A 70,619-nucleotide genomic window follows, 5' to 3' on the forward strand; every position below is an offset into this window, starting at 1 on the left:
AACACCACACCAGGTAGGCGTCCAGGAGGCATCCTAATCAGATGCTCAAGCCACCTCATCTGACTCCTCTCGATGCGGAGGAGCAGCGGTTCTACTCTGAGCCCCTCCCGGATGACCGAGCTTCTCACCCTATCTCTAAGGGAGAGCCCAGACACCCTGCGGAGGAAACTCATTTCGGCCGCTTGTATTCGCGATCTCGTTCTTTCGGTCACTACCCACAGCTCGTGACCACAGGTGAGGTGATGGATGGAACATAGATTGACCGGTAAATCGAGAGCTTCGCCTTCTGGCTCAGCTCCTTCTTCACCACGACGGGCCGGTGCAGAGCCCGCATCACTGCAGACGCCGCACCGATCCGCCTGTCAATCTCCTGCTCCATTCGTCCCTCACTTGTGAACAAGACCCCGAGATACTTGAACTCCTCCACTTGGGGAATGCTCTCTCCCGACCCGGAGAGAGCATTCCACCCTTTTCCGGCCGAGGACCATGGTCTCAGATTTGGAGGTGCTGATTCTCATCCCAGCCGCTTCACACTCGGCTGCGAACTGCTCCAGTGAGAGCTGAAGGTCACGGCCCGACGACTACAACAGAACCACATCATCCGCAAAGAGCAGAGACCCGATTCTGAGGTCGCCAAAACGGACCCCCTCAACGCCCTGGCTGCGCCTAGAAATTCTGTCCATAAAAATTATGAACAGGACCGATGACAAAGGGCAGCCCTGACGGAGTCCAACCCTCACAGGAAACATGTCCGACTTACTGCCGGCAATGCGGACCAAACTCTGTCACCGGTCATACAGAGACCGAACAGCACCTATGAAGGGGTCCATACTCACGGAGCACCCCCCACAGGACTCCCAGAGTGACACGGTCGAACGCCTTCTCCAGGTCCACAAAACACATGTAGACCGGTTGGGCGAACTCCCATGCACCCTCCAGGATCCTGCTGAGCGTGTAGAGCTGGTCCACTGTTCCACGGCTAGGACGAAAACGAAACTGCACCTCCTGAATCCGAGATTTGATTATCCAGCGGATCCTCCTCCCCAGTACCCCCAAATAGACCTTACCAGGGAGGCTGAGGAGTGTGATCCCCCTATAGTTGGAACACACCCTCCGTTCTCCTTTTTTAAAGAGGGGCACCACCACCCCGATCCGCCAGTGCAGAGGCACTGCCCCCGATGTCCACGCAATGTTGTAGAGACGTGTCATTCAAGACAGCCCGACAGCATCCAGAGCCTTGAGGAACTCCGGACGGACCTCATCCACCCCCGGGGCCTTTCCCCTGAAAAGTTTTTTGACCACCTTGATGACCTCAGCCCAAGAAATGGGAGGCCCCACATCCGAGCTCCCTGACTCTGCTTCCTCATCGGAAAGGCATGTTGGTAGGATTGAGGAGGTCCTCGAAGTATTCCCCCCACGACAACATCCCTGCTTGAGGTCAGCAGAGCCCCACCCTCACCATACATGGTTTTGAAGGGTCCTCACCGTGTTTAACTGTTGGAAGATGTCGACTGGAAGAAGGATTCTTGGCAAATGTGTTGACAGAAATGTGAGTATTTCCCTTGGCAAAGCAAATGTGTTTGGAACAGTATTCAGATCACCATCATTTACACAACATGCCGTAAAAACCTTGAAGATGTAAATATATTTTTAATTGTGAAACAAACAAGAAACAATACCCAAAAAGAAAACGTGTATACAGAGCTATGCACCCCTTCCCCTTCTCAAATTCAGGACTTTTAAAGCCGCCTTTTATTATTACGGGTAAATTATATCTGTATTATTATCCATAACAGATATCTGTGCCATTTTACAGACGCCTTGTCCTCCCACATCAGGCAGGTATCACATGTAATAAATGAAATTCTGCTTACTCCAAAGATAACACAATAATAAAGGCGACCTATGAACGCTGACAGTGTTTAGTTTATCTGACTGTGGGATTTAGCCCCACCCATTCCTGGACGTCTCCATGATGGGCTCAGTTTTATGAAGCCACTCTGAGCTGCTCAGATAGATTAATTATTGACACCTCAGGCTATCAAGGCTATCAGGTGGCTGCTGTGTGATGCTTTCTTTGCTCGTTACGGCCTGTAAAGTAAATCTGCCTGCAGAGGCAAGCAGCTGTGCTTCTGGATGTTTGTCTTGTTTGTTATATCCATCCAAAATACAAGTGAAACAGTTCAGTAGCTTTTATTGGATAAAGGCCATCACTTGTTTCTGTGTTATTATGAGTCTCCTCTGGGAGGGGAGGCGGATGTCCTGATGGACTCCTGCCCACCTGAGCATTTACTGTCTGAGCTTCTGCCCTCAGAGGGCCCAGATTTTCATTATTTCTGCTCTATATCCACCGTCTGAACCACCGAACAGAAAATTACAATAAAGTTTTGTTTCCTTTTGCTGTGGAAAACAGCTTTTGTGAATAATTTCTAAACACCTTCCCCACATGACTGATCACATGATCAATGAGCTGTTTGAGAAAATGAACATGAGCAACACTGATAGAAAATTAGAATCCGAGCAGTTTAAAACGATTCTTGCAGTTTGCCTTAGACTTAAAAACACATCTTTTTTTTATTTTACTGAGATCAAAACTGGTCATCAGCATGAAAATCAGACCAAAATATAGACTGAGATTAAAGGCTGACACAAAGCCAACACTGGATCCAGTTTAGCCCATCCTCTCCTCCCTGACTGCCAGGATGATTGGTCTGTTCTCACAGAGTTCTTTTCACTGTTGATCCTGAGCTGATGAGCATCAGAGCACACCTGAACACACCTGTTCTGATTCAAAGGCAGCCATGTTCATGCGGGGAATTTACACTGAATCTCAGAGAGAACTGCAGTACAAAGTTCAGAGTTTGTTGTTCAGTAACTTGGAGGTGTGTTTAACATGAACTCCTCTGGTCAGACAGGTTCTATCTGTCCCGCCTCCATCACAGGTGGACTCGGCTCTGACTGGTTCCAGGAAGCAGCTCACCTGTGTCTCAGTCTGTCGAGTGGAGAGTCTTCTTCTTGTTCAGCTCTGAACAATCTGTAAGTTCAAACTTTCCTGTTTGTTTCTGCTCTGTGATGTTGGAGAACATGTTCACTTCTTATTTCAGAACAAAGTTTGATCAGTTTGTGGTTGAAGATAAATCTACATGATGATGAGATTATTGATTAACTGGAATCAATCAACATGATGATCAGGTGATATTTTTATGTTTCATGTTTTTATTTTATTGAAGTTCAAATATATTTATCACATTCATGACCAGAAAAATAGCCGTAAAATCTGAAAAACCCCTGAGGTGGATCGAACCATTTTCTAACACGTTTGGTGATTATTATCTGAAAGGAGAGACAGATGTGTCATGTACAGACGTGTAAGGCTGCCATGTTATAGTCATATTGAAATGGGAGCAGACATAACAAAGTGGCGGGAATAAACCTGTTATAACAGGTCAGCCATCTTGGCTGTGCCCTTATAAGGAGGATCAGCTGTGTCATTAGTTGCTATGGCGACAGCTGTAATAGTAGCGGAGTACACACACTATATGGCTCCAACTGACAGGGAGACCTTGGTGCTCAATACTGATATGTTTGCCCCGAACAAACAGTCGCCGTTCGAAAACTATAAGTTATATCTGAAATATACTTCGACTGTGAGCGCCAGAAGGGACGACAGAAGCCACTGGTGTATTTCTTATGCTGCTACTATGTACGGTATTTTTTTAATGGCAGTTTTAAAAACAGCCTTCACATTGATTTGACATGGAGATGAGGTGACCTGGTTATAATGGCCGTCAATGGCAGCCCGAGTGGTCGCTCTCTGCGCTCAGAGGGGATTTGAGAGAAAACCGTGAGGCCAAGCACAATGAGGGTGACTTTGGGTGAAAGAGGACAAAAATACCTACATTTTGAAGTATAATTTGTCTGGGTGCAGCAAACATTTTGAATGTGAGGGAAGTTTGTTTGAGTGATTTTGGTATTAATATCGAGTTGGTAAAAATAGAGTGTGAGACCCCAGGACAGCAGAGTGAGAGGAGTCCTGATTTTTCCTAAAAGTTAAACTGCTGTTGTGTCAAAGCTTTACAATATATCAGCAAACCCTTTAGTTCAGTTACAGTTGAGTCTTTCCTGCCCTGTTTAAACTTTGAATGATGTGTCTATGATGAAGTATGGCTGAGTTATGAGGCCTCCAAATTGGGCTATTTTGTCCCATTATACATGAATTTGAATGCATTTCCAAAGGGCCAAAATTCCCAAGTTTTGATTTTGATTTAATTTCAGCTCCTTTTTCTCAGTATTTAGACTTTTGATCAGCTTTATTAAAAGCCTCACACAGCTCAGATCTAACATCTGTCCCTGTTTGTATTTGCTGTTAAAAAGTCCTCTGAAAACCAGTGTTGTGCCAGTTCACAGCTTTACTGAACTAGTTCAAGTTCAGTTCATACATGCTCAAAGTGAACAGTTCACGTTCAAAGTTCACAATTTTAATTCTGAACTAGTTCAAAGTTCAGTTCATTTTACTTTTTTCGTGAGATATTCAAATAAATACTTTTTTTCATACTACGAGCGATAAATCACTATATTTTCTTTGAAACTGCTCATTGTAGACATTTGCTCATGACACTGCAATTGTGGGTTTCTTACCAGGTGATGAAACTTGCAGCAGTACAGACAAGGTAGTGTAATTTGCGTTTGGGGTTGGCAGGGGGTCTTTTTTCCCTTTCCTCCCTTATGACCCTCGAGGGCGTGCATATATGCATTCACACTGGATGGATGTTTTAACTCAATGTGCCGTTTCAAATTCGAGAAGGACGTTGTTGATGTCCTAACTTGTTTTTGCTGCGCAGGTGGACACAGAAAAGTACACACAAAAGTAAGATTTTTGCCGTCGGGGTCTTGGTTTGCAAGAGTGTAAAATTGTTTTAAATGTTCATAAGGAGAATCGGTGTCTTTCTCCGTGCCATCACTTCCACTAGCCTTTTTTATTTAATTGCAGCGCTCTCTCTCTCTCTCTCTCTCGCTCCTCCAGCCCTCCGCGCGCAATTCATCACGGGTAACGTCGTTCGGAAGCCAGTATGTTATTCAACTATTCTCAGCCGGACACTACGTTGCCCGCAATGCATTGCGCACCCAATGTCAAAACCATTTCTGTCTGGTGATACATGATTTAAGCGGCACCAGCGAGAATACAGGAGGGTTTCAAAAGAGAAAACAGATGTCACTCAGTTTTCAATGGAAAACAAATTCCAACGTTCATTTACAGTGATGACTGCCGTTCATGACACATAATGTGAACGAATTCACGTTCAAGTTCTTTATTAAAAAACGTGTTGCGTTCAGTTCAACGTTCGCGAAAAAATGAGCGTGTTCAATGAACGCGTTCACGCACAACACTGCTGAAAACTAAACAGACAGAATCCTTCATCATCGTCATCGGGATCATGAGGTGTCTGCTGGGCTGTAGCTCCATGCCTCCCTCTAGTGGACAGGTGGTGGAAGTACAGCAGCTGATGGCAGCTTCCTCTGCCTCAGCACTCCTGTCTGACTGCATTCAGCTGACACTGATATGAAACAGAGAATCAGAGCCAATCAGAGGAGGAGCAGCTGATCTTTTTACAGCACAGATGATGGAAAAGAGGATGTGAGTTGATGTGCAGATGAATGATGTGTGTTTCCTCTGCAGAAGAAGGTAGAAAGTGTGTGTGAGCTGATGTGAGTTCAGCAGCATGGATCAGTGTGAGGACACTAAAACCTCTCTGTGTGGGGAACATGAGAGCCGGAGCAAAGCTCAGAGGTGAGGTGACCATCTCTAACTGTCCATGACTCTTCTCCATGTCAGAGCTCAGCACTCACATCACCAAACCACCTTTATTCACAGGAACCAACCTGGATCTGCACCTGGATCTGCACCTGAACCTGAACCTGAACCTGAATCTGAACCTGAACCTGAACCTGAACCTGAACCCAGCTGTGTGTCCATGCAGAGCGACAGGTCAAAGGGTCGTCTTATGAACTTTAAAGCAGACCAACGTTCACGGCCTCAGAGGTGAGCTGTGTGTAAATGGTGTAACACTGTAAAATGTACCAGAGTCAGTTTGAACAGTTCTTTTTCCAACTTGTGTTTAATGTGAGCTCTGATTCACATCCATTTCATGTTCACATGTGAAACTGTCAAAGTGGAAAGAATGGATGTTAAATTAGGTCTCTTTTAGGGAGTAAAATTAACATTTAGATGCTGAAAGACCAAAGTTCTTTAGAATATTTCCTGAACTTATTGATGAGTCTCTGATGGAGTTTGGCCCAAAGCGGTGAGCCACGACCCATCCTTGTTGGAGAGACTGAACCTTTGGTGGATGCTGCTGTTATACCCAACCCTGACACCCTCACCTGTCAGCAGATAACCTGCTGGTTGGAGAAGCTTCCAGAACGCTGTTCCTGTAGATTCTGTAAACTTTCTGTCTTTCTGTGACTCCAGAACAACTTTTACTGAGTGTTGCTGCATCAGGTTCTACATTTGGTTCTGTTTTCTAAATACAAAGAAGTTGGTCAGTGAAGACTCTGAAATCATTTCTTTGAACTCGTTTCTGTTCAATAAATTTTGAAACCAATGAACTAATTCCAGACTGAAGTTTTTGTTGTATTTTAGAAACTACAGCTACGATCCAACCAACACGTCAGCTGGACTCCTCACAAAGAAACAAATCTTTTGTCTGTTCACACAGTTCTGTATCCCTTCCTCCTCACAGTGCTTCATCTGACATCAACTTCCTCCCACTGTTAGAAACACACTGAGCTCTTATCTTCTGGAACACAGATGCTGATGATGTGCAGCTTCAGAGTTAATCAGCTGCTTTATGGCTGCGTTCACTGCTCACATCCACACATCCCTTCATGGACCTTCACCTTGTGTTGCTCTCTGTGTGGACAGACACAATGTGAGCTCATTCTTCATGATTCCTCCACAGAGTGGACCAGCAGAGCTCAGAGGGTCCCAGTGGTCCGTCTGCCCAGCAGCATCAAACACAGCTGGACTCCATATTTATGGTCTGTACATGTACAACAACTATTTTTCCATCTGTTCTGCTCACAGCCATCTCCATGCTGCACTCTGTAGACCAGCGGGTTGTCAGTGTGTCCAACATGGATCTGATGTTTGGCTCCATGGTTTCAGTCTGATGGGCTCATTCATATAGTTTTCTGTTCCAGCTGCTGGAGGACAACATGCTCACTTTTGTGAAGGAGGAGCTGAAGAAGATGCAGAAGGCTCTGAGTCCAGATTACCCAGAATGCTTAGAGAGTCAGAGGGAGGGTGAGGATGAAGAGCAGAGGAGCAGCAGAGAGGCATTAGTGAAGATCACAGTTCACTTCCTGAGGAGAATGAAGCAGGAGGAGCTGGCTGACCGTCTGCAGAGCAGTAAGAGGATTTCTCTAAAGGTTTAACCTGCTGGATAAATGACACATTTACTGATGTCTCAGCACACAGAACAGCAGATGTTCAGATACTCATTCTGTACAGGGTTGAAATGTCTGTTTACTGATGTTATTTCTTGTCTTCATTCAGAATTGCATCAACTTAAACATAAATCTGCTCTGAAGAAGAAGTTCCGGTGTGTGTTTGAGGGGATTCCTAAAGCAGGAAAGCCAACCCTTCTGAATCAGATCTACACAGAGCTCTACATCACAGAGGGAGGGAGCGGAGAGGTCAATGATGAACATGAGGTCAGACAGATTGAAGCAGCATCCAGGAAAGCAGGCAGAGCAGAAACATCCATCAGACAGGAAGACATCTTTAAAGGCCCACCTGGAAGAGATGAACCAATCAGAACAGTGCTGACAAAGGGAGTGGCTGGCATTGGGAAAACAGTCTTAACTCAGAAGTTCACTCTGGACTGGGCTGAAGGCAAAGCCAACCAGGACATCCACTTCATGTTTCCATTCACTTTCAGAGAGCTGAATGTGCTGAGAGAGAGAAAGTTCAGCTTGGTGGAGCTTGTTCATCACTTCTTTACTGAGACCAAAGCAGCAGGAATCTGCAGCTTTGAACAGTTCCAGGTTGTGTTCATCTTTGACGGTCTGGATGAGTGTCGACTTCCTCTGGACTTCCACAGCAAGGAGCCCCTGGCTGATGCTACAGAGCCCACCTCAGTGGATGTGCTGCTGACAAACCTCATCAGGGGGGAGCTGCTTCCCTCTGCTCGCCTCTGGATAACCACACGACCCGCAGCAGCCAATCAGATCCCTGCTGGCTGTGTCGGCATGGTGACAGAGGTCAGAGGGTTCACTGACCCACAGAAGGAGGAGTACTTCAGGAAGAGATTCAGAGATGAGGAGCAGGCCAGCAGGATCATCTCCCACATCCAGACATCCCGAAGCCTCCGCATCATGTGCCACATCCCGGTCTTCTGCTGGATCACTGCTACAGTTCTGGAGGATGTGTTGGACACCAGAGAGGGAGCAGAGCTGCCCAGCACCCTGACTGACATGTACATCCACTTCCTGGTGGTTCAGGCCAAAGTGAAGAAGCTCAAGTATGATGGAGGAGCTGAGACAGATCCACACTGGAGTCCAGAGAGCAGGAAGATGATTGAGTCTCTGGGAAAACTGGCTTTTGAGCAGCTGCAGAAAGGAAAGCTGATCTTCTATGAATCAGACCTGACAGAGTGTGGCATCGATATCTCAGCAGCCTCAGTGTACTCAGGAGTGTTCACACAGATCTTTAGAGAGGAGAGAGGGCTGTACCAGGAGAAGGTGTTCTGCTTCATCCATCTGAGTGTTCAGGAGTTTCTGGCTGCTCTGCATGTGCATCTGACCTTCATCAACTCTGGACTCAACCTGATGGAGGAACAACAAACAACCTCTGTGTGGTCAAAAATGTTTTACAAACCTAATCTAAAATATCTCCATCAGAGTGCTGTGAACAAGGCCTTAGAGAGTCCAAATGGACACCTGGACCTGTTCCTCCGCTTCCTCCTGGGTCTTTCCCTGCAGACCAATCAGAGGCTCCTACGAGGCCTGCTGACACAGACAGGAAGTAGCTCACAGACCAATCAGGAAACAGTCGATTACATCAAGAAGAAGATCAGTGAGAATCTGTCTGCAGAGAGAAGCATCAATCTGTTCCACTGTCTGAATGAGCTGAATGATCGTTCTCTGGTGGAGGAGATCCAACAGGCCCTGAGTTCAGGAAGTCTCTCCTCAGATAAACTGTCTCCTGCTCAGTGGTCAGCTCTGGTCTTCATCTTACTGACATCAGGAAAACATCTGGATGAGTTTGACCTGAAGAAATACTCTGCTTCAGAGGAGGCTCTTCTGAGGCTGCTGCCAGTGGTCAAAGCCTCCAACAAAGCTGTGTGAGTCCAGAGATAAATATGTTTAAATGCTCTGTTTACTTGTTAAAAGGAGAGAAAATAACTGAGTTATTTCTCAGATCATTTCAGTTTGTAGATAACACAGATTCACAGCAAACAGTTCCATCAGATCAGTTTACATCAAGAGGAAAGAAACACGCTGCAAGAACTTTATAATATTTATAAAGTTCTTACATAACTTAATTCTCTTCCTGTTATTCCCTCCTCAGACTGAGCGACTGTAACCTCTCAGAGAGAAGCTGTGCAGCTCTGTCCTCAGCTCTCAGCTCCCAGTCCTCCAGCCTGACAGAACTGGACCTGAGTAACAACAACCTGCGGGATTCAGGGCTGAAGCAGCTGTCTGTTGGACTGCAGAGTCCAAACTGTAACCTGGAAGCTCTCAGGTCAGGATTCATTCAACTGTTCAGCTGCTGATCATTTTAATTCTGCTTTACAGTCATGGATGAACAGCTGACCTGTTCAGGATGGTGTCTGCTGTTGGAGTCTTTTCTCTCAGTTTCTGCCATTTGTGTTGTTTCCTGCAGCCTGTCAGGCTGTCTGATCACAGAGGAAGGCTGTGCTTCTCTGGTCTCAGCTCTGACCTCCAACCCCTCCCATCTGAGAGAGCTGGACCTGAGCTACAACCATCCAGGAGACTCAGCAGTGAAGCAGCTCTCAGCTGGACTGCAGGATCCACAGTGGAGGCTGGACACTCTCAGGTATGGAGAGCTCTGCTGCTTTAATCATTTCCCTTCTAACCGGCTCATGAGCTGGTTAGAAGTGATGCCGAGCAGCGAGGGAGGAGCAAACCTCTGTGAGGAGGAGGAGGAAATGTCTGCCAGCATTAGCCGGTGTCCCCTTAAAACAGCGTGGATCTGTCAGAATGATGGAGGTTTATCGTGTCATTCCTCAGATAAATGGGCCCCAAAGAAAACATACATACCAGCAACCATCTGCTGGTTAATGCACAGCCTGTAAGGAAACATATTCAGCAGATTCAGAGACTTTATTCATCCAGTTAAAGGGACATTTCTGTGTTTCTGAAGTGGGGCTGTGTGAGTCCTCTTGAGCAGTCAGCATCTCTCTCAGTGTAGAACAAAGTGTGTGTGAGAGCCATGTAATGTCCATGTTTGATGCTGAAAGAGACGGTGCTGCTCTGACCCCCCTCCTCCTTTCAGGGTGGAGCCTGCTGGAGAACGATGGCTGACACCAGGTCTGAGGAAGTGTGAGTGTGTTCTTCATCTGATTCATGACATCCAGCCATCTTCACACTGTCACATCACTCATTGATCAAAGTGAACAGATGATAGATCAATAACTGCAGCTGGATTGTGTTTGTTCTCTCCATCAGATTCCTGCCGACTCACAATCAACACAAACACAGTGAGCAGGAGACTGAAACTGTCTGACAGCAACAGGAAGGTGACATATGTGAAGGAGGTTCAGTCATATCCTGATCATCCAGACAGATTTGATGAATGTTCTCAGCTGCTGTGTAGAAATGTTCTGACTGGTCGCTGTTACTGGGAGGTCGAGTGGAGAGGAAGGGTTGATATATCAGTGAGTTACAGAGGAATCAGCAGGAGAGGAGGCAGTGAATGTGTGTTTGGATGGAATGATCAGTCCTGGTCTCTGAGCTGCTCTGATGGAGGTTACTCTGTCTGGCACAATGCCAGAGAAACATCCTCCTCCTCCTCCTCCTCCTCCTCCTCCTCCTCCTCCTCCTCCTCCTCCTCCTCCTCCTCCTCTGTCTGTAACAGAGCAGCAGTGTATGTGGACCGTCCTGCTGGCACTCTGTCCTTCTACAGAGTCTCCTCTGACACACTGATCCACCTCCACACCTTCAGCACCACATTCACTGAAGAACCTCTGCATCCTGGATTTGGGTTCTGGTTCTGGTCATCTGGTTCCTCAGTGTCTCTGTGCTGAGTATACAGAGTGTCCTCCTGTCAGAGAATCCCTGCTGAACAGATAGTTAATTCTGTCTCTTTCACTCAGAAACACTTTTTCAGATTTGTGGTTTCAAGCGTTCTTATTCCAAAGGAGAAAGAGTCCTCGGACTTGAGTCAGCTCCGGATGATCTCCCTCCTAAATGTAGAGGGGAAGATTTTCTTTAGTTTAGTTGCACAGAGTTTAGCTAGTTATTTAGAAAATAATAGCTTAATAGATACTACTGTGCAGAAGGCAGGAATACCAGGTTTCACAGGGTGTTTAGAGCACACTAGCATAATTTGGCATCAGATTCAGACAGCCAAGACTTGCATGTTTTATTTCTGGATCTAGCAAATGCATTTGCTTCAGTGCCACAAAGCCTCATTTGGAAAGCGTTTGAGTATTTTAGAGTGCCCGTAATAGTTGTTAACTTAGTAAGAGCACATTTTCAGGATATTAGACTGTGCTTAAGTACAGCAGGTTTCAACAGGAAAGTTAATAAGACAATAAGGAGGCAAGGCAGCTTGGAGGATGCTTGTGATTGGGAGATGCAGGTAGATTTAGGAAATAAGCTTGTTGTTCCCCAGGAAATAGTCTCTACAAATCTAAGGCCTGATATAGTCTTGTGGTCTAGGAGTAGAATGAGTCTAATTCATAGAGCCCAGTCTCATAGAGACTGTTCCTTGGAGGGAATTAGTAGCAGAAGCATATGAAAGGAAAAAGCTTAGATATGTGGAGTTGGGGGCAGAAGCAGAGCAGCGAGGATGGAAGGTTAGAATCTGTCCAGTGGAAGTAGGATGTAGAGGATTTGTTGCAAAGTCTGTTGTCTCATTGTTGAGGGAGCTGGGTGTAAGTGGACAGAGTGTGAGGAAAAGAGTGAAGGAAGTGTCAGATGAGGCAGTAAAGTCCAGTCAATGGATTTGGATTAGAAGAAGCAATAGTAGCTGGGGGCCCAGCAGGGGGAGCACTTAGGGTAAACAGACTATTTGAAGAAACAAAGAAGAAATTCAGGATATTTAAGTGGAGGGTGTGGCCCATGTGAGTCTTTTGAAACCAGGTGGCCATTTTAGGTGAGTTGGCCTGTTTTGCTTTGTTTTTTTGCTGGCATTTTTAGTGATTGTAAGACTGTTTAGGTGAGTTTGTCTGCTGAATCTGCTAGTGTATCTTGTCCTGCCTCCACCTCTGGCACCCTCTATACTTTCATTACCCCCTACCCGGTCCAGGGTTTGAATCCCATTCCTACTTATCTTTACCTCTTTATTTCTCCCCCTACCCGAACCAGGGCTTGAATCCCCAAACCGCTGTGACTGGTGTGCAGTTGGTGAGAGGCTGAGGTAGCTTGTGTTTGTGGAAAAAAATAGAAAGAAAAAAGATGGTTATTGTGTTGTGAGGAGCAGTGATGGCTGGCATTAGGACTCTGGGACGCCAGTGATCACTGTCTAGCCTCCTGGAGGTGACGTGGGCCAAACTCGACGAAACACTGATGAAAGGAGGTTCCCCCCTGATGACCCAAATGACATGTTGGTCAGTACTGCTCACTGGTGTATATAGAGAGTATAAGGAATTATTCACTGAGTCTGGTCCATTTTTTATTTGGCACAAGTTTTTTGTGTTTATCTTAAATCACTGATTCTGCTCCAATGAGCAGAAGTTTAGTGAGCAGCCAGGGTTCATCCTGATGATATGCAATTATAGTCTGAATTATTGATTTCTCATCTCAGACAGTTGATATTTTACATAATGTTACATCATTATTTTTAAAATTCAGTCTCGCAATGTTTGACTTTGTATTTGAAATGTTGAATTTTTAAAATCTTCAATAAATATTTTCAAAAATCATTTTGATTTAATCTTTTACATTAAATTTGTATTTAGTATCTGAACATTTAGACTTTTTGATAAAATGTTTAATTATTTATCTAAAACTTTCACTTTATTGATGAAAATATTTTTTAGAAATTGTATGTCAGATGTTTTATCTTACATTTTTATTTCTTTATGGATTGTTTATCTTTTATTTATTTATTTTTTATTTTTATTTGAACATAGTTTACTCTTTAGCTCAATAGATTGATTAAATTATTACCTTTTCTTTGAGGATGCTGAGTTTTAATAGATTTTTCTTCTGGAGTATTTGATACTTTTAAAATGTAGATTTCTTTAGATTTAATACAACAGTGGCCAATTATTAGCTCCAACAACCAAACACTGATTTGGAAAGTAACTGGGTTGAACTGTTTGGAATTTAAGATTAAGTTAAACAAGTAATTCAAGTGCTTTGAGATTTCTTTTGTTGTGAATTGGTGCTATACAAGTAAAATTGTTATAGCTGATCATCAACACATTGATATGGCAGCTGCATGAGACCAAATCATGAACAAAAATACAAAAATAAACAATAACGACAAAAGAGTATAGTCCTAACGGAAGAAAAAAGTCTAAATTCAAATTCAAATTCAATTCAAATTAAAAAATACCTTATTAATCCCCCGAAGGGGAAATTCCAAGAAGTTCCAGTACAACCCATCCAGACAGACAACATAAAAAACAAAACAAGGGAGATGGGTGACCGTGGCCATGCAGCTCAGTGATGAGCGCAGCACCTTCCAGATAGGAGAAAATACCACATTAGGTGAGAGGAGGAGAAAAAAAAATCATATTTCACACTTTACCCTTACCAGGATACACCCACCATTGAGAAGGTTGCCCAAAATGGAATGACTGTGTCAGCCTTCTATGGGCAAGTCAGGCAAGTAGGAACGGGCTACTCTTAAATTTTCAAAGTACCTCATTATTAATTTCAAATTGGGCTACCTTTGGATATGAAAAAGTAGCCTCAGGAGAACGGATCATCCTGATCTTTGACCTGAGCGGGGGCACCTTTGACGTGTCCGTCCTGACCATCAAGACGGCATCTTTGAGGTGAAGAGGGCGATAATTTATAAGATCAGTGATGTTGAAGATGTACAGAAGTTAAATATGTTTATCTTTGCTCTGCTGGACATTCCAATAAAAACTAAAGTGAATTTTATGACTTTCTTTATTTCTGGTTCTTGTTTTATTTCAGAAATTGATTAATAAAAAGCCTCCACGGGAACTTATAACATAACTGGTTTGTTTCTATCAGATACAGTCTTAGAGTCTTAGACACAGTCAATAAACAGCTTGATTTAAGATTTTTGTTCAGGAAAATACAAATATAAGAAATGTGTCAGTGACATGTAAACATAATTAATATCTATGTTATCTCCAGAGAAACTGTTTGAGTTTCACACAGAACAATTAACATCTTTTCCTGTTATTAAAAATAAACTAAATTATTCGTTGTAGCCAGTAGACGGCAGTGAATGCAGGTTTGTAAAGATGGTGAAACTGATCTGGAAACAGTTTTAGCAGGAAAATCAGAAATACCTTTAACACTGAACTGAGTGTAATTTTTTTTATTTACTGATAAAAGTACAGTTAACTTCAGTTTAAATGATCCCCTTGGGATCCACCTAAAACAGAACAGAAGTGTTTTCTGTAATAATCAGACCAGAGTTAAACATGGCCGTGTAATACACAGGTTTATGTGTAATTAAATGGTTCATCTGTTTGGTCACTCTTACCGGAGCTGGGAGGTGATTTTAACATCTGTTAAAATGATGGATGGACTGAGGGGAAAAATAATGAGAAAAAGGTTCAAAATACTCCACAAAGACTCCAAATAAACTCAAGGAAACAAAAATTGCAAACGCTGAGATCTGAAAGGAGTAAAAGAGGATCCATAATGACGGAGAGGAAATGTAAAACTTTCTAAAACCTTCATCAGATTGTGAATCAGCACAAAGAGACAGATCAACCTCAGAGAAAAACATCCTTAAAGACACTAAATGAATATAAAAAGACTCCAAATCAATGAGTCACAAAATGATGTAAAATCATCAGAAAGAGCAGCGATGGAGGAAGAAACCCCCTTAAATAATCTTAAACAACTAAAAGTATGAACGTTTTGTTTCCCCACCACAGTTTATATCACCAGCAGCGTGGGTGTTCACACATAATTACAGTAAATTTAGGTTTTATTTTTGTTCCTGATTTTAACAATATTACAAAGGTGAAAGAAGGCAGTCCTAAGCCCCTTTCACACTGAGACCCGCTACCGTAGTGGGTCCAAATTGCCACTTCGTCCCGCGTCGAGCAATGTGAAAGCTTGGCGTATTAGGTGACCCGTGTCGCCTGAAGCCGAGTTCAGGGGGAGTTGCCTAGTGACAGAGCGTCACACGAAACACATAAAATGCTGGGGGTGTACAATGACATAGGCACAAGCCATGCATCGGAGGTAGGGTTAAATACACCTGTCTGCATCAAATTTTTCAAACCAACGATGGCGGGACACCTTGAGGACTTGTTTTTGCAATTGTATATGCAGTTCATGGAGACTTTCACTGGTCCCGCTGGCTGTTTCGTTTGCATCTTCGATCTCGGCGGGGCTGACAGATGCTGTGCTGGGGACAGGAGACGGTGGTGTGGGAAGAGGAGCGGGTGCGAGCTCCATGCTGCCCTGAATGGCAATGGGGTTGGCAGAGTGGCTTCCTCCCCAGATGGCTTGGCACATGTCGAAATATGGCCAGTCCAATCGCCCTCTGCCACTCCTGCCGTTGTGGTCATTAACAGCATGGAACTTTTTCCTCATGACCTTTAGTTTGTTGGTCACCTGCATCTTGCTGCGTGGGAAACCACGTTCTCCCATCTTTCTCGCCAGCCCTTCCAGCAGAGGTCCCTCTTTCACCGTCCCCGACATGTGGCGGTAAATAACGTCCTCTCCTCTGTCTCCCAAGTTGGACATCTTCAAAAATGTCTCCAACTTGAAGTAAAACAGAGTAAAACTTGTCCTCACCTGTCGCTGTTGTTCTGAATCAGCTGTCCATTCTGTCCACGCCACGCCCACGTCCGACCCGCATCAATTGCTTTCACATCAAACTCGGCTCGGCAAAAAGACTAGGGTCCGACGCGGTTGAGTTGACACGCCAACCCGGGTCGTCAGTGTGAAAGGAACAGCGGACACGCTAAATTCGCGAATTAAACGCGGGTTCTTCCTCAGTGTGAAAGGGGCTCTAGAAACCGGTTTTATTTGTGAGCCTGAATACAGATCCTGGTCAGAAATAACTCCAAGGTTCCTCACTGTAGGACCAGAAGCCAAAGAAATACCATCTACAGTAATTATATAACTAGATTAGTTCCTTCAGGTCTAAAGAAAACATGTAGAAACAGAAAGGTCTTTAAGGTCATCCAGGTCTTTATGTCTTTAAGACATGCTTGTAGTCTGACCAACTGATTGGTTTCATCTGGTTTCATAGATAAGTACAGCTGAGTATCATCAGCATAGCAATGGAAATTTATGCCATGCTGTCTAATAATGTTACCTGATGGAAGCATGTATAAAGTGAAAAGAATCAGTCCAACCATTGAAACCGGGCTCTTTCATCCCATTCTTGCTGCCATCCTTTACGGTGGGAAGATCTCCTTCAAACACTTCAAACTCCTCCTCGATAACCCTCTCCGCACTGTTTATTAAATCTGTAATTGGTTATAATTGTCGTTTGATGATGTTGTTGTTTGATGGATTGTGTTAGAACTAAATCCTCCAACTCCTCTGCAGTGGGTTCTGAAGAATAGCAGTTGGGTGTCAATATGGAACACATGTACATTATATGTAAATCTTTTAAGGATGGTGATCTACTGTTGAACAGTGCTGAGATGTCCACAGAATCATTAGCTGGAAGTCTGTGGATTTCCTAAAAAATTGTATTGGTACTTTATACTTATACTACTTATGCTATTTATCAATGTAAGACATTTAAATTAAAAGTTTTTCTTCCTGGGGCCATGGTCCTGATCTTCTCTTGATGAATCCTTAGAGCTAGGATACCCACATCCGGTCCTCGAGGGCCGCTGTCCTGCAGGTTTTAGATGTTTCCCTGCTTCACCTGATTCTGATTAATGCATCGTTAGCAGGGTTCTGCAGAACTTAATCTTTTGAAGTGATCCATTTACTCTGAATCAGGTGTGTTGAAGCAGAGAAACATTAAATGGGGTGAGGTGTTCCGGGCCCGTCCGACAGGGGGTGGTCGGTGGCGTAGTGGGCACAGCGGCACCCCATGTACAGAGGCTACAGTCCTCGCTGCAGCTGGCCCCGGTTCGAGTCCCGAACCGGACGGCCCTTTGCTGCATGTCTTCCAGCTTTTCTGGGGGGACCCCGAGGCGTTCCCAGGCCAGCCGAGAGACATAGTCTCTCCAACGTGTGCTGGGTGTTCCCCGGGGCCTCCTCCCAGTGGGACGGGCCCAGAACACCACACCAGGTAGGCGTCCAGGAGGCATCCTAACCAGATGCTCAAGCCACCTCATCTGACTCCTCTGGATGCGGAGGAGCAGCGGTTCTACTCCGAGCCCCTCCCGGATGACCGAGCTTCTCACCCTATCTCTAAGGGAGAGCCCAGACACCCTGCGGAGGAAACTCATTTCGGCCGCTTGTATTCGCGATCTCGTTCTTTCGGTCCCTACCCACAGCTCGTGACCATAGGTGAGTGTTTCTTTGCTTGTTATGGCCTGTAAAGTATATCTGCCTGCAGAGGCAAGCAGCTGTGCTTCTGGATGTTTGTCTTGTTTGTTATATCCATCCAAAAACAAAATATAAGTGAAACAGTTCAGTCGCTTTTATTGGATAAAGGCCATCACTTGTCTCTGTGTTATTATGAGTCTCCTCTGGGAGGGGAGGCGGATGTCCTGATGGACTCCTGCCCACCTGAGCATTTACTGTCTGAGCTTCTGCCCTCAGAGGGCCCAGATTTTCATTATTTCTGCTCTATATCCAACGTCTGAACCACCAAACATAAAATTACAATAAAGTTTTGTTTCCTTTTGCTGTGGAAAACAGCTTTTGTGAATAATTTCTAACACCTTCCCCACATGACTGATCACATGATCAATCAGCTGTTTGAGAAAATGAACATGAGCAACACTGATAGAAAATTAGAATCCGAGCCGTTTAAAACAATTCTTGCAGTTTGCCTTAGACTTAAAAACGCATCTTTTTTTTATTCTACTGAGATCAAAACTGGTCATCAGCATGAAAATCAGACCAAAATATAGAGTGAGATTAAAGGCTGACACAAAGCCAACACTGGATCCAGGTTAGCCCATCCTCTCCTCCCTGACTGCCAGGATGAGTGGTCTGTTCTCAGAGTTCATTTCACTGTTGACCCTGAGCTGATGAGCATCAGAGCACACCTGAACACACCTGTTCTGATGCAAAGGCAGCCATGTTCATGAGGAGAATTTACACTGAATCTCAGAGAGAACTGCAGTACAAAGTTCAGAGTTTGTTGTTCAGGAACTTGGAGGTGTGTTTAACATGAACTCCTCTGGTCAGACAGGTTCTATCTGTCCCGCCTCCATCACAGGTGGACTCGGCTCTGACTGGTTCCAGGAAGCAGCTCACCTGTGTCTCAGTCTGTCGAGTGGAGTAAGTTCAAACTTTCCTGTTTGTTTCTGCTCTGTGATGTTGGAGAACATGTTCACTTCTTATTTCAGAACAAACTTTGATCAGTTTGTGGTTGGAGATAAATCTACATGATGATGAGATTATTGATTAACTGGAATCAATCAACATGATGATCAGGTGATATTTTTATGTTTCATGTTTTTATTTTATTGAAGTTCAAATATATTTATCACATTCATGACCAGAAAAATAGCCGTAAAATCTGAAAAACCCCTGAGGTGGATCGAACCATTTTCTAACACGTTTGGTAATTATTATCTTAAAGGAGAGACAGATGTGTCATGTACAGACGTGTAAGGCTGCCATGTTGTAGTCATATTGTAATGGGAGCAGACATAACACAGAGGCTGTCATAAAGCTGTTATAACAGGTCAGCCATCTTGGCTGTGCCCTTATAAGGAGGGTCAGCTGTGTCATTAGTTGCTATGGCGACAGCTGTAATAGTAGCGGAGTACACACACTATATGGCTCCAACTGACAGGGAGACCTTGGTGCTCAATACTGACATGTTTGCCTCGAACAAACAGTCGCTGTTCAAAAACTATAAGTCATATCTGAAATATACTTCGACTGTGAGCGCCAGAAGGGACGGCAGAAGCCACTGGTGTATTTTTTATGCTGCTACTATGTACGGTATTTTTTTAATGGCAGTTTTAAAAACAGCCTTCACATTGATTTGATAAGTAGATGAGGTAACCTGGTTATAATGGCCGTCAATGGCAGCCCGAGTGGTCGCTCTCTGGGCTCAGAGGGGATTTGAGAGAAAACCGTGAGGCCAAGCACAATGAGGGAGACTTTGGGTGAAAGAGGACAAAAATACCTACATTTTGAAGTATAATTTGTCTGGGTGCAGCAAACATTTTGAATGTGAGGGAAGTTTGTTTGAGTGATTTTGGTATTAATATCGAGTTGGTAAAAATAAGAGTGTGAGACCCCAGGACAGCAGAGTGAGAGGAGTCCTGATTTTTCCTAAAACCTAAACTGCTGTTGTGTCAAAGCTTTACAATATATCAACAAACACTTTAGTTCAGTTAAAGTTGAGTCTTTCCTGCCCCGTTTAAACTTTGAATGATGTGTTTATGATGAAGTATGGCTGAGTTATGAGGCCTCCAAATAGGGCTGGTTTTGTCCCATTATACATGAATTTGAATGCATTTCCAAAGGGCCAAAATTCCCAAGTTTTGATTTTGATTTAATTTCAGCTCCTTTTTCTCAGTATTTAGACTTTTGATCAGCTTTATTAAAAGCCTCACACAGCTCAGATCTAACATCTGTCCCTGTTTGTATTTGCTGTTAAAAAGTCCTCTGAAAACCAGTGTTGTGCCAGTTCACAGCTTTTCTGAACTAGTTCAAGTTCAGTTCATACATGCTCAAAGTGAACAGTTCACGTTCAAAGTTCACAATTTTAATTCTGAACTAGTTCAAAGTTCAGTTCATTTTACTTTTTTCGTGAGATATTCAAATAAATACTTTTTTTCACACTACGAGCGATAAATCACTATATTTTCTTTGAAACTGCTCATTGTAGACATTTGCTCATGACACTGCAATTGTGGGTTTCTTACCAGGTGATGAAACTTGCAGCAGTACAGACAAGGTATTGTAATTTGCGTTTGGGGTTGGCAGGGGGTCTTTTTTCCCTTTCCTCCCTTATGACCCTCGAGGGCGTGCATATATGCATTCACACTGGATGGATGTTTTAACTCAATGTGCTGTTTCAAATTCGAGAAGGACGTTGTTGATGTCCTAAGTTGTTTTTGCTGCGCAGGTGGACACAGAAAAGTACACACAAAAGTAAGATTTTTGCCGTCGGGGTCTTGGTTTGCAAGAGTGTAAAATTGTTTTAAATGTTCAGGAGAATCGGTGTCTGTCTCCGTGCCATCACTTCCACTAGCCTTTTTTTTTAATTGCAGCGCTCTCTCTCTCTCTCTCTCTCTCTCTCTCTCTCTCTCTCTCTCTCTCTCTCTCTCACTCCTCCAGCCCTCCGCGCGCAATTCATCACGGGTAACGTCGTTCGGAAGCCAGTATGTTATTCAACTATTCTCAGCCGGACACTACGTTGCCCGCAATGCATTGCGCACCCAATGTCAAAACCATTTCTGTCTGGTGATACATGATTTAAGCGGCACCAGCGAGAATACAGGAGGGTTTCAAAAGAGAAAACAGATGTCACTCAGTTTTCAATGGAAAACAAATTCCAATGTTCATTTACAGTGATGACTGCCGTTCATGACACATAATGTGAACGAATTCACGTTCAAGTTCTTTATTAAAAAATGTGTTGCGTTCAGTTCAACGTTCGCGAAAAAATGAGCGTGTTCAATGAACTCGTTCACGCACAACACTGCTGAAAACTAAACTGACAGAATCCTTCATCATCGTCATCGGGACCATGAGGTGTGTGCTGGGCTGTAGCTCCATGCCTCCCTCTAGTGGACAGGTGGTGGAAGTACAGCAGCTGATGGCAGCTTCCTCTGCCTCAGCACTCCTGTCTGACTGCATTCAGCTGACACTGATATGAAACAGAGAATCAGAGCCAATCAGAGGAGGAGCAGCTGATCTTTTTACAGCACAGATGATGGAAAAGAGGATGTGAGTTGATGTGCAGATGAATGATGTGTGTTTCCTCTGCAGATGAAGGTAGAAAGTGTGTGTGAGCTGATGTGAGTTCAGCAGCATGGATCAGTGTGAGGACACTAAAACCTCTCTGTGTGGGGAACATGAGAGCCGGAGCAAAGCTCAGAGGTGAGGTGACCATCTCTAACTGTCCATGACTCTTCTCCATGTCAGAGCTCAGCACTCACATCACCAAACCACCTTTATTCACAGGAACCAACCTGAACCTGAACCTGAACCTGAACCTGAACCTGAACCTGAACCTGAACCTGAACCCAGCTGTGTGTCCATGCAGAGCGACAGGTCAGCGGGTCGTCTTATTGACTTTAAAGCAGTCCAACGTTCCCGGCCTCAGAGGTGAGCTGTGTGTAAATGGTGTAACACTGTAAAATGTACCAGAGTCAGTTTGAACAGTTCTTATTCCAACTTGTGTTTAATGTGAGCTCTGATTCACATCCATTTCATGTTCACATGTGAAACTGTCAAAGTGGAAAGAATGGATGTTAAAATAGGTCTCTTTTAGGGAGTAAAATTAACATTTAGATGCTGAAAGACCAAAGTTCTTTACAATCTTACACTGAGAAATATTTCCTGAACTTATTGATGATTCTCTGATGGAGTTTGGCCCAAAGCGGTGAGCCACGACCCATCCTTGTTGGAGAGACTGAACCTTTGGTGGATGCTGCTGTTATACCCAATCCTGACCAGGGCTCCGAACCGGTTCAAGGAACGAAAACGAAAACCGAAAACGAACGGAATTTTACGAGGAACGGAAACGGAAACGAAAACGAAATGGTCTTCAACTGTTCCGGAACAGAAACGTTATTCTAAAATCCACAAAACCGGTTAATAACGTTTTTTTTCGTTCTCTATATATTTTATAAAATTTCACAAAAGCGTAGCCTTTGTCAGCGGAAAAAAAAGACTACTTCTGGTTGTGCGTTCACTTCGCTGCCCGCTAGGCTCAATGCAGGCAGCTGTCGAGAATCACCGTGACGTCACCTAGTTCCAGCGTAAGCCCCACAAGCCTGTTTTTGACACTGATAAGTAAAATCATACCCGTCGTAGTTTTTTTGTGATCAAAAGTTGTTTTAGTTGTTTTATGCAGTAGGATGTTATGACCATACAGCAGATGAATCGTTACTTTAATAAATCCGAAAGTATGAAATGTTAACGTTGTCAGGTTTACTGACAAAAAGGATTTAAGTGTCAGTAGGAGGACACTGTCGGCACGAAACACTTGTTTCAATCGTCACCCACGCCTTAATGCTGGGTCAAAATAAAACAGGAGGATCCACTATAAATTCTGCAACAGGGCTCAAGTAAGTAGTCTAAAGTAATAATAATAGAATAAGTGAATTAGATGAAATATAGTCTTCAGAATGGCAGAAAAAAAGCTTAACAGAAATTTGGATCTCGCGCATTGGCGCACGTGTTTAATTGGTCCCGGCTCTCCCCCACTTATCCAGAAATGTTTTTGATAAGAAATTATTTATCATAGAACAGGCCTATAGGCTACAGTAAGCTATGTGGGATGGATAGCCCATCTGAATGTTTTTGGATGCTGCCGGTGACTTATTATTTTTGGGCATAGAGCTACGGTGTAAATCAAGGGCAAATACTAATGAGTACGTCTATTCTAAGGTAAAGTCCACACACGTAGACTTGATAGGCCCGCCAAACACTGCCGGAACGATAAGAATGAACGATATTTTACGTTCCGAACCGGTTCAGGAACGATATGTTGGTGGCGGAACGCAAGAACGAAAACGTTAAACATGCCTGAACCGTTCGGAACGGAACGATTGAAAAATAATTTCGTTTTCAAGCCCTGATCCTGACACCCTCACCTGTCAGCAGGTAACCTGCTGGTTGGAGAAGCTTCCAGAACGCTGTTCCTGTAGATTCTGTAAACTTTCCGTCTTTCTGTGACTCCAGAACAACTTTTACTGAGTGTTGCTGCATCAGGTTCTACATTTGGTTCTGTTTTCTGAATACAAAGAAGTTGGTCAGTGAAGACTCTGAAATCATTTCTTTGGACTTGTTTCTGTTCAATAGGTTTGGAAACCAATGAACTAATTCCAGACTGAAGTTTTTGTTGTATTTTAGAAACTACAGCTATGATCCAACCAACACGTCAGCTGGACTCCTCACAAAGAAACACATCTTTTGTCTGTTCACACAGTTCTGTATCCCTTCCTCCTCACACTGCTTCATCTGACATCAGCTTCCTCCCACTGTTAGAAACACACTGAGCTCTTATCTTCTGGAACACAGATGCTGATGATGTGCAGCTTCAGAGTTAATCAGCTGCTTTATGGCTGCGTTCACTGCTCACATCCACACATCCCTTCATGGCCCTTCACCTTGTGTTGCTCTCTGTGTGGACAGACACAATGTGAGCTCATTCTTCATGATTCCTCCACAGAGTGGACCAGCAGAGCTCAGAGGGTCCCAGTGGTCCGTCTGCCCAGCAGCATCAAACACAGCTGGACTCCATATTTATGGTCTGTACATGTACAACAACTACTTTCCCATCTGTTCTGCTCACAGCCATCTCCATGCTGCACTCTGTAGGCCAGTGGGTTGTCAGTGTGTCCAACATGGATCTGATGTTTGGCTCCATGGTTTCAGTCTGATGGGCTCATTCATATAGTTTTCTGTTCCAGCTGCTGGAGGACAACATGCTCACTTTTGTGAAGGAGGAGCTGAAGAAGATCCAGAAGGCTCTGAGTCCAGATTACCCAGAATGCTTAGAGAGTCAGAGGGAGGGTGAGGATGAAGAGCAGAGGAGCAGCAGAGAGGCATTAGTGAAGATCACAGTTCACTTCCTGAGGAGAATGAAGCAGGAGGAGCTGGCTGACCGTCTGCAGAGCAGTAAGAGGATTTCTCTAAAGGTTTAACCTGCTGGATAAATGACACATTTACTGATGTCTCAGCACACAGAACAGCAGATGTTCAGATACTCATTCTGTACAGGGTTGAAATGTCTGATTACTGATGTTATTTGTTGTCTTCATTCAGATCTTTGTGAACGTAAAGTTAAATCTGGTCTGAAGAAGAAGTTCCAGTGTGTGTTTGAGGGGATTCCTAAAGCAGGAAAGCCAACCCTTCTGAATCAGATCTACACAGAGCTCTACATCACAGAGGGAGGGACCGGAGAGGTCAATGATGAACATGAGGTCAGACAGATTGAAGCAGCATCCAGGAAAGCAGGCAGAGCAGAAACATCCATCAGACAAGAAGACATCTTTAAAGGCCCACCTGGAAGAGATGAACCAATCAGAACAGTGATGACAAAGGGAGTGGCTGGCATTGGGAAAACAGTCTTAACTCAGAAGTTCACTCTGGACTGGGCTGAAGGCAAAGCCAACCAGGACATCCACTTCATGTTTCCATTCACTTTCAGACAGCTGAATGTGCTGAGAGAGAGAAAGTTCAGCTTGGTGGAGCTTGTTCATCACTTCTTTACTGAGACCAAAGCAGCAGGAATCTGCAGCTTTGAACAGTTCCAGGTTGTGTTCATCTTTGACGGTCTGGATGAGTGTCGACTTCCTCTGGACTTCCACAGCAAGGAGCCCCTGACTGATGCTACAGAGCCCACCTCAGTGGATGTGCTGCTGACAAACCTCATCAGGGGGAAGCTGCTTCCCTCTGCTCGCCTCTGGATAACCACACGACCTGCAGCAGCCAATCAGATCCCTGCTGGCTGTGTTGGCATGGTGACAGAGGTCAGAGGGTTCACTGACCCACAGAAGGAGGAGTACTTCAGGAAGAGATTCAGAGATGAGGAGCAGGCCAGCAGGATCATCTCCCACATCCAGACATCCCGAAGCCTCCACATCATGTGCCACATCCCGGTCTTCTGCTGGATCACTGCTACAGTTCTGGAGGATGTGTTGGACACCAGAGAGGGAGCAGAGCTGCCCAGCACCCTGACTGAGATGTACATCCACTTCCTGGTGGTTCAGGCCAAAGTGAAGAAGCTCAAGTATGATGGAGGAGCTGCGACAGATCCACACTGGAGTCCAGAGAGCAGGGAGATGATTGAGTCTCTGGGAAAACTGGCTTTTGAGCAGCTGCAGAAAGGAAACCTGATCTTCTATGAATCAGACCTGACAGAGTGTGGCATCGATATCTCAGCAGCCTCAGTGTACTCAGGAGTGTTCACACAGATCTTTAGAGAGGAGAGAGGGCTGTACCAGGAGAAGGTGTTCTGCTTCATCCATCTGAGTGTTCAGGAGTTTCTGGCTGCTCTTCATGTGCATCTGACCTTCATCAACTCTGGACTCAACCTGATGGTGGAACAACCAAAGAGGTTTAAATCATTCAAAGACAAAAAAAAACTAAAATATCTCCATCAGAGTGCTGTGAACAAGGCCTTAGAGAGTCCAAATGGACACCTGGACCTGTTCCTGCGCTTCCTCCTGGGTCTTTCCCTGCAGACCAATCAGAGGCTCCTACGAGGCCTGCTGACACAGACAGGAAGTAGCTCACAGACCAATCAGGAAACAGTTGATTACATCAAGAAGAAGATCGGTGAGAATCTGTCTGCAGAGAGAAGCATCAATCTGTTCCACTGTCTGAATGAACTGAATGATCGTTCTCTGGTGGAGGAGATCCAACAGGCCCTGAGTTCAGGACGTCTCTCCACAGATAAACTGTCTCCTGCTCAGTGGTCAGCTCTGGGCTTCATCTTACTGTCATCAGGAAAACATCTGGATGTGTTTGAGCTGAAGAAATACTCTGCTTCAGAGGAGGCTCTTCTGAGGCTGCTGCCAGTGGTCAAAGCCTCCAACAAAGCTGTGTGAGTACAGATATAAATATGTTTTAAATGCTCTGTTTACTTGGTAAAAGGAGAGAAAATAACTGAGTTATTTCTCAGATAATTTCAGTTTGTAGATAACACAGATTCACAGCAAACAGTTCCATCAGATCAGTTTACATCAAGAGGAAAGAAACACGCTGCAGGAATGTGGCAACACTTTATAATATATAACTAGGATAAATGTCATTAATTCAACCATCTTTAACTTGAATACTGAATAACTACATAACTTAATTCTCTTCCTGTTATTCCCTCCTCAGACTGAGCGACTGTAACCTCTCAGAGAGAAGCTGTGCAGCTCTGTCCTCAGCTCTCAGCTCCCAGTCCTCCAGCCTGACAGAACTGGACCTGAGTAACAACAACCTGCAGGATTCAGGGCTGAAGCAGCTGTCTGTTGGACTGCAGAGTCCAAACTGTAACCTGGAAGCTCTCAGGTCAGGATTCATTCACCTGTTCAGCTGCTGATCATTTTAATTCTGCTTTACAGTCATGGATGAACAGCTGACCTGTTCAGGATGCTGTCTGCTGTTGGAGTCTTTTCTCTCAGTTTCTGCCATTTGTGTTGTTTCCTGCAGCCTGTCAGGCTGTCTGATCACAGAGGAAGGCTGTGCTTCTCTGGTCTCAGCTCTGACCTCCAACCCCTCCCATCTGAGAGAGCTGGACCTGAGCTACAACCATCCAGGAGACTCAGCAGTGAAGCAGCTCTCAGCTGGACTGGAGGATCCACAGTGGAGGCTGGACACTCTCAGGTATGGAGAGCTCTGCTGCTTTAATCATTTCCCTTCTAACCGGCTCATGAGCTGGTTAGAAGTGATGCCGAGCAGCGAGGGAGGAGCAAACCTCTGTGAGGAGGAGCAGGAAATGTCTGCCAGCATTAGCCGGTGTCCCCTTAAAACAGCGTGGATCTGTCAGAATGATGGAGGTTTATCGTGTCATTCCTCAGATAAATGGGCCCCAAAGAAAACATACATACCAGCAACCATCTGCTGGTTAATGCTCAGCCTGTAAGGAAACATATTCAGCAGATTCAGAGACTTTATTCATCCAGTTAAAGGGACATTTCTGTGTTTCTGAAGTGGGGCTGTGTGAAGTCCTCATGAGCAGCCAGCATCTCTCTCAGTGTAGAACAAAGTGTGTGTGAGAGCCATGTAATGTCCATGTTTGATGCTGAAAGAGACGGTGCTGCTCTGACCCCCCTCCTCCTTTCAGGGTGGAGCCTGCTGGAGAACGATGGCTGACACCAGGGCTGAGGAAGTGTGAGTGTGTTCTTCATCTGATTCATGACATCCAGCCATCTTCACACTGTCACATCACTCATTGATCAAAGTGAACAGATGATAGATCAATAACTGCAGCTGGACTGTGTTTGTTCTCTCCATCAGATTCCTGTCAACTCACAATCGACACAAACACAGTGAACAGGAGACTGAAACTGTCTGACAACAACAGGAAGGTGACACGTGTGGAGGTTCATTCATATCCTGATCATCCAGACAGATTTGATGGCTGTCATCAGCTGCTGTGTAGAAATGTTCTGACTGGTCGCTGTTACTGGGAGGTCGAGTGGAGAGGAGGAGTTTCTATATCAGTGAGTTACAGAGGAATCAGCAGGAGAGGAGACAGAGATAACTGTGTGTTTGGATACAATGATCAGTCCTGGAGTCTGAGCTGCTCTGATGGAGGTAAATACTCTCTGTTTCACAATAAGAGAGGAACATCCACCTCCTCTGTCTGTAACAGAGCAGCAGTGTATGTGGACCGTCCTGCTGGCACTCTGTCCTTCTACAGAGTCTCCTCTGACACACTGATCCTCCTCCACACCTTCAGCACCACATTCACTGAAGAACATCTGCATCCTGGATTTACAGTCTGGTCATCTGTTTCCTCAGTTTCTCTGTGCTGAGTATACAGAGTGTCCTCCTGTCAGAGAATCCCTGCTGAACAGATAGTTCAGTCTGTTCATGTCTGTCTCTTTCACTCAGAAACACCTTTTCAGATTCATGGATTCAGTCAGTTTCTGTTTGAAACTCTTCTAAATGATTCCTTGGAAACTTCTTCCTCTTCCAGTCCTTTAAAGATGGAAGCTGCCATTCTTCCAGGATGTTGTTTTTCTGGGTGTTTCCAGTCAAAGCTTCACACCGAAATTTGCTTAAGAACTTCTTGTAGTTTTTCAACTAAGCTGTCCTTTGTCGTTGACAAAAGGAAACAGTTTGGAGCTGGACCTTTTGTTGTTTGGAGGTCAGTCTCCACCTGGGGGAGAATGGGGCCAGCGGAGAATTTCCTATCAATAAAGTTATGAGTTACAAACAGAAGCAGCCAGATGGGTTTTTCACTCCAACATGCTGCAAACTGTGGATTAACGAGATGGTTACAGTTGATTCATTATATTTTATTTTGTTAGGTTTTATGATTGTTTCATATATTTCTTTAAAAGTTATTAGTTGGGACTTCCGGTGGAGAGAGGAATAGAGTAGACGCATGCATCGCGCTCTCCCCCACTGACCTGAAAAAACAAAACTTTTTATAACCCAAATCTGACACGACTCTCTAGTAATAGTGAGTAATATCTCCTACATGATTCATGGCCTCCAAAAACAAGCAGACTAAGGAAATAGACACCAATAGAGACAACTCGTCCGCTGGGGCTGGCCAGATTAGCATACCTGCTCTTACTAGCTTGCTGGAGGAGCACTGCCGGTCCATATCGACAGCGCTGTGTGCTGAGATCAGGTCAGCGTTTCCTTCTCTTGAAGCTAAACTGGACACAGTACAGGCCACACTGATGGACTTTGGTGAATGAATTGCAAGTTTGGAGACCAACGCCAATTTAACTGAAGGACGTATCCAGGGCCTGGAAGTATCATGCTCCATCTTAGCAGAGGCTTGTGCTAAGATCAAAACCAAGAGCATCGATTTAGAGGGACGAAACCGGCGTAACAACATCAGGATTGTGGGCCTGCCACAGTCCACAGAGGGTCCATGACCCATGACCATTTTCTCTGAAGTCTCTGATGGAGATATTCGTGGACCAAGTGCTACAAACCCCACCAGAGCTAGACCGGGCCCACCGCTCCTTAGCTGCTAAGCCACGACAGGGAGACAGGCCAAGGCCTGTGATCGTATGTTTTCATCGACACCAGACCAAAGAGCTGATAATCCGCGAGGGCCGCAAACGGAGGAATGATTTTGTTATTAGGGGTAATATTAGTCAAACATTTAATACAAAGATGTCTGGAGTTCTGATGAATGTTTTAATTTTATTATTTTTATGTAACATGAAGATGCAGACTCTCTATTTATGTCTTTGATTTATATTCCTGGGGCATATCACCCCTGCTCTAAAGGGATGGCATAGCGGGAAAGCTTGCATTGTTATCTCTTTTTCTAAAAATACTCTGGGGGAATTTTCAATAATGACTGTTGCATTTGTTTATGCTCACATATGAGTAGTTTGGTTTTATACCTTGGAATGTGGGAGGCACTTAAAACTTTCTTGGTTATTGTCTGACTGTTTGTGTGCTATAAGGGTTACATTCTGTCCCAAGGGAGTGGTGAAGTTATGGGGATCAGTGAGTATAAAAAAACTGGAAGCTATATAGGGGTTTTAAATATGTTAATAGCTTTTTTTTCCTCTTTTGTCTCTCTTTCTGTTTATTTCCTTCAGGAAACTCACCTTAAGACCTCTGAGATTTCACAAATTATAAGACCTTAGATGAGTCATGTATTTCATTCTTAGCTTTCCGCGAGGGCGAGAGGGGCGGCAATTATTATTAGCAAAAATATAACATTTGAACCAACGAAATCTATTGAGGACCCTAATGGCCGTTTTGTGGCTGTATCAGGCAGGCTGTTTGACATCCCAGTTATTTTAGTGAGTGCCTATGACTATGATGACAAATTTTTCACCCATCTTTTCTCTTCCCTTCCTGACATAGACAGTCATTACCTGATTATAGGTGGCGATTTCAACCTTATTCAGGACCCTGTTCTAGATAGGTCCTCCTCTGGACCCTTCACTTTGTCCAACTCCGCTACCACAGTAGTCGCCACAGTGGTCGCCGACCCGAAATTAGTAAATGACGCGTATTTAAAGTTCTATTCTGACCTGTATACTTCAGAGTACTCGCCCGAAATCTGGAAGAGCCAAAAGCCCCTAGAGATGCTTATATATCCCAAAGTCGATAGTAATCTGGCTGACAAACTAGACACTCCTATCTCATTGGCAGAGGTGCAGGAGGTGGTTGGACAGCTACAAAATGGAAAGTCCCCTGGGCCAAATGGGTTTGTAGTGGAATTCTACAAAGCAAATTCGAACCTAATAACCCACATTTGGTCGATGTCTATAAATCAGCAGGAGAGGAAGAGACAGTGACTGTTTGTTTGGATGGAACGATCAGTCCTGGAGGCTGAGCTACTCTGATTGTTTTGGTTACTCTGTTTATCACAATGACAGAGAAACACCTATCTCCTCCTCCTCCTCCTCCTCCTCCTCCTCCTCCTCCTCCTCCTCCTCCTCCTCCTCTGTCTGTAACAGAGCAGCAGTGTATGTGGACCGTCCTGCTGGCACTCTGTCCTTCTACAGAGTCTCCTCTGACACACTGATCCACCTCCACACCTTCAGCACCACATTCACTGAAGAACCTCTGCATCCTGGGTTTGGGTTCAGGTTCTGTTCATCTGTTTCCTCAGTGTCTCTGTGCTGAGTATACAGTGTGTCCTCCTGTCAGAGAATCCCTGCTGAACAGATAGTTCAGTCTGTTCATGTCTGTCTCTTTCACTCAGAAACACCTTTTCAGATTCATGGATTCAGTCAGTTTCTGTTTGAAACTCTTCTAAATGATTCCTTGGAAACTTCTTCCTCTTCCAGTCCTTTAAAGATGGAAGCTGCCATTCTTCCAGGATGTTGTTTTTCTGTGTGTTTCCAGTCAAAGCTTCACACTGAAATTTGCGTTAAAACCTCTTGTAGTTTTTCAACTAAGCTGTCCTTTGTCGTTGGCAAAAGGCAACAGTTTGGAGCTGGACCTTTTGTTGTTTGGAGGTCAGCCTCCACCTGGGGGAGAATGGGGCCAGCGGAGAATTTCCTATCAACAAAGTTATGAGTTACAAACAGAAGCAGCCAGACGGGTTTTTCACTCCAACACGCTGCAAACTGTGGATTAACGAGATTACAGTTGATTTATTACATTTTATTTTGTTAGGTTTTATGATTGTTTCATATATTTCTTTAAAAGTTATTCGTCCTGTTTTATTTGTTGCACATTTTTTTTTATTTTTAGTAATGTTTCATGTACTTAGAATGTTTGTGACAAACTGTGACATCAGAGAGGAATCACTGAGCTGCATCAGCCCAGATGGATTCCAACCTGCTGACAGATCTTCACTGATTCTGCTGCAATGAGCAGAAGTTTGGTGAGCAGCCGGGGTTCATCCTGATGATGTGCGATTATAGACTGAATTATTGATTTCTCCTCTCAGACATTTGATAATTTACATCATTTTAAATCATTATTTTTTAAAATTCAGTCTCACAATGTTTGATTTTGTCTTTGAAATTTTAAAATCTTCAATAAAGATTTTCAAAAATCATTTTGATATTTTCTCTTTTAAATTAAATTTGTATTTAGTATCTGAACATTTAGACTTTTTAATGATTTTAAATTTTTTAATCTAAAAACGTCACTTTATTGATGAAAATGTATAATTTTAATAAATTGGATCAGACCAGCTTCCTCCCCCACCAGCAGAGGGAGCAGCAGCAAAAAGTGTGGGTACTCTGAACTGCTGTTTGGTGCATAAGCACAAAAACAGTCAGCCTAAACGTCAAACGTCCCCACACCCGAAGGCGGAGGGAAGCTTCCCACTTGTCCACCGGGGTAAACCCCAATGTATAGGCACACAGCCGGGGGGCAATAAGTATGCCTGTATTACTGTAAATCACTGCTTAAGAATGCAAAATGGTGTCTGTGTGTAATTTAAACCGGTTACAATGTTTTTTCAGTTAGTTTTCATTTAACTTTTTAAAAATCTCTTTTCCCAGAGTTACCTTCAGCCAAGAGATGCATAACAATAAACAAAGATACACACACTGAACACAAAATAATAAATCTATCATCAAAGGGAAAACACCAAAACCTCAGACCATTAACACCTCAGCCATCACAGGAAGAATGATCAAACACAGCATTTACACCCAGAAATATCAGCTTCTAATGTGTTCACCCTGGTTTAGTGAAACCAGCTGTGTCAGATTCAGGTGATTTTACAGTTTATTGTCAGGATTCTTAGAGGTTAGGACCCAAAAGCAGGACAACCAGGGCAAGGAGGCAGTAGATGCTGCTTTATCAAGAAGGTACAGAACAAAGAAGGGATGAACTGACGACTTACAGATACACGTAAAGATGGACGATACAACGTCAATAATCCGGCAACTGACTGAGGTGACCAGAAGGCTGTAAATACTGGGAGGGTTTGAGTCTCAACAGGTGAGTGATGACCAGGAAACAGGTGTGAATGAGACCGGAGGACAAAACCAAGACAACTGAGGACATCTAGGGGTAATAACAAGAAGTCACACACAGAAAAACATGGAGCGGAGCAGAATGGTGAAAAACTTTCTCCAGACAGGGACAGATAACAGGAGCAGTTCACTGGAGCAAAGACACTAAGTTAGGGCTAGAATAGGTTTATAAAGTCTATGGGAGGATAAAGCAGAACGATCAACCCAAACACACAGCGCACAGCGGTGTGAGGCATTTAAGGTCTGTGATGAACCTAAGAGCTGCATCATAGATGTGTAGCGTTATTTGATAAAATATAAGGATTTACCAGAAGTTCTCACTTTCTCAATAAACCTTATTTAACCTCGGATGTGGGGCACCACCTTCAAAGAAGGAAAAACACAGAATCTTGCGATTCTGGTATGTTAAGCTAATATTTCAATTAATAATCAGTGTCATATCTCCCTACTATTGTGAATTCTCGTTTGGTTGGACAGACATTACATAAATAAAGCATACAACACAACCTGTGATTATACATATATATAGATATATGAACTATTTATTAAAACGATATGACCAAAGACATGAACCTTAAAACAAACGGGAGATGCGTTGAATATGGGTGATTATATACAACACTTAGTGAACTGAAAATAAAATAGGGGGAATGGAGAGGTACCAGATTTACTCAAATACTTTAGGTTTGCTTACTATTTGTAGCTTAAGACTGACATCTTGGATTAATTTATCATTCTAATAGTGAAAGTCTCGAGACATCCACCTAACTGTCTGTAAGATGAAAAACGGGTCGACCTTACTTCTCTGAAGTCCTGTTAGTCAGCTCAGAACACAGCAGGTGGTAGCCACGCGGGTCCGAGGGGATTTCTCTGGGTTCCGCTCTCACGGCCTTCCTTTGGTTGTGGATGACTTTGCAGTTGCCTGCATGGTCGCTTATTTTCCACCGGGGCTTCTCGTTGCCAAGGCGACGGAACTGGCTGGTATCGAGGACTTCACCGTACAGAATGACAAAATCGTCCAAGTGTCGGAGTTGGTTGGTTGCTGACCAACTATGATGAGGTGAACTTAAGGTCACAAAATATTAACAAAAAGTTGACCAGCTTGACGCTGGCTTTCTTGGCAGGAAAACTATGTGATGACGTGCAGCAGCGGAGGTTAAAAAATGTGCGGCGTAAAAAGACATGGATGAAGATGGACGAACAGAAACACAGAAAGCGTGTATCTTTAGACTACTTCATTCTGTTTCTATCTTTGTTTGGATTTTCTTCTTCTTCCTCATCTTTCTATCCTGTCTTAGTCTTTTCATCTTCTTCTCAGTTCCGAACTTTCTTCTTCTTCATCATTCATTCTCTCCGCATCATTCTGAAGACTTCTTCTTCATTTCATTATCTTCTGTCTCGTTTCTCTGGCTTCACTCTCTCTTCTCTTTCTTCTTTTCCTGGATTTTGGATCGCGGGTTCTGTGGTTTGACTCACGGAGGCGGGGCGTGACGTAGGCTTTCAGCCAATGATATGCCTGAAACTATTGTGACATCTGCCTGGGTGTGTTTGTAAGGCGATCTGATTCAATGTTTATAGATTTGGAATAAAACAAAGAAATTCTATTTCTCCTCCATCTCATAAAACATTTGTCTCGATGATTTTGAAAACGCCACAACTTGTTGAGATATGCAGATTAAAGATATAACATGGACTTATGATATAAAGACATCAAATAACACATAACATGACACAGACGATGATTATGAGTCTCAAAACTCAGATGAATATCTGTAAAGTTATGACATATGAATAGCGAACCAAACAAAGTTATTTTCCTATGTTAACAATGGAGTACAGAAAGATACAGAAGGGACATCGTTTAACAGTTGCATTACTGCATATAACTGTCCAGTTTACTGACTTCATTTGGATTTAACTATTCAATACTACAGACCACTAGAGGGCAATGTGGCTCCATAGGCGGGTTCGTCACTTTTTCTCATACTTCCAAGTATGATCATGAAAAGAGTTGAAACAGGAGGAAGATTCTGGAGCCTCAATCCTGTGTTTGAGAGAATCACGAGTTTCGTTTGTTGGCCTTTTAAAAGAAGCTTAACGGTCAACATAGAGGAGCAGCAGATGAGTCAGGCTCAGGTTGGTGAAGAACAGCTGACCCAGCTGATGGCTGTCTGTGATGAAAACTGCATCCCAGAGTGGGAAGTAAACAGCAATGTTACCAACACCCAACTAAACCAAGAACAGCTCAGTTTAACAGAAGAAATCGTGTTAAAGGAGACTTCATCAAAGTAACACCTGTGTGTGCTGAATATGCACATATGAAATAAACTGATAAATAACTCGTATCACTTGATAAAAGCAGAGATTTCATCAGATTTTGGCCTTCAGAGGCCTTCAGAGGGCTCAGGGTAAAACAGCCACATTTAACTTCATCATCAGTGGAAACAACAGGTCTCCACTTCAGACCCTTAAACCTCTGATTGTTTTGGTACTGGGACCAGTGCAACTATCTGATGATCTGAGTTTCTTTTCATATTTATTTAAACATTTCTGATGAAGCTGTTTTCTAATTGTGCTGGTGTTGATATTCTTACAGGAACTTCCTGTCAGGATGTGGGAGTTTTCTGACTTTGGATTTGATTTTTTTGTCTTTCTTTGTTTTGTTTGATTCTGTGTTCCTGTTTGGATTCTTAGATATTTGAATCAGGACTTATTCTCCGTTTATATTCGTCTTTTCTTGATTTGCCTTTTCGTTTATAGTTTATCTTTGTTGTTATTCTTGCTTTCGTCTGAACTCTTGTCTCAGTTTAGTTTCAGATTATTCTGTTTCCCATCCTCACCAAGAGGCGTCCCAGTTTGGTCCTCAGCTCCACACTCAGCTGTTGTCACTCATCAGTTCTCCACAGTATTTATGCTCCTTTGATGTCTCAGTCATTGTCAGATCCTCACCGGTAGCCTTCTCTCGGTTAGTCTCTGTAGTTTGGTTCATCTAGTTTTTGTTTTGGAGAGTTTTCCAGCTCTGAAGCGTCTTTGGTTTCAGTCTTTTAATAAACCAGTTCTTCTGTCCACCACCTCCAAACGTCCCTGTCTGCTTGCAGCGTCCTGAAGGTGAAACAGTGGTCTGTGAGGTCCACCTGCAGCCATGTCTTTGGAAAGCACTCACGGTCCTCCCTCTGAGTCTTTATCAGTGCCCACAACTCGTCCATCTTAACTTAACTGACTGAGGGAACTCAGGATTTAATTCTCCTTCAACTCATTTTCACTTTTGCTCCAGCTCTGCATCCACAGCGTCTCCGTCTGATACCCTCTGGAACCACAGGACTCGCTGCCGGGCAGGGAAGGTGATTTGGAGAGCGCTAAAAGCTGGTCGCATGTGTATGTAAACACTGCTCCACAGGAGGCAGCGTGGAGGGCCAAGAGGACACGATAAAAGTTAAGAGGCTCCAAGGCGATGAAAGTGCAGAGTAAACAGTAAAACAACAAATAGGCATTTTAAAAAGACACTAAAGTGCATGAAGAACACCTGGAAGTAACAAAAACTCTGCTGCAACAGGCTGCCGCTCTGAAGGTGCCATCTTCATCATTAAGAACGGATGATCAGCTGTGTCAGAGGCAGCAGGGAGATCCAACAGCATTAAAACTGAAGTTTGCTGTTAATCACACTTAGAATAATTCAGTGCTTTGAGTTGAGCGCTTTCTGTTCAGTGGTTGACTCTAAACCTGATTAGATAGTAAATGTTTAGTATGTGCAGATGTTGTACTGTTTGTGTAGAACACTGTTGGTTTCCATGTGGTTATCAACAGTCATTATTAGATTATTTTAATAACTACACTGAAGTATTTAAGTGTTAAAAAAACACAGAAGAGTTTTTGTTTGTTCACTCTGAGCATCATGAGAAGGGTTAATCTCTTCAGATGTCAGCATCTGACTTTAACTGAGTCTGAGCGGTCCGACGACATATTTTCACAGATATGTTCAGATCAGAGTTTGTTGTTCAGGAACTTGGAGGTGTGTTTAACATGAACTCCACTGGTCAGACAGGTTCTATCTGTCCCGCCTCCATCACAGGTGGACTCGGCTCTGACTGGTTCCAGGAAGCAGCTCACCTGTGTCTCAGTCTGTCGAGTGGAGAGTCTACTTCTTCTTCAGCTCTGAACAATCTGTAAGTTCAAATTTTCCTGTTTGTTTCTGCTCTGTGATGTTGGAGAACATGTTCACTTCTTATTTCAGAACAGAGTTTGATCAGTTTGAGTTTGAAGACAAATCAACATGATTATCAGATTATTTTTTTATTTTATGTTTTTTAATTTAAAAAAATATATATTTTATCAGATAATCAGATTATTGATAAACTGGAATCAATCTACATGATTATCAGATTATATGTTTATGTTTCATGTTTTTATTTAATTTAAGTTAAAATATATTTATCACATTCATGACCAGAAAAACAGCCGTAAAATCTGAAACACCCCTGAGGTGGATCGTACTATTTTCTAACAGGTTTGGTGATTATTATCTGAAAGGAGAAACAGTTGTGTCATTTATAGACACGTAAGGCGGCCATTTTATAGTCATGTTGTAATGGGAGCAGACATAACAAAGTGGCTGTCATAAAGCTGTCATAACAGGTCGGCCATCTTGGCTGTGCCCTTATAAGGAGGGTCAGCTGTGTCATTAGTTGCTAGGAGACAGCTGTGTGTATAAGAGCAGAGGAGCTCTGACTGACAGAGAGACCTTGGTGCTCAATACTGACATGTTTGCCCCGAACGGTAATTTTTTAATGGCAGTTTTAAAAAACAGCCTTCACACTGATTTGATAAGGAGATGAGGCGACCTGGTTATAATGGCCGTCAATGGCAGCCCGAGTGGTCGCTCTCTGCGCTCAGAGGGGATTTTAGAGAAAACCGTGAGGCCAAGCACAATGAGGGAGACTTTGGGTGAAAGAGGACGAAAATATCTACATTTTTAAGTAAATTTTGTCTGGGTGCATCAGACACTTTGGATGTGAGAGAAGTTTGTTTGAGTGATTTTGGTATTAATTTGGAGCTGGTCAAGATAGAGTGTGAGACCCCAGGACAGCAGAGTGAGAGGAGTCCTGATTTTTCCTAAAACTTAAACTGCTGTTGTGTCAAAGCTGTACAATATATCAGCAAACCCTTTAGTTCAGTTAAAGTTGAGTCTTTCCTGCCCCGTTTAAACTTTGAATGATGTCTCTGTGATGAAGTATGGCTGAGTTATGAGGCCTCCAAATGGGGCTATTTTTGTCCCATCATACATGAATTTTAATGCATTTCCAAAGGGCCAAAATTCCCAAGTTTTGATTTTGATTTAATTTCAGCTCCTTTTTCTCAGTATTTAGACTTTTGATCAGCTTTATTAAAAGCCTCACACAGCTCAGATCTAACATCTGTCCCTGTTTGTATTTGCTGTTAAAAAGTCCTCTGAAGTTTGCTGTTAATCACAGTTAGAATAATTCAGTGCTTTGAGTTGAGCTCTTTCTTTTCAGTGGTTGACTCTAATCCTGATTGGATAGTAAATGTTTAGTATGTGCAGATGTTGTACTGTTTGTGTAGAACACTGTTGGTTTCCATGTGGTTATCAACAGTCATTATTACAATTTTAATAACTACACTGAAGTATTTAAGGATTAAAAAAAACACATCAGAGTGTTTGTTTGTTCACTCTGAGCATCATGAGAAGGGTTAATGTCTTCAGATGTCAGCATCTGACTTTAACCGAGTCTGAGTGGTCCGACGACATATTTTCACATTGAAGAGCTGAAGGTGTGGCTGTCTTACAGATCTCATAGTTGGATAAACAATGTTTAGACTTTACTAAATCATCCTGTAACTTCAGTTATTCTGTAACTGCCCTCTATTTACTGTTAAATAAAACTAGCTGCTGAATTCAAGCTCAAACTAACCTATGAGGCAGATTAGCTTGAAAGCTCTCATCATTGCATCATGTAATGATGTGATGTGTGCTAATCAGATCAACTCCCAGCTGTAACACTAACTGATGAAAATAAATCAGCCTGCTTTCTTTTTGGCCTTGTCTCACATTGAAACAGAACTTGACTCTGTTAGTTTCCTCATCTGTTTTACTCTTATTTTCTAATGAACATACAAGATATTTTCCTTTAAATGTTGAAGGTTCAGAGCTGCCTGTGAAATATCTGAACAAAGAAAAGGAAACCAGCAGACACTGAAAAGTCATGGAAAGATCTGATCCAGTTTGTAGGAGATAAATCAACTGCAGTTCACTGTAAATCTGAAACACTGTGGTATCCATGTCTCCTCCCATCATCCCCATCACAGCACCACTGTTGGAGCTGATACAGATACACAGGAGAGAGGACTTTTAACAGTTTATTAGTATCAGTTTTACACTCAGACAGCTGGATCCAGGATGACTCTGATTGGTGTGCAGACCAGAGAGATGTCACCTTGATGTGTTCACAGTTGGTCACATGATGACAGATGTTTTTAGTCTACCTGCACACTTCTGGTGCATCTGTAGCAGTACTAAAGCTACAGAGCTCCTGCACAGAACAAATCCCAGTTTAAACCGTGGTTTTAATGTTTCTGATGGCGATTCTGGAGAATCTCAGAGAACATTCAGAGAGAACGGCTGAATAAATATCTTCAGATCAGAGTTTGTTGTTCAGGAACTTGGAGGCGTGTTTTAACATGAACTCCACTGGTCAGACAGGTTCTATCTGTCCCGCCTACATCACAGGTGGACTCGGCTCTGACTGGTTCCAGAAAGCAGCTCACCTGTGTCTCAGTCTGTCGAGTGGAGAGTCTTCTTCTTCTTCAGCTCTGAACAATCTGTAAGTTCAAACTTTCCTGTTTGTTTCTGCTCTGTGATGTTGGAGAACATGTTCACTTCTTATTTCAGAACAAACTTTGATCAGTTTGTGTTTGAAGACAAATCAAAATGATTATCAGATTATTTTTTTATTTCATGTTTCTTTTTCTTTTTATATTTTATCAGATTATTGATTTACTGCAATCAATCAACATGATGATCAGGTGATATTTTTATGTTTCATGTTTTTATTTAATTTAAGTTAAAATATATTTATCACATTCATGACCAGAAAAACACCCCTGAGGTGGATCGTACCATTTTCTAACAGGTTTGGTGATTATTATCTGAAAGGAGAGAGAGGTGTGTCATGTACGGACGTGTAAGGCTGCCATGTTATAGTCACATTGTAATGGGAGCAGATATAACACAGTGGCGGGCATAAACCTGTTATAACAGGTCAGCCATCTTGGCTGTGCCCTTATAAGGAGGATCAACTGTGTCATTAGTTGCTATGGAGACAGCTGTATGTGTAAGAGCAGAGGAGCTCCAACTGACAGAGACCTTGGTGTTAAATACTGACATGTTTACCTCGAACAAACAGTCGCCGTTCAAAAACTATAAGTCATATCTGAAAAAATTCTTCAACTGTAGCGCCAGAAGGGACGACAGAAGCCACTGGTGTATTTTTTATGCTGCTCCTATGTACAGATTTTTTTTAATGGCAGTTTTAAAAACAGCCTTCACATTTATTTGATAAGGAGATGTGACCTGGTTATAAAGGCCGTCAATGGCAGCCCGAGTGGTCGCTCTCTGCGATCAAAGGGGATTTGAGAGAAAACCGTGAGGCCAAGCACAATGAGGGTGACTTTGGGTGAAAGAGGACAAAAATACCTACATTTTGAAGTATATTTTTTCTGGGTGCAGCAGACATTTTGGACGTGAGAGAAGTTTGTTTGAGTGATTTTGGTATTAATTTCGAGCTGGTAAAAATAGAGTGTGAGACCCCAGGACAGCAGAGTGAGAGGAGTCCTGATTTTTCCTAAAAGTTAAACTGCTGTTGTGTCAAAGCTTTACAATATATCAGCAAAGCCTTTAGTTCAGTTAAAGTTGAGTCTTTCCTGACCTGTTTAAACTATGAATGATGTCTCTATGATGAAGTATGGCTGAGTTATGAGGCCTCCAAATAAGGCTATTTTAGTCCCATGATACATGAATTTTAATGCATTTACATAGGTCCAAAATTCCAAAATGTTCAGTTTGTGTTTGAAGACAAATCTACATGATGATCAGATTATTATTTGTTTTCTTCACAAACAAACTGTTTAATGTTTTTATTTCCTGGAATCAAAGTGTCGTCTCCACCTTTAAAGTCAGAAAGAGCAGCTTCCTGTCAGACCTTTCAGAATAAAATGAGCTGAATGTCAGTTATGAAGCTGTGATGCAGCAGATATTTAACTTGTTTAGTCTGATGATGATGTTCAGTGTTTATCATGGTTCGGTCACTTTTACATTCAGTTGATTTCATTTGATATAATTTCAGCTCCTTTTTCTCAGTATTTAGACTTTTGATCAGCTTTATTAAAAGCCTTACACAGCTAAGATCTAACATCTGTCCCTGTTTGTATTTGCTGTTAAAAAGTCCTCTGAAAACTAAACTGACAGAATCCTTCATCATCGTCATCGGGACCATGAGGTGTGTGCTGGGCTGTAGCTCCATGCCTCCCTCTAGTGGACAGGTGGTGGAAGTACAGCAGCTGATGGCAGCTTCCTCTGCCTCAGCACTCCTGTCTGACTGCATTCAGCTGACACTGATATGAAACAGAGAATCAGAGCCAATCAGAGGAGGAGCAGCTGATCTTTTTACAGCACAGATGATGGAAAAGAGGATGTGAGTTGATGTGCAGATGAATGATGTGTGTTTCCTCTGCAGATGAAGGTAGAAAGTGTGTGTGAGCTGATGTGAGTTCAGCAGCATGGATCCATCTGACAGAAAGTAAGTCTTCAGTATTCAAACCAAGCTGACAAACCATTAAGATGATCAATAGTTCTAAGTTAAAATATTTGATTTCTGCATAATTTATTAAAATTCATCATGTCCAGCTTTACATAACAGGTACAGTCAGAGTGAGTTAATTTTCTATCCAGGGGGGCTTTCAATAATCAAATACACTGAATGATATATTTTCAGAGGTCAGAGATTCAAAGCTGAACCTGAACCTGAACCTGAACCTGAACCTGAACCTGAACCTGAACCCAGCTGTGTGTCCATGCAGAGCGATTGGTCAGCGGGTCGTGTTATTGACTTTAAATCAGATCAACGTTCCCGGCCTCAGAGGTGAGCTGTGTGTAAATGGTGTAACACTGTAAAATGTACCAGAGTCAGTTTGAACAGTTCTTATTCCAACTTGTGTTTAATGTGAGCTCTGCTTCACATCCATTTCATGTTCACATGAAACTGTCAAAGTGGAAAGAATGGATGTTAAAATAGGTCTCTTTTAGGGAGCAAAATATTAATAATGATATTTATTATATGGGACCTTTTTCTAAAATAAATGTCATGAACAAAGTCAGCTGCTTTACAAACAGTCTAATATGAACAAAGTCAGCTGCTTTACAAACAGTCTAACATGAACAAAGTCAGCTGCTTTACTAACAGTCTAACATGAACAAAGTCAGCTGCTTTACAAACAGTCTAACATGAACAAAGTCAGCTGCTTTACAAACAGTCTAACATGAACAAAGTCAGCTGCTTTACAAACAGTCTAACATGAACAAAGTCAGCTGCTTTACAAACAGTCTAACATGAACAAAGTCAGCTGCTTTACAAACAGTCTAACATGAACAAAGTCAGCTGCTTTACAAACAGTCTAACATGAACAAAGTCAGCTGCTTTACAAACAGTCTAACATGAACAAAGTCAGCTGCTTTACAAACAGTCTAACATGAACAAAGTCAGCTGCTTTACAAACAGTCTAACATGAACAAAGTCAGCTGCTTTACAAACAGTCTAACATGAACAAAGTCGGCTGCTTTACAAACAGTCTAACATGAACAAAGTCAGCTGCTTTACAAACAGTCTAACATGAACAAAGTCGGCTGCTTTACAAACAGTCTAACATGAACAAAGTCAGCTGCTTTACAAACAGTCTAACATGAACAAAGTCGGCTGCTTTACAAACAGTCTAACTGAACAAAGTCAGCGGCTTTACAAACAGTCTAACATGAACAAAGTCAGCTGCTGTACAAACAGTCTAACATGAACAAAGTCAGCTACTTTACAAACAGTCTAACATGAACAAAGTCGGCTGCTTTACAAACAGTCTAACATGAACAAAGTCGGCTGCTTTACAAACAGTCTAACATGAACAAAGTCGGCTGCTTTACAAACAGTCTAACATGAACAAAGTCAGCTGCTTTACAAACAGTCTAACATGAACAAAGTCAGCTGCTTTACAAACAGTCTAACATGAACAAAGTCAGCTGCTTTACAAACAGTCTAACATGAACAAAGTCAGCTGCTTTACAAACAGTCTAACATGAACAAAGTCAGCTGCTTTACAAACAGTCTAACATAAACAAAGTCGGCTGCTTTACAAACAGTCTAACATGAACAAAGTCAGCTGCTTTACAAACAGTCTAACATGAACAAAGTCAGCTGCTTTACAAACAGTCTAACATGAACAAAGTCAGCGGCTTTACAAACAGCCTAACATGAACAAAGTCGGCTACTTTACAAACAGTCTAACATGAACAAAGTCAGCGGCTTTACAAACAGCCTAACATGAACAAAGTCAGCTGCTTTACAAACAGTCTAACATGAACAAAGTCAGCTGCTTTACAAACAGTCTAACATGAACAAAGTCAGCTACTTTACAAACAGTCTAACATGAACAAAGTCAGCTGCTTTACAAACAGTCTAACATGAACAAAGTCACATGGATCAATAACATGAAGCTGAACCTCAGTACAGCAGTGGGTCCTTTACGAGAGGATCAGTAAAAAGTGTTGGGGGGCGCAGACAGAGTCTTTCATCAGACTGTCAGTCAGTAGTTTTCAGTGTTCAGTGGAGGCTGCATCATGTTTCAGCTCAATTTCTTGGGACTTGGATCAGTTCTTGATGTCTCTGATGAGATTAATTAGCTGCATCATGTGTGTAATGTGATGTTTACTTTAGTCTTTCTGCTCTTTATTGAAACAAAGTGTAATTTTCAGTTGATTTATTGATATATTTGTATCATTTTATTGATGTAATTTAAAACCAAAACTGTCACATTTTTACATTTTAATCCAAACTGAATTTTACTGAACATGTAAATTTAAATTAAATAAGTGTTTTTTTCCTGTTAGCAGCTATCAGAGACTTGAACCTGAACCTGAACCTGAACCTGAACCTGAACCTGAACCTGAACCTGAACCCAGCTGTGTGTCCATGAAGAGCGACAGGTCAACGGATCGTGTTATTGACTTTAAATCAGACCAACGTTCACGGCCTCAGAGGTGAGCTGTGTGTAAATGGTGTAACACTGTAAAATGTACCAGAGTCAGTTTGAACAGTTCTTATTCCAACTTGTGTTTAATGTGAGCTCTGATTCACATCCATTTCATGTTCACATGTGAACCTGTCAAAGTGGAAAGAATGGATGTTAAAATAGGTCTCTTTTAGGGAGTAAAATGAACATTTAAATGCTGAAAGAAAAAAGTTCTTTACAATCTTACTCTGAGAAATATTTGCTGAACTTCTTGATGATTCTCTGATGGAGTTTGGCCCAAAGCGTTGAGCCACGACCCATCCTTGTTGGAGAGGCTGAACCTTTGGTGGATGCTGCTGTTATACCCAATCCTAACACCCTCACCTGTCAGCAGGTAACCTGCTGGTTGGAGAAGCTTCCAGAAATCTGTTCCTGTAGATTCTATAAACTTTCTGTCTTTCTGTGACTCCAGAACAACTTTTACTGAGTGTTGCTGCATCAGGTTCTACATTTGGTTCTGTTTTCTAAATACAAAGAAGTCGGTCAGTGAAGACTCTGAAATAATTTCTTTGGTCTCATTTCTGTTCAATAAGTTTGGAAACCAATGAACTTTACTTTTACTTTACTTTACTTTACTTTTATTTTTCAGGACATTGCACATTAATGAACATATACATAGTGTACATACATGTAAATGTGCCAGATTTTAGCACAAATGCTAATTTCCATCCAGTTGTCCAAATAGGCAGGCTAGGTAGAGCAAAGAAATTAAAATCAAAGACAAGCATTACAAACAAAAACACTGTTAGTATCAAAAGAAATGGTACAAATACAAAAGCAATAAGCATGTTAATAGAAACAAAGAGACCCCAAAATAGGGCTATGTATTAGTGATGTTCGTATGTGCGTGTGTGCGGGTTCAAACTAGTGGTGTGTACATGTTTGTTGAGCTCGAAGCCACGTTTTAATCTGGCTCTTGAAGGTGGCTAAAGAGGGACATTCCCTTATGTGCAGTGGTATTGAGTTCCATAATGCACTGCCTTTAAGAGATAGTGCATTATGGCTAAAAGCGGTTTTCCTAAAAGGAACCTCCACATCTTTGCTAGCCACTGCTCGGGTAACCCGTGTCTGACGATATTTAAAAAAATCCTGTAAACAGGGTGGCGCCAGGCCATGCAAAGTTTTATAAAATAAGCAGCTGTAAGAAAATTTACAGAAATTGTCAAAGCTCAGTAGTTTGTACTTATCTAAAATGTTACAATGGTGGTAAGAAAGAGGTTTTTTATCTAACATTTTGAGTGCTTTTTTAAATACAATCTCCACTGGCTTGAGTGTGGTAGACCCCACCATAGTCCAGCTTGTCATGCAATAACTTAGGTGAGAAAAAATCATTGCATGTAAATATGTCAGGGCATCACTATCTGCCATAGCACCTCTAATGTGCTTAAAATTATGAAGGTGAAATTTAATTTTATTAGTTATCATTTTTATATGTTTTTTAAAAGAAAGATTGGAGTCTAGAATGACTCCTAGATATTTAAACTCCGTGACCACTTCTAGTTTTTCCGTACCTAAAGTGACACCAGGCAGAGCCAAAAGAGGGGAAGGTTGCTTGGACAGATACATGCAGACAGTTTTTTTTGCATTCAATATGAGACATGATCTGTTTAGCCATGTTTGTATATGTGTAAGAGATGTAGAAAGTACACGTGCTGCTTCTGCAGGGTCTTTGGCTTTGGTGAAAATGACTGTGTCATCAGCATAAAGCTGGACATCAACATGTGGACAATATTCAGGTAAATCATTAATGTAAAGAGAAAATAAAAGGGGGCCCAGAATGGACCCCTGGGGGACGATTATGAACAACTTATGAAGGTGGACCTAGAGCCATCCACAGACGTACATTGTTCTCTATTTGACAAGTATGACTGGAACCAAGTTATAGATTTAGCAGAAAAATTAAAAAGAATAAGTTTTGATAATAATACTTTATGGTTAACAGTATAAAATGGTATTTTTAAGTCCAAGAAGACAGCCCCAACACAACCATTTTTATCTAGGTGGCATTTGTTCTTTTCCATGAACATGGCCAGTGCAGTCTCAGTAGAATGGTGAGGACGAAACCCAAACTGCATTGGGTGCAGAGGTGTTCGACTATTACTGAGGTAATCAATGATTTGTTTACAGACCTAGTTTTCAATCATTTTTTAAATGACAGGTAAAATGCTGATTGGTCTATAATTGTTCATATCAGTTTTATCGCCTGCTTCAAATACAGGGATAACAGAGGCCAATTTCCATGCCTTAGGGACAGTGGAATTTTCTATAGATAAGTTGATGAGGTGCGTGAGTGGGGGTGCAAGCACCTCTTTGTGTAATTTTAGAAAGTTAGTATCAAGACCATAAACATCTTTAGCTTTGGAGTTGTTCAAGGCAGTTATGATCTTGATAATATCTTTTTCTGTAATTTGTTGGATGCCTTGGCTTTATGTAATTCTAATGTTACTTTATTTCTCAAGCATGTAAAGTTCAGTCTGTCTGTGTTAAGCCCAGACTTGACTGATTTTTTGAGTAGCTGATCCCTTTGTTTTATTAGTTTTAAACATTCTGCCAAGGAAGAGAGTTGGGATTCCTCCTTCCAGGGCGCCTCCTCCTGGAGAAAGAAAGCACAACCTCATTTACTTTCGATAGGAATAAGTCACAGCTAGTACTCGTGTCTTTACAGGCCAAGAAGACACTCCAGTCCACATTTTTTAACGCATTATCCACGTTTTCATGTTGGTTATTGGGAATGGTCATAGTGTTAGTAGGCCTGTGTTTGTTCTGAGAAGGAAGTTTGTCTGCTCTTTTAAGCTTCCTGCAGAAGAAAATAGCGTTGTGGTCTGAGAGACCTGTTAATAAATTATGAGTGTTTGTGATTCTTTCCGGTTTATTGGTGAACAGAAGATCAATTGTGGACTGCGTACGGCATGTGATTCTTGTGGGTTTCTTTATTAGCTGTGTGAGATTAAAATAGTCAGTTATAAGTTTAAGTTTTTTTCTGTCTTGTTTGTTCTCCCAGTTGACGTTGAAATCGCCAAAGAGGAGTATTTCACATTTATGATTACATGCCGCAAGGAGAGCTTTCAATTGGTCATAAAATTCTGGGCCAGCTGTGGGTTTGCGATAAACACAAATAGCTGTAAGAGACATAGAGAGAGGTGAATGTCCACACCAATACATTCGAGGAAAATGCCACTGGGAAATTTAATCTCATTACATTGGAACTTGTTCTTTACATACATGAGAACTCCCCCTCCCTTCCCCTGCCCCCTATCTTTTCTGAAAGTTATGTACTCTGGTAATGATACCGCTGCTTCTGGTGAAGAGCTAGTGAGCCATGTTTCAGTTAGACCAATAAAATCAACGTTGGAATTACATAATAAATGTTAAATCTGTTCGAGTTTTGGGACCAGGCTGCGAACATTTAAATAACCCCCAAACAATCCCCCCCTTTTAAAAGATAGGTCCCATACAGTCCGAGCCTGATTCAATGTCCTGAAGAATTTAAATTGTTTATGTTTTTTGATCACTGGGTTTCGAGTCTTACGTGCTCTTATGTGTGGAAGATGTTCTTCAGTTTGGGGTGGTGTGAAAACCTCCCGTTGCGTCGCCCATTCCGAAGTTCTGTTAGTTGAACAGCCAGCCGGGCCGGGGCTGACTGGGATCTCCTGCGCCTCCTTTACGCTGGCAGGAACGGATGGTAGTTCTAGCAACATGGTGGCAGGAGCACCGACAACAGGCAATCTTACCCTCCTCAGCGGGCACTCTACCGACCCTATGAGAAGCCAAGGCCGCTCCGATGGTGCTGGAGGTGGGTGTTTCCGTGGTAGTCAGGCACCGCTCTCCTGCAGTGAAGCCGATGCGAGGCTGCAGATGCCGATGTTCGCCCAATCGCCCCACCGACTCCCCGCGCGAGACCAAGGCCGCTCCGATAGTGCTGGATGACAGGCGCCGCTCCGCTGTTGAGAGGTTGCGAGGTTGTCTGGGCTGATCCTCGGCCATCCGGTCTGACATAGCGGGTCCACGAGATGGTGCAGCTGCATTTGTTGTGAGCCAGTGGACGGAGGGCAGGCGCATATCTGTGTACCCCCAGTTCTGTGATTCAGGCTCCCTTAGCAGAGTTTTTGCTAAGGGAGCAAAAACTTCAATTCTAGATTGAAGTTTTTGTTGTATTTTAGAAACTACAGCTACGATCCAACCAACACGTCAGCTGGACTCCTCACAAAGAAACAAATCTTTTGTCTGTTCACACAGTTCTGTATCCCTTCCTCCTGCACTCATAAGCAGTCTTAGAACAGAGCAGGCAAACAAGACGTTGCCAAGGTAACAGGAGCAGGTGCAGCTCGTCTGTGTCACTGACATGTGCGCACACTATGGCTTCTTAGAATTGCGCTATAATTTTGATTGCACTCGACTGTCTCGAACAAACGGTCGCTGTTCGAAAAGTAAAAGTCTTATCAGAATAATTCTTGAACCGTCAGCGCCCCAAGAGACGGCAGAAGCCAGTGGTGTAATTTTCATTTGGCTACTATGTGTGGCTTGGTTTTTATGGCAGTTTTAAAATAAGTTTTCACCTGAATTTGATGACTTTAGGCCTTTTATAATGGAAATGGAGAGGCGACCTCCAGGCTCAGAGGCAATTTGTGAGAAATCTGTGAGGCAGAGCCCAATGAGTGTGACTTTGGGTGAAAGAGGACAAAAATGCCAACGTTTTGAAGTAAAATTTGTCCAGATCGGGCAGATATTTCGGACATGAGAGACATTTGTTCGAGGAATTGGTGCATCGAATTTAGAGTGAGAAACAGAGTGGGAGAGACACCTCAGCTGAGATATAGTCTTCCTAAAACGTAAACGTCCGTTGTGTAAAAGCTGTTTGATGTATCAACAAACCCTTTGGTTCACGTAAAGTTGGGAGTCTCCTGTCACATGTAAACTTTGAATGAGGTCTGTATTACGCTTTATGGCTGAGTTATAAGGCCTCTAAAATAGGGCATTTTGGCGCTCAATTTTCCCACATTTTGTGCAGCTTCAGAGTTAATCAGCTGCTTTATGGGTGCGTTCACTGCTCACATCCACACATCCCTTCATGGAGCTTCACCTTGTGTTGCTCTCTGTGTGGACAGACACAATGTGAGCTCATTCTTCATGATTCCTCCACAGAGTGGACCAGCAGAGCTCAGAGGGTCCCAGTGGTCCGTCTGCCCAGCAGCATCAAACACAGCTGGACTCCATATTTATGGTCTGTACATGTACAACAACTACTTTCCCATCTGTTCTGCTCACAGCCATCTCCATGCTGCACTCTGTAGGCCAGTGGGTTGTCAGTGTGTCCAACATGGATCTGATGTTTGGCTCCATGGTTTCAGTCTGATCGGCTCATTCATATAGTTTTCTGTTCCAGCTGCTGGAGGACAACATGCTCACTTTTGTGAAGGAGGAGCTGAAGAAGATGCAGAAGGCTCTGAGTCCAGATTACCCAGAATGCTTAGAGAGTCAGAGGGAGGGTGAGGATGAAGAGCAGAGGAGCAGCAGAGAGGCATTAGTGAAGATCACAGCTCACTTCCTGAGGAGAATGAAGCAGGAGGAGCTGGCTGACCGTCTGCAGAGCAGTAAGAGGATTTCTCTAAAGGTTTAACCTGCTGGATAAATGACACATTTACTGATGTCTCAGCACACAGAACAGCAGATGTTCAGATACTCATTCTGTACAGGGTTGAAATGTCTGATTACTGATGTTATTTGTTGTCTTCATTCAGATCTTTGTGAACGTAAAGTTAAATCTGGTCTGAAGAAGAAGTTCCAGTGTGTGTTTGAGGGGATTCCTAAAGCAGGAAAGCCAACCCTTCTGAATCAGATCTACACAGAGCTCTACATCACAGAGGGAGGGAGCGGAGAGGTCAATGATGAACATGAGGTCAGACAGATTGAAGCAGCATCCAGGAAAGCAGGCAGAGCAGAAACATCCATCAGACAGGAAGACATCTTTAAAGGCCCACCTGGAAGAGATGAACCAATCAGAACAGTGCTGACAAAGGGAGTGGCTGGCATTGGCAAAACAGTCTTAACACAGAAGTTCACTCTGGACTGGGCTGAAGGCAAAGCCAACCAGGACATCCACTTCATGTTTCCATTCACTTTCAGAGAGCTGAATGTGCTGAGAGAGAGAAAGTTCAGCTTGGTGGAGCTTGTTCATCACTTCTTTACTGAGACCAAAGCAGCAGGAATCTGCAGCTTTGAACAGTTCCAGGTTGTGTTCATCTTTGACGGTCTGGATGAGTGTCGACTTCCTCTGGACTTCCACAGCAAGGAGCCCCTGACTGATGCTACAGAGCCCACCTCAGTGGATGTGCTGCTGACAAACCTCATCAGGGGGGAGCTGCTTCCCTCTGCTCGCCTCTGGATAACCACACGACCTGCAGCAGCCAATCAGATCCCTGCTGGCTGTGTTGGCATGGTGACAGAGGTCAGAGGGTTCACTGACCCACAGAAGGAGGAGTACTTCAGGAAGAGATTCAGAGATGAGGAGCAGGCCAGCAGGATCATCTCCCACATCCAGACATCCCGAAGCCTCCACATCATGTGCCACATCCCGGTCTTCTGCTGGATCACTGCTACAGTTCTGGAGGATGTGTTGGACACCAGAGAGGGAGCAGAGCTGCCCAGCACCCTGACTGACATGTACATCCACTTCCTGGTGGTTCAGGCCAAAGTGAAGAAGCTCAAGTATGAAGAAGGAGCTGCGACAGATCCACACTGGAGTCCAGAGAGCAGGAAGATGATTGAGTCTCTGGGAAAACTGGCTTTTGAGCAGCTGCAGAAAGGAAACCTGATCTTCTATGAATCAGACCTGACAGAGTGTGGCATCGATATCTCAGCAGCCTCAGTGTACTCAGGAGTGTTCACACAGATCTTTAGAGAGGAGAGAGGGCTGTACCAGGAGAAGGTGTTCTGCTTCATCCATCTGAGTGTTCAGGAGTTTCTGGCTGCTCTTCATGTGCATCTGACCTTCATCAACTCTGGACTCAACCTGATGGGAGAACAACAAAAGATGGAAAAGATGGAAGATGAAGAACAAGAAGAAACAACCCACATTGATCTGAATTTTCTCCATCAGATTTCTGTGGAAAAGGCCTTAGAGAGTCCAAATGGACACCTGGACCTGTTCCTCCGCTTCCTCCTGGGTCTTTCCCTGCAGACCAATCAGAGGCTCCTACGAGGCCTGCTGACACAGACAGGAAGTAGCTCACAGACCAATCAGGAAACAGTTGATTACATCAAGGAGAAGATCAGTGAGAATCTGTCTGCAGAGAGAAGCATCAATCTGTTCCACTGTCTGAATGAACTGAATGATCGTTCTCTGGTGGAGGAGATCCAACAGGCCCTGAGTTCAGGAAGTCTCTCCACAGATAAACTGTCTCCTGCTCAGTGGTCAGCTCTGGTCTTCATCTTACTGTCATCAGGAAAACATCTGGATGTGTTTGAGCTGAAGAAATACTCTGCTTCAGAGGAGGCTCTTCTGAGGCTGCTGCCAGTGGTCAAAGCCTCCAACAAAGCTGTGTGAGTACAGAGATAAATATGTTTTAAAAGCTCTGTTTACTTGTTAAAAGGAGAGAAAATAACTGAGTTATTTCTCAGATAATTTCAGTTTGTAGATAACACAGATTCACAGCAAACAGTTCCATCAGATCAGTTTACATCAAGAGGAAAGAAACACGCTGCAAGAATGTGGCAACACTTTAATATATAACTAGAAAATTTCTGAAGAAATTTGATGGCTGCCAATCTACTGCCCGCCCTAGCAACAAACCCTTAATTTCAGTTGAGAGTCTCCTGTCACATATAAACTTTGAATGAGGTCTCTGTGATGTTGTATCGCTGAGTTCTGAGGTCTCCAAAACAGGGCATTTGCAGATCATGAGATACTGACTTGCCATGGTGAAACCTGCCTGCTTCAGCCATCATAAGTGAGGGAAACCACACAGAAGGACGGCCTAAGCAGGTTTTAAAATACAGGTTTTATGGCAGTTTGAAAACTCTTCTCACTATTGGTGTAAAGGAGATAAGGAGAGCCTGTTTATCATGAAAATCATGGCACTGTATGATGGCGCTGTCTGAATCTGAGGTGATTTGAGAGAAAACTATAAAGTCCAGCACAAAGATGGAAAGAAGACAAACAGCTCCATTTTATCCAGGTTTACAAGATATTGTGGATGTTAGACAAGTTTGAGCCTTTTAATTGTGTCATTAATCTGGAGGCTGTGAGTGGTTTCCTTATTAAAATCAGTTATTTTGATAGTTTTAAACCTGTTAATAGCAGAAAGGTGTCCTGAAGACTGTTAGTGCCTCATAATTAGGTGGATTATTAGCTGGTTGAGCCCCAAAATGCTTAAGACAGGTCTCCTGAAGACAGTTCTGTCATTTTTAATCTAGGTCCTGAGAAGTTGAAAGTCTCCTGTCACATATGAACTTTGAATGATGTGTCTGTGATGCTGTATGGCTGAATTATGAGGGCTGGAAAAATGGCCTTGTTAAGTGCTTTTCAATGCATTTTCCCATTGCATTGTGGGTATTTTCAAACTTCCCCTCACTATCAGTTTAAAGGAGAAACGCAGATCAGATTTATAACATTAAGCTGTTATAACAGGGCATCCATCTTGGCTCTGCCCTCATAAGCAGTCTTAGAACAGAGCAGGCTAACAAGGCGTTGCCCCGGTAACAGGAGCAGGCTAACAAGGCGTTGCCCCGGTAACAGGAGCAGGTGCTCTGTGTCACTGTGTCACTGTCACTATGGCTTCTTAAAATCGCACTATAATTTTGACTGCACTCAACTGTCTCAAACAAACGGTCGCTGTTCAAAAAGTAAATGTCATATCCGAATAATTCTTGAACCGTCAGCGCCCCAAGAGACGGCAGAAGCCAACGGTGTAATTTTCATTCGGCTACTATGTGTGGCTAATTTTTTATGGCAGTTTTAAAATCCTTTTTCACCTGAGTTTTATGATTTTAGGTGTTTATAATGGGCGGAATGTCAGCTGGAGGGCCGACTCTCTGCACTCAGAGGAGATTTGTGAGAAATCTGTGTGGCAGAGCTCAATGAGTGTGACTTTGTGTGAAAGAGGACAAATATGCTTACGTTTTGAAGTAAAATTTGTCTAGATCGGGCAGATATTTTGGACATGAGACACATTTGTTCGAGGAATTGGTGCAGTATCGAATTTAGAGTGAGAAACAGAGTGGGAGAGACACCTCTGACGAGATGTAGTCTTCCTAAAACGTAAACTGCCGTTGTGTAAAAGCTGTATAATATATATACAAACCCTTTGGTTCAGTTAAAGCCGAGAGTCTCCTGTCACATATAAACTTTGAATGAGGTCTGTGTTATGCTTTATGGCTAAGTTATAAGGCCCCTAAAATAGGGCATTTTGGCGCTTGTTGAGCCCGAAAATGCATTGTTATGGGCTTTTCAATGCATTTTCCATTCCACAATTTTCCCACTTTTTCCCATTTTGCTGGAATTCCTTTCGACTAATGAGAGCCAAATGTAATAGCACACCATTCACGATCGATGCGCACGGAGCGGTGTGCTTTTTATGCCGGTCGGACCATCGCTGCTAGACTAGTAGCGTGCCGAACTTTAGCGCGGAAACGGGAGAATAATAAGAATCTGGAAACAGAGTAATATGTGTGTCTAATGCTTTCGGTATTGGCACCCATGATTAGGATAAATGTAATCATTATCTATTAATTCAACCATCTTTAACTTGAATGATGAATAACTACATAACTTAATTCTCTTCCTGTTATTCCCTCCTCAGACTGAGCGACTGTAACCTCTCAGAGAGAAGCTGTGCAGCTCTGTCCTCAGCTCTCAGCTCCCAGTCCTCCAGCCTGACAGAACTGGACCTGAGTAACAACAACCTGCAGGATTCAGGGCTGAAGCAGCTGTCTGTTGGACTGCAGAGTCCAAACTGTAACCTGGAAGCTCTCAGGTCAGGATTCATTCAACTGTTCAGCTGCTGATCATTTTAATTCTGCTTTACAGTCATGGATGGACAGCTGACCTGTTCAGGATGCTGTCTGCTGTTGGAGTCTTTTCTCTCAGTTTCTGCCATTTGTGTTGTTTCCTGCAGCCTGTCAGGCTGTCTGATCACAGAGGAAGGCTGTGCTTCTCTGGTCTCAGCTCTGACCTCCAACCCCTCCCATCTGAGAGAGCTGGACCTGAGCTACAACCATCCAGGAGACTCAGCAGTGAAGCAGCTCTCAGCTGGACTGGAGGATCCACAGTGGAGGCTGGACACTCTCAGGTATGGAGAGCTCTGCTGCTTTAATCATTTCCCTTCTAACCGGCTCATCAGCTGGTTAGAAGTGATGCCGAGCAGCGAGGGAGGAGCAAACCTCTGTGAGGAGGAGCAGGAAATGTCTGCCAGCATTAGCCGGTGTCCCCTTAAAACAGCGTGGATCTGTCAGAATGATGGAGGTTTATCGTGTCATTCCTCAGATAAATGGGCCCCAAAGAAAACATACATACCAGCAACCATCTGCTGGTTAATGCACAGCCTGTAAGGAAACATATTCAGCAGATTCAGAGACTTTATTCATCCAGTTAAAGGGACATTTCTGTGTTTCTGAAGTGGGGCTGTGTGAAGTCCTCATGAGCAGTCAGCATCTCTCTCAGTGTAGAACAAAGTGTGTGTGAGAGCCATGTAATGTCCATGTTTGATGCTGAAAGAGACGGTGCTGCTCTGACCCCCCTCCTCCTTTCAGGGTGGAGCCTGCTGGAGAACGATGGCTGACACCAGGGCTGAGGAAGTGTGAGTGTGTTCTTCATCTGATTCATGACATCCAGCCATCTTCACACTGTCACATCACTCATTGATCAAAGTGAACAGATGATAGATCAATAACTGCAGCTGGACTGTGTTTGTTCTCTCCATCAGATTCCTGCCAACTCACAATCGACACAAACACAGTGAACAGGAGACTGAAACTGTCTGACAACAACAGGAAGGTGAAATGGGTGAAGGAGGATCAGCCATATCCTGATCATCCACACAGATTTGATGTCTGGCCTCAGCTGCTGTGTAAAAATGTTCTGACTGGTCGCTGTTACTGGGAGGTCGAGTGGAGAGGAGACGTTGATATATCAGTGAGTTACAGAGAAATCAGCACGAGAGGAGGAGACAGAGATCAGTCCTGGAGTCTGAGGTGCTCTGATGGAGGTTACTCTGTCAGGCACAATGAAAGAAAAATACCCTCCTCCTCCTCCTCCTCCTCCTCCTCCTCCTCCTCCTCCTCCTCCTCCTCCTCCTCCTCCTCCTCCTCTGTCTGTAACAGAGCAGCAGTGTATGTGGACCGTCCTGCTGGCACTCTGTCCTTCTACAGAGTCTCCTCTGACACACTGATCCACCTCCACACCTTCAGCATCACATTCACTGAAGAACCTCTGCATCCTGGGTTTGGGTTCAGGTTCTGTTCATCTGTTTCCTCAGTGTCTCTGTGCTGAGTATACAGAGTGTCCTCCTGTCAGAGAATCCCTGCTGAACAGATAGTTCAGTCTGTTCATGTCTGTCTCTTTCACTCAGAAACACCTTTTCAGATTCATGGATTCAGTCAGTTTCTGTTTGAAACTCTTCTAAATGATTCCTTGGAAACTTCTTCCTCTTCCAGTCCTTTAAAGATGGAAGCTGCCATTCTTCCAGGATGTTGTTTTTCTGGGTGTTTCCAGTCAAAGCTTCACACTGAAATTTGCTTAACAACTTCTTGTAGTTATTCAACTAAGCTGTCCTTTGTCGTTGGCAAAGAGGCAACAGTTTGGAGCGGGACCTTTTGTTGTTTGGAGGTCAGCCTCCACCTGGGGGAGAATGGGGCCAGCGGAGAATTTCCTATCAACAAAGTTATGAGTTACAAACAGAAGCAGCCAGACGGGTTTTTCACTCCAACACGCTGCAAACTGTGGATTAACGAGATTACAGTTGATTTATTACATTTAATTTAGTTAGGTTTTATGATTGTTTCATATATTTCGTTCTAGAATGCGCTGCTGAGGGTGGCAGCACGTTGGAGTAGCTCTGTACCTCACATTGAGATTTATTCTTTTTTCTAAATTGCATTCCTGTTTTTTCCTGGAAGAAATTGCATTTTTTGGACAACTGTTCCTTCCTGCCTTGGATGCTGTGCAGCTGGATTGATTTTTCCCAATACTTTTGTATATTTTGCTCTTTTGTTATGATGCATAACCATAGCAACAAGGTGGATTACAACAGGGAGCAGCTGATTAACATTGGAAAAGCAGAAAAAGCCAGAAATCCCACTGGAATTGAAAAGGAGGCGTCGTGGATGCAGAGCAGGAGCAAAGAGGAGAGAAAGAAAGAAGAAGTTCAAACCATCTCTGCCATCCGTCATCATGGGCAATGTAAGATCGTTAGCCAACAAGTTGGATGAACTTCTAGCCTTGACAAGGACTCAGCAAGAATATCGGGAATGTAGCATAATGTGTTTTACTGAGACATGGCTGCAGGATCATATCCCCAACTCCAGCGTCTGTCTGCCGGGCTTCCTGACTATACGAGCAGATCGAGATTTAAATAGTAGCAGGAAAAGGAAAGGGGGTGGATTGGCAGTGCTTGTCAATAACAGATGGTGTCACCCAGGACATGTTACTGTTAAGAGTCGTCTCTGCAGTCCTGACATTGAACTATTGGCAGTAAGTTTTCGTCCATATTATTTGTCAAGAGAGTTCACCAGTGTTGTTTTGGTGGCTGTTTATATTCCACCCTCAGCTGTTGCCGACACTGCATGTGATGTCATCAGTTCCGTTGTTGCTCAGATACAGACACAACACCCCAATTCTTTTGTGGCAATATCTGGTGATTTTAATCATGCCTCACTCTCTGCTACACTGCCAACTTTTCAACAGTTTGTCAGCTGCTCTACCAGAGAAAACAAGACATTGGATTTGTTTTACACAAATGTCAAGGATTCATACATTTCCAAATCAAGACCTCCCCTGGGAAAATCAGATCACAACCTTGTTTTTCTCTGTTCAGCATATAAACCCCTTGTCCAGAGACTACCTGTCACAAAAAGGACTGTTAGAAAGTGGTCACAAGAAGCTGAAGAAGCCTTACAGGGTTGTTTTGATGCAACCGATTGGATTTCTCTTTGTAAGCCACATGGAGAGGACATTAATGCCATGACTGAGTGTGTGACTGACTATATAAACTTCTGTGTGGACAACACCATCCCCACCAGAACAGTGAGATGCTTCCCTAATAACAAACCCTGGATCACCAGTGAGCTAAAAGAACTATTGAACAAGAAAAAAAGAGCCTTTAGGGAGCGAGACAGGGAGTTACTGAGGAGTATACAGAAGCAGCTCAAAGTCAAGATCAGAGAGAGCAAGGAGGTGTATAGAAAGAAGCTTGAGAGTAAACTGCAGAGGAACAATATCAGAGATGTGTGGTCAGGAATGAAGAAGATCACAGGCCTCAAACAGAGGGAGGATCGGATGGATGGAAGTCTGGACAGAACAAATGAGCTGAACACATTCTTCAACAGGTTCAGTTCAGGAACAAGCTCACCATCCTCCCCTCCTGTTCCCAGCCAAAGAGACATCCCACCCTCCTCTGACCCACAGCTTTCCTGTAACATCTCCACCTCCACCTCAGTCATGGATTCTTCTGCTTCCACTAGTTTGTCTTCAACCCAATCAGGAGATGCTGCTGTCCCCTTTGCCTCCCCCTCCTACTTTTCTGTTTCTAGAAGTCAGGTGAAGAGGCAGTTGGAGAGACTGAACCGGAACGAGGCTGCAGGTCCAGATGGTGTCAGCCCCCGAGTCCTGAAGGCCTGTGCAGAGCAGCTCTGTGGGATTCTGCAACACCTTTTCAACCTTAGCTTGACCCAAGAGAAGGTACCACTGTTGTGGAAGACATCCTGTCTGGTTCCGGTACCAAAGAAAACTCATCCTTCAGACATCAATGACTACAGACCTGTTGCCCTGACATCCCACATCATGAAGGTCCTGGAGAGACTCCTGTTGACCCACCTGTGTAAGCAAACCAGCACATATCAGGACCCCCTGCAGTTTGCTTATCGCCATGGAGTTGGAGTTGAAGATGCTATCATACACCTGCTTCAACAAACCCACTGTCATCTGGACGAAGCAGGCAGCACTGTGAGGATCATGTTCTTTGATTTCTCCAGTGCATTTAACACAATCCAGCCTGATCTGCTTCGTCTGAAACTCCAGAAGACTCAGGTGGAGGCCTCAACAATCACCTGGATTAATGACTACCTGACAAACAGACCACAGTTTGTCAGACTGAAGAATTGTGTGTCTAACCAGGTGATCAGCAGCACAGGAGCACCACAGGGGACTGTACTCTCACCATTCCTTTTCACTCTGTACACTTCAGACTTCCAGTACAAGTCAGACTCCTGTCATCTACAGAAATATTCAGATGACTCTGCAGTTGTCGGGTGTATCAGAGATGGACAAGAAGCTGAGTACAGAGAGCTGGTGGACCGCTTTGTGGCATGGTGTGGGAACAATCATCTCATCTTGAATGTTAACAAAACAAAGGAGATGATTGTAGATTTCAGGAGAAACAGGGTCAGATCAAACCCTGTTTCCATCATGGGAGAAGAAGTGGAGGTGGTTGAGGAATATAAATACCTTGGTGTTCATGTGGACAACAGACTGGACTGGAGACACAACAGTGAAGCCATCTACAAGAAAGGACAGAGCAGACTGTACTTCTTGAGGAAGCTAAGGTCCTTCAAGGTTTGCAACAAGATGTTGCAGATCTTCCACAAGTCTGTTGTTGAGAGCGTCATTTCCTCTTGCGTCATCGGTTGGGGCAGCAGCATCAGAACCAGGGACCTAAAAAGACTCAACAACCTGATAAGGAAGGCTGGTTCTGTTCTGGGGACGACTATGGAACCTCTGGAGACAATAATGCAAAGAAGGATTTTGCATAAAATCAAGAGAATTATGGACAACCCTGAACATCCTCTCCATGAGACTGTTATCGGAAAACAGAGTCTCTTCAGTCAAAGGCTTCTTCAGTTTGGATGCAAAACGGACCGCTACAGGAAATCATTCCTGCCCACAGCCATCAGCATCTATAATAACTCCTTGATTTAATTGAGTTACATCAACATTTAATTTCCCTCTGGGATAAATAAAGTATTTTTGAATTTGAATTTGAATTGAATTGAATATATGTCTTTAAAAGTTATTAGTTGTGTTTAATTTGTTGCACATTATTTTTATTTAGTAATATTTCATGTACTTAGAATGTATGGCAGTAGATTATATTAATTATCAATCAATTTAGTTTGCTTTTTAAATCACTGTTTAGGGATTTCAGGGGGATATGTATGAATCAAAATCCACACCACATCCTGAATGAGGTTGGGATGTTCTCTGATAAGGTCAACAACAGAAGATGTTTGTGGAAATCTCAGACATAGTGGCACCACACAGAAAAAGTATAAAACAATACCATTTAGACAATATCTATTGTCTTTAGGAAGTCCTTATATCCTGCTGTGTGTCTTTTCGGTTCTTGTTCCCCAAATTCCCCAAGAGTCTGTCCGGACAAATCCCACTACTCTGGTTTTTCACCACAACTTATATCTTGTGTTTCTCTGCAGCTCACTTCAGCTGAGCCCATTCAGCTGATGTCAGCTGCAGTTAGTTTGCTGCACATGTGACAAACTGTGACATCAGAGAGGAATCACTGAGCTGCATCAGCCCAGATGAATTCCAACCTGCTGACAGATCTTCACTGATTCTGCTCCAATGAGCAGAAGTTTGGTCAGCAGCCGGGGTTCATCCTGATGATGTGCGATTATAGACTGTATTATTGATTTCTCCTCTCAGACATTTGATAATTTACATCATTATTTTTAAAATTCAGTCTCACAATGTTTGACTTTGTCTTTGAAATGTTGAATTTTTAAAATCTTCAATAAAGATTTTCAAAAATCATTTTGATATTTTCTCTTTTAAATTAAATTTGTATTTAGTATCTGAACATTTAAACTTTTTAATGATTTTAGACTTTTTGATAAAATGTTTAATTTTTTATCTAAAAACGTCACTTTATTGATGAAAATTTAGCATTTTAATAAATTGGATCTCAGATGTTTTAGTAGCCCTAAGCTGCTTCCAGAGTCCCACTGGCCAAAAAGGCCCGATAGGACTCCTTCTTCAGCTTGACGGCTTCCCTCACCACTGGGGTCCACCAGCAGGTTCAGGGTTGGCGCCACGACAGGCACCGACCACCTTACGGCCACAGCTCCGGTCAGCCGCCTCAACAATGGAGGCATGGAACATGGCCCATTCTGACTCAATGTCCCCCACCTCCCCCGGGACATGGTTGAAGCTCTGCCGGTGGTGGGAGTTAAAGCTCCTTCTGACAGGAGACTCCGCCAGATGTTCCCAGCAGACCTTCACAATACGTTTGGGCCTGCCAGGTCTGACCAGCTTCCTCCCCCACCAGCGGAGGGAGCAGCAGCAAAAAGTGTGGGTACTCTGAACTGCTGTTTGGTGCATAAGCACAAACAACAGTCAGCCTAAACGTCAAACGTCCCCCCACCCGAAGGCGGAGGGAAGCTACCCTCTTGTCCACCGGGGTAAACCCCAATGTACAGGCACACAGCCGGGGGGCAATAAGTATGCCTGTATTACTGTAAATCACTGCTTAAGAATGCAAAAGGGTGTCTGTGTGTAATTTAAACCGGTTACAATGTTTTTTCAGTTAGTTTTCATTTAACTTTTTAAAAATCTCTTTTCCCAGAGTTACCTTCAGCCAAGATATGCATAACAATAAACAAAGATACACACACTGAACACAAAATAATAAATCTATCATCAAAGGGAAAACACCAAAACCTCAGAGCATTAACACCTCAGCCATCACAGGAAGAATGATCAAACACAGCATTTACACCCAGAAATATCAGCTTCTAATGTGTTCACACTGGTTTAGTGAAACCAGCTGTGTCAGATTCAGGTGATTTTACAGTTTATTGTCAGGATTCTTAGAGGTTAGGACCCAAAAGCAGGACAACCAGGGCAAGGAGGCAGTAGATGCTGTTTTATCAAGAAGGTACAGAACAAAGAAGGGAGGAGTTGTCGTCATAGTACAGAGCCCCGCACCTATCCGCCATGTTGGCAGAACGCTAGCGTGAGAACGCCTTTCTCTCCGTCCATTGTTTATCTGGCAAGCATGGAGGTACTAGCAGCATTTCTGTTGTTGAGAGCTATACTCGCTTGTGTGATTTTGAAAATTACAGTCATACAATGTATTGAACAACAAAGACATTTTTCACGGCTTTAGCAGTTTTATAGTCCAGCGCAACGTGTAAAAGTAGCTCAGTCTCGCTGTCAGTCCACACACATGAGCCTGGAGCCACATTTTCTTCTTGAAAAGGATCCGGAAGTTCTTCCTGTCAGCGGTTCTCTATTAGGCTTCTGATTGGCTTGTGTGGAATTCTCATTGCTCTAACACTGCCACCGTCAGGCTTGGTGTAATTTAACAGCTCCTGATAGCGTATTTATGCGGTTCAATGTAGATGTGTTTTTTTTTTTAAACGGGGCTGTGTGCACCTAGTTTTTTTTGCAAACGAAGGTTAGAAAATATGCGTTTATCAAAATACCCGGGTGTGTGTAAACAGCACATTAGTTTCACTGTGTGATAGCAGCCCCCCTTAAAACTAGTTTCAGCCAAGAGTGGCCAATTTGCCTCTTAATCTGTGGGAGGGGTCTGCATGACCCAAGCTCTTTTTCGTCAGCCCAGGTAGTGTCTTAGCTCAGTGTGTTTTTATCTTTTGGAGGTTCTGTGAACTCCTTGATTCATCCAGAATAAGTAAGTAACATTTGTCTTGTGTACCATTCTGCTTTTTGCTAGATTTTGACTGCTAAGTAAGCTTGCTTGGCTGTGCCCAACCGAGCCTCATGCGCACAGGCGCCACCAGGTGCTCGCTGCTGGGCCCCACCCCTGGGGCTGGCTCCAGGGGGAGGCCCCCGTGACCCGCGTCCGGACAAAGGAACGTGCCGTCCAATAATTTTCTTCATCATAAGGGGTTTTATGAGCTGTTCTTTGTCTGGTCCCTCATCTAGGATCTGTTTGCCTTGGGTGACCCTACCAGGGTCTTAAAGCCTGGGCAACATAGCTCCCAGACTCATTGGGGCACGCAAACCCCCCCACCACGGTAAGGTGACAGCTCATGGGGGGGATTCACTTCCTTTCCCTCAAATTGTCTTTGACAAAGAACCAGTTTTCAGGGAGAGGGATCATTGGTTTTATTTAAGGTTTTTCAGGTGTTAGTGGACTTATTTGACAGCGGGCTGACAGAACAGAGAGCAGAGCGACTGGAGGAAGACGTGCAGCAACAGGTCTCAGTCTGAGACTTCAACCCGGCAACATTTAGCCTTTGAACACGGGACGCTTTCTTAACGCTAAAGGTATCAAACGCCCCGGCTAAACACACTGTTCTGGGTCGAGACGAATTACAAGTGAGATTTGGAAGTTTATTGTGACTTGAGGGTTGAATTGATGATGATATTTCAGATTAAATGAGATGCTGACATGTTTTAGATGTGAGGAAAAATGAACTAAATCTGTCTTAAAAGTTTTAAGATAAAATGTAACGCAGGGAAAGTTTGTTTCTGACACCGACGCATGCGCACTCTTCTCTGAGCACTTACCATCAGAGAGTCGTGTAAGAGAAACCTCGAAAGTTTTCTTTTTCCCATTGTGTTTTATAGGAAATTGTAGGTATAACATGTTCGGTTTTGGACGAGCTTCAGTTTTAGAACTAAAAATGGTTTCTGTAGTATCGCTGCTGATTTTCATTCTGCTGGCTGACCTCGTGTCGGATGCAACAGGTGAGCTTTAGCTGTAGCTCTGAAGCTAAACCGTGTTCGTATCTGCGGTGTGACGAAGGAAAATCATTAACCTGTTTTACACAGTGAGAATACCAACGTTTACGAAGCTCTGTTCATGTAGGAGTGTTTCAGCAGCATCTCTAAAGCCCTATTCGGACGGGACTAGTTCAATGGGGGGACGTACGGTAATGTTGGTTAACCAGACGACGCCAGGGAGAAGAAATGACCAATTCGGACGGGACAAGAAATCCCTGTAATATTCATCTAACATGGGAGGAGTTTTCTTGAATATAAAGCATTCTGCTCCAAAGTTATTGTATCCAAACGCAGAAGACTTTTTTGTTTGTTTACCTGAATGATAAGTATTACTAAAACGTATTGTATACAGAACAGAAGATTTTTTCATTTTTGACCTTAATGTAAAGTACTGTTCACCAAAAGTTTTGCTCAGGATACTTATTTTACCTGAATGTAAAGTATAGTTTAAAAAAAGGATTGCACAACGAAACTTAAGTGTCATTTTCTATTTTACACCTAATTGTTTCTCTCTTTAAAAGGATGTGACGACATATTCCGTACTTATCACCGAAGGTCGCATTCGCACGGGATTAGTATTACCTATGGTAGATACTCCGGACCGTTTCACAGGAGGTAGAATTCTCGGCAAAGTTTACCGACATACTCCGCTATCTTTACTGACATGGCGCGTTCGGACGGGACTAGATTTCCCGGTTATTATTACTTTACCCCAGGTCCCCCCCATTAAACTAGTCCTGTCTGAATAGGGCTTAAGACTCTACTTTGCTTGCTTTTTTAGTCGAAATTAAACTTTGCCTCAGAGACACTGAAGGTTGGCTTAATGGGGGGCTGTACTGCCCTTTTATCAAAGCTCAAGCTTCTTATTTTTGTTTTCTTCTCCTTATATGTGTGTGTTGGTTCGTCTGAGTGCAGGTAGTTTACTTTCACTCAGACACCTGAACCCTTTCAGTGGTAATCAGACTTATTATCGACAGTTTTTTCAGAATAATCAGATCATTGTTCTCACTCTATAAGCAGAAAACTGTTTCCACCTGGTCCCAGCTTTGTAATGTCCCTTTAATCCTCTGATAAAAGCTGATCCTGGCAGGTTTTAGATTCAACCAGCTCGGAGCAGTGTGGTCCGGAAGAAGAGAGGGTGGAGGAGAGAAGAAAGGATCTGTTGGACTGATAGTTGGTCTTTCAGTTTTATCAATATCTGTTGTTGTTATATATAAAATAGCTCCTTGGAAGAGACGGAGGTCAAATCAGGCTCCAGCTGAGCCACAGCAGGTTGAAATGTGTCCGATTTCAGTCCTCTGAGCGTCCTGCTGCTTCTGAATGATCAGTTCAACATGTGGAAGAGAAGGTCTGAACAGAGGCAGAAGCTGCACAACGTGATGTTTAAATGGGAGATAACGTCTCAGGGAGGAAGGAAAGAGGAGAGAAGGAAGGAAGGAAGGAAGGAAGGAAGGAAGGAAGGAAGGAAGGAAGGAAGGAAGGAAGGAAGGAAGGAAGGAAGAAAGGAAGGAAGAAAGAAAGAAAGGAAGGAGAGAAGGATCATATGAATCATATTAAGCTCCTCCTTCTGTTTTAACCCATAAACCTTCTAACTGTGATCTCTAAATAAAGCTCCACGTGTTCTGGTATCGATTGTTTTTGTCTTTTTATTTCAGTTTTTCTCAGTTCTTTAATGAGTTGATGGAAACTTCTCAGGTCGTTCACCGGCAGTTTTGGGTCATTGGTTCTGTTCTGGGTCACATGACCTTATCCTCCTTCCTCTTCCTCAGCGTCCGTCCGTCCGTCCGGTCGACGTCTTTCTGACTCGACGGCGGTGCGTTCGAGTGTCCTCTGGGCTGCCACAGAGCTCCTCTGCAGATCAGAGTGAACCAGTAGACCTGCAGGGGCCACAGCAGGGCGGCCCCCAGGTTACACTGCCACGGGGCCACCAGGGGCACCGCGTGCACCGGGATGGACGCATACCTGCAGCGGCAGACAGAGGGCGCTGTGGTTAGATGTCACAGTAAATAAAGAAGTTTATGGAATCATTAAAATAACTGAATAAAAAGTGAAATAATTCCAGATTTTCTGCTTTGATTTTGTGTTAAATTAGTTTTAATTTAACTGAGTTTTAAACTTTATTTCCTGATTTTAATTGGAATTATTCTGATTTATTTATCTGATCTAAATCTGATTTATTGATTTATTCTGAGTTATTTTTGTATTAATTTTTGTGTGATTTTCCCTTTTATTATATTTATTTCCTTAAAATTATTTATTTCCTATTTATATATTATTTTTTTATTAATTTCAGATTCTGACAGTTTCAGTTCCATAAATGTCAAACTAATAGACATCTGTGATTATATAAAATAAAATAAACAATATATAAATTAAATAAACTGGAGGAAAATGCAAAGAAATCATTTAGAGAAAATGAAAAGATCAATACGATGTAAAAGGAAAAAAATAGGAGTAATTAATTATATTTTTATTTATTTTAGTCACATTTATCATCATATATATATCAATATTTATTTCAGATTCTGCCAGTTTCGGTTCCATAAAAGTCAAAGTAACAGACAGAAGCTGATTTTTGGGTACATTTTTCATAAGTGAAGTTTTTGTTCAGGATATTTCCTTTTTGCTGTAAAAAAAGAGAAATAAAGATGATAAATATCCATGTATTTAAGTTTAAAACAGAAAGAAAACAGGATTATTGTCATCATCAGACAGGTGAAAGTCCAGAAAAATGTTGGAACTGGTTTAATTTATTAAAACGAAAAAAAAAAACACTCGTTAATTATCAGATAATCCTTAAAATCACTTTAATAATTAATTAAAATCACTAAAAGTGTCTTTTATTCAGTCTAAGAACAGTTTATAATGAGCAGGAGGTCAGAATCAGATAATCTGCAACACTTTGTCGCAATCTGCATCATAAATAAAACATATTATTACAATTTAACTGCTTCCTGCACAGAAACATTATTTTTATAGTGAAAATAATGCAGAGATGTCTAAAGGAAGCAGGACACAGGTGTGCTTACCTGCTGTAGGCGTAGTACAGGTAGGGGAAGAGCAGCACCCGGCAGCTGAAGAAGGCGAGCAGCATGAAGACGCCGTTGACTTTGTGCAGCAGAGTGTGTTGTTTCTTATACTGAAGAGACAGAAACAGACAAAACTAAAGACTTTAAGGTCCAAGTCACCAGAAAAACACTGAAGTTATTCATTATTCACTGAAGCTCTCTGTGGAACCAGCTGCCAGTTTGGGAGGCAGAGCCTTCAGTTATCAGGCCCCTCTCTGAGGAACCAGCTGCCAGTTTGGGAGGCAGAGCCTTCAGTTATCAGGCCCCTCTCTGTGGAACCAGCTGCCAGTTTGGGAGGCAGAGCCTTCGGTTATCAGGCCCCTCTCTGTGGAACCAGCTGCCAGTTTGGGAGGCAGAGCCTTCAGTTATCAGGCCCCTCTCTGTGGAACCAGCTGCCAGTTTGGGAGGCAGAGCCTTCAGTTATCAGGCCCCTCTTTGTGGAACCAGCTGCCAGTTTGGGAGGCAGAGCCTTCAGTTATCAGGCCCCTCTCTGTGGAACCAGCTGCCAGTTTGGGAGGCAGAGCCTTCAGTTATCAGGCCCCTCTCTGAGGAACCAGCTGCCAGTTTGGGAGGCAGAGCCTTCAGTTATCAGGCCCCTCTCTGTGGAACCAGCTGCCAGTTTGGGAGGCAGAGCCTTCGGTTATCAGGCCCCTCTCTGTGGAACCAGCTGCCAGTTTGGGAGGCAGAGCCTTCAGTTATCAGGCCCCTCTCTGTGGAACCAGCTGCCAGTTTGGGAGGCAGAGCCTTCAGTTATCAGGCCCCTCTTTGTGGAACCAGCTGCCAGTTTGGGAGGCAGAGCCTTCAGTTATCAGGCCCCTCTCTGTGGAACCAGCTGCCAGTTTGGGAGGCAGAGCCTTCAGTTATCAGGCCCCTCTCTGAGGAACCAGCTGCCAGTTTGGGAGGCAGAGCCTTCAGTTATCAGGCCCCTCTCTGTGGAACCAGCTGCCAGTTTGGGAGGCAGAGCCTTCGGTTATCAGGCCCCTCTCTGTGGAACCAGCTGCCAGTTTGGGAGGCAGAGCCTTCGGTTATCAGGCCCCTCTCTGTGGAACCAGCTGCCAGTTTGGGAGGCAGAGCCTTCAGTTATCAGGCCCCTCTCTGTGGAACCAGCTGCCAGTTTGGGAGGCAGAGCCTTCAGTTATCAGGCCCCTCTCTGTGGAACCAGCTGCCAGTTTGGGAGGCAGAGCCTTCAGTTATCAGGCCCCTCTCTGTGGAACCAGCTGCCAGTTTGGGAGGCAGAGCCTTCAGTTATTAGGCCCCTCTCTGTGGATCCAGCTGCCAGTTTGGGAGGCAGAGCCTTCAGTTATCAGGCCCCTCTCTGTGGAATCAGCTGCCAGTTTGGGAGGCAGAGCCTTCAGTTATCAGGCCCCTCTCTGTGGAACCAGCTGCCAGTTTGGGAGGCAGAGCCTTCAGTTATCAGGCCCCTCTCTGTGGAACCAGCTGCCAGTTTGGGAGGCAGAGCCTTCAGTTATCAGGCCCCTCTCTGAGGAACCAGCTGCCAGTTTGGGAGGCAGAGCCTTCAGTTATCAGGCCCCTCTCTGTGGAACCAGCTGCCAGTTTGGGAGGCAGAGCCTTCAGTTATCGGGCCCCTCTCTGAGGAACCAGCTGCCATTTTGGGAGGCAGAGCCTTCAGTTATCGGGCCCCTCTCTGTGGAACCAGCTGCCAGTTTGGGAGGCAGAGCCTTCAGTTATCAGGCCCCTCTCTGTGGATCCAGCTGCCAGTTTGGGAGGCAGAGCCTTCAGTCATCAGGCCCCTCTCTGAGGAACCAGCTGCCAGTTTGGGAGGCACAGCCTTCAGTTATCAGGCCCCTCTCTGTGGAACCAGCTGCCAGTTTGGGAGGCAGAGCCTTCGGTTATCAGGCCCCTCTCTGTGGAACCAGCTGCCAGTTTGAGAGGCAGAGCCTTCAGTTATCAGGCTCCTCTCTGAGGAACCAGCTGCCAGTTTGGGAGGCAGAGCCTTCAGTTATCAGGCCCCTCTCTGTGGAACCAGCTGCCAGTTTGGGAGGCGGAGCCTTCAGTTATCAGGCCCCTCTCTGTGGAACCAGCTGCCAGTTTGGGAGGCAGAGCCTTCAGTTATCAGGCCCCTCTCTGTGGAACCAGCTGCCAGTTTGGGAGGCAGAGCCTTCAGTTATCAGGCCCCTCTCTGTGGAACCAGCTGCCAGTTTGGGAGGCAGAGCCTTCAGTTATCAGGCCCCTCTCTGTGGAACCAGCTGCCAGTTTGGGAGGCAGAGCCTTCAGTTATCAGGCCCCTCTCTGTGGAACCAGCTGCCAGTTTGGGAGGCAGAGCCTTCAGTTATCAGGCCCCTCTCTGTGGAACCAGCTGCCAGTTTGGGAGGCAGAGCCTTCAGTTATCAGGCCCCTCTCTACCTTTAAGATCAGGCTTAAAACTTTCCTTCCTGATAAAGCTTATAGTTAGGGATGGCTCAGGTGATCCAGAAACATCCCATAGTTCTGCTGCTATAGGCCCAGCCTGCTGGGGGAGCTCCCATGATGCACCTCTCCATGTACATATGACATCATTGTTGTCATTAACTTGTGTTTCTCTCTCTCAGCAGGTATCCCTGGCCTGGTGTTACGCTGCTTGTTGTCCCCTCTTTCCTGTCCTCTCAGCCCCAGCTGGGCCAGGCAGATGGTTCCTGGTTCTGGTTCTGATGGAGGTTTCTTCCTGTTCAAAGGGAGTTTTTTTCTCCCCACAGTCGCCTCGTGCAGCTCAGGACGGGTTTCCTTACCTCGGCTACTTTTTTATTGGCTCTGAATGTATGAATTGGACTAATTTTGGATTTATCCACACAAGCCCACCGAGTCAGAAAATCCCTCCGCCGAGCAGCTGAGAGACGTCCTCGCTGTTGCCTGGCAACGGTCGACCACTCGGAGAGAAGGAAGGAAGGAAGGAAGGAGGAGAGAAGGAAGAAGAAAAGGAAGAAAGGAGGGAGGAGAGAAGTAAGGAAGGATGGAATGAAGGAGAGAAGGAATGAAACAGAGAAGGAAGGAGAGAAGGAAGGAAGGAAGGAAGGAAGGAGAGAAGGAGAGAAGGAAGGAAGGAGGAAGGAACGAGAGAAGGAGAGAAGGAAGGAAGGGGGAGAGAAGGAAGAAAGAAGGGAGGAGAGAAGGAAGGAGAGAAGAGAAGGAAGGAAGAAGGGAGGAGAGAAGGAAGGAAGGAAGGAAGGAAGGAAGGAAGGAGAGAAGAGAAGGAAGGAAGGAAGGAAGGAGAGAAGAGAAGGAAGGAAGGAAGGAAGGAAGGAAGGAAGGAAGGAAGGAGAGAAGGAAGAAAGGAAGGAAGGAAGGAGAGAAGGAAGAAAGAAGGGAGGAGAGAAGGAAGGAAGGAAGGAAGGAAGGAGAGAAGGAAGAAAGAAGGGAGGAGAGAAGGAAGAAAGGAAGGAGAGAAGGAAGAAAGAAGGGAGGAGAGAAGGAAGAAAGGAAGGAGAGAAGGAAGGAGAGAAGGAAGGAAGGAAGGAAGGAAGGAGGAGAGAAGGAAGGAAGGAAGGAAGGAAGGAGGAGAGAAGGAAGGAGAGAAGAGAAGGAAGGAAGGAAGGAGGAGAGAAGGAAGGAAGGAAGGAAGGAAGGAGGAGAGAAGGAAGAAAGGAAGGAGAGAAGGAAGGAGAGAAGGAAGGAAGGAAGGAAGGAAGGAAGGAAGGAAGGAAGGAGGAGAGAAGGAAGAAAGAAGGGAGGAGAGAAGGAAGGAGAGAAGAGAAGGAAGGAAGGAAGGAAGGAAGGAAGGAAGGAAGGAGGAGAGAAGGAAGGAAGGAAGGAAGGAGAGAAGGAGAGAAGGAAGGAAGGAGGAAGGAAGGAAGGAAGGAAGGAAGGAAGGAAGGAAGGAAGGAAGGAGGAGAGAAGTAATAAAGGAAGGAAGGAAGGAAGGAAGGAAGGAAGGAAGGAAGGAAGGAAGGAAGGAAGGAAGGAAGGAAAGGAGGAAGGAACGAAGGAAGGAAGGAAGGAAGGAAGGAACGAAGGAAGGAAGGAAGGAAGTAGAGAAGGTTTTTAAGGTGGAAACGTTTAATAATGAACTTTCAAATAGCAGAAATCAAACCAAAGATGCGTTTTGGTCGGTGTTGATGTGGACAGGAAAGAGCAAACCCTGCTCAGGGTGATTTCTCAGCGAGTGATTACTGAGGCTGGATTACCTGGATCAGAACTTTCCCCAGACAGACGGACGGCGTGCTGAGCTCGGCCAGAAACAGGACGCCCTGGAAGTAATCTCCTCTGCCCCGCCGCCACAGCTGAGGCAAACACAGGAGGGAGGGTTAAGATTCTGCAAACTTTATCCGAATAAACGTTCAAACAAAGGTAACAAACGCTCAGAATTCTGTTTTAAAGGCACGAGTTTTACTGCAACGAGACGTTCAAAAGTTTAACTAAGAGTTGAATCCTTCAGGATGGAGCTCCACCTGCTCCACCTGCTCCACCAAACCTCACCGCGTCTTCATTTCCTGTTTGGATTTCACGCCTCCTGATCCGATCAGAATGATCAGAATCACCTTCAGTCAGAAACCTTCTGCTTTAAAACCTGGAAAAACC

At 43.7% G+C, this 70,619-nt stretch overlaps 4 protein-coding genes across 4 annotated transcripts in view; 3 read left to right on the plus strand and 1 right to left on the minus strand.

Annotated features, from left to right (window-relative positions):
* Positions 1–5,452: 5,452 nt before the first annotated feature.
* LOC142370803 (NACHT, LRR and PYD domains-containing protein 3-like) lies at positions 5,453–31,766 on the plus strand. Its single transcript, XM_075453286.1, has 10 exons — positions 5,453–5,788; positions 5,873–6,040; positions 6,960–7,038; positions 7,201–7,408; positions 7,556–9,344; positions 9,572–9,745; positions 26,521–26,694; positions 26,836–27,009; positions 27,470–27,516; positions 27,643–31,766. The coding sequence occupies exons 1-10, from the start codon at positions 5,721–5,723 to the stop codon at positions 28,161–28,163; spliced, it is 3,402 nt and encodes a 1,133-aa protein (XP_075309401.1). The 5' UTR covers positions 5,453–5,720; the 3' UTR covers positions 28,164–31,766.
* A 9,428-nt stretch (positions 31,767–41,194) lies between these two features.
* On the plus strand, positions 41,195–51,666 carry LOC142371853 (protein NLRC3-like). The gene is made up of 6 exons (XM_075454596.1): positions 41,195–41,587; positions 41,783–41,929; positions 43,942–44,091; positions 49,266–49,344; positions 49,507–49,714; positions 49,862–51,666. The coding sequence occupies exons 1-6, from the start codon at positions 41,568–41,570 to the stop codon at positions 51,664–51,666; spliced, it is 2,409 nt and encodes an 802-aa protein (XP_075310711.1). The 5' UTR covers positions 41,195–41,567.
* A 1,455-nt stretch (positions 51,667–53,121) lies between these two features.
* LOC142371854 (neoverrucotoxin subunit alpha-like) lies at positions 53,122–56,451 on the plus strand. The gene is made up of 4 exons (XM_075454597.1): positions 53,122–53,132; positions 54,236–54,409; positions 54,870–54,916; positions 55,043–56,451. Exons 1-4 carry the CDS (start codon positions 53,122–53,124, stop codon positions 55,606–55,608), a joined length of 798 nt encoding a protein of 265 aa, XP_075310712.1. The 3' UTR covers positions 55,609–56,451.
* Positions 56,452–64,775: 8,324 nt separating this feature from the next.
* Positions 64,776–70,619, minus strand: part of LOC142371856 (ceramide synthase-like) — a 10,705-nt gene continuing 4,861 nt past the window's right edge. Inside the window, exons 4-6 of the mRNA XM_075454598.1 lie at positions 70,226–70,321; positions 66,069–66,178; positions 64,776–65,001 (exon numbers count right to left, since the gene is read on the minus strand). Coding sequence (XP_075310713.1) covers positions 64,776–65,001; positions 66,069–66,178; positions 70,226–70,321 — 432 coding nt within the window. The remainder of the gene's footprint in view (positions 65,002–66,068; positions 66,179–70,225; positions 70,322–70,619) is intronic.

The sequence above is a fragment of the Odontesthes bonariensis genome, chromosome 21, assembly GCF_027942865.1.
Source record: "Odontesthes bonariensis isolate fOdoBon6 chromosome 21, fOdoBon6.hap1, whole genome shotgun sequence".
In the NCBI taxonomy this organism is placed as follows: domain Eukaryota; kingdom Metazoa; phylum Chordata; class Actinopteri; order Atheriniformes; family Atherinopsidae; genus Odontesthes; species Odontesthes bonariensis.

Bases quoted from the DNA above. Each gene is read 5' to 3' on its own strand.
- LOC142370803 (XM_075453286.1), top strand. From the start codon at position 5,721: ATGGATCAGTGTGAGGACACTAAAACCTCTCTGTGTGGGGAACATGAG. The intron at 7,039-7,200 runs GTCTGTACATGT...TTTCTGTTCCAG, and splicing joins AGCTGGACTCCATATTTATG to CTGCTGGAGGACAACATGCT. The intron at 9,345-9,571 runs GTGAGTCCAGAG...TTCCCTCCTCAG, and splicing joins AAAGCCTCCAACAAAGCTGT to ACTGAGCGACTGTAACCTCT.
- LOC142371853 (XM_075454596.1), top strand. From the start codon at position 41,568: ATGGATCCATCTGACAGAAA. The intron at 49,345-49,506 runs GTCTGTACATGT...TTTCTGTTCCAG, and splicing joins AGCTGGACTCCATATTTATG to CTGCTGGAGGACAACATGCT. The intron at 49,715-49,861 runs GTAAGAGGATTT...GTCTTCATTCAG, and splicing joins GGCTGACCGTCTGCAGAGCA to ATCTTTGTGAACGTAAAGTT.
- LOC142371854 (XM_075454597.1), top strand. The intron at 54,410-54,869 runs GTATGGAGAGCT...TCCTCCTTTCAG, and splicing joins TGGAGGCTGGACACTCTCAG to GGTGGAGCCTGCTGGAGAAC. The intron at 54,917-55,042 runs GTGAGTGTGTTC...TCTCTCCATCAG, and splicing joins GACACCAGGGCTGAGGAAGT to ATTCCTGCCAACTCACAATC.